This window comes from Thamnophis elegans, chromosome 5, assembly GCF_009769535.1.
Source record: "Thamnophis elegans isolate rThaEle1 chromosome 5, rThaEle1.pri, whole genome shotgun sequence".
NCBI lineage: Eukaryota > Metazoa > Chordata > Lepidosauria > Squamata > Colubridae > Thamnophis > Thamnophis elegans.
Window position 1 is genome coordinate 97855459 of NC_045545.1, and position 71584 is coordinate 97927042.

Here is a 71584-nt window from a genome sequence, read left to right on the forward strand (position 1 = left end):
GAGATAAAACCTCCAAGGTGCCTCAACGACCCTCTAAAAGGGACGCAAACGTCCAGCTTTCTGCAAGGAGGGTCAATCCTTCCATTCCCCACTATATCCTGGCAGAGCTGAAGAAGCTTCTTGGATGGGAAGAGAACCGTCTCCCAAAAGAAAAACAAGGAAATCCAGTTGCCTCCCGAAAAAGCACTTTTGGGACAACTCTGATGACTGAGAATCTTTACAGACTTTTCAAAAACAGGACGGTCCATTTAATGGGGCTTTGCTACCCCCTGGAGGCTGAGCTACTCGCATGGACATTCGTTCCCTCCATGGGTCCCGCGCTCTTTTTTTTTTTAAATATTTTATTTTATTTTATCAATTTCATATATACATTCACAATTATATGATCTCATAACTGTCATTAATAATATGTATTTATAACAATTTTTCCCTACTGTTGACAATATACTTGAAGATTGCTTTTTTATCATTCCCATAGATCCATCTTATCTTACAACAGTCCTACTTCTTCTTCCCTCCCTCCCTCTTTCCTTCCCTCGTTTCTTCTCTCCTACTCCCCTTCCTTCCCTCCCTCCTTCCCTCCTTCCTTCCCTTTCTTTTCTCCTTCTCTCCTTCCTTTCCCCTTCCTTTCCTCCTTCCTTCCCCCCTTCCTTCTCTCCTACATTCCCTCCTTCCTTCCCTCCTTTCTTCTCTCCTTCTCTCCTTCCTTCCCTCCTTGCTTCCCTCCCTCCTTCCCTCCCTCCTTCCTATCCCCTTTCTTCTCTTTCTTCTCTCCTTCCTTCCTTCCTCCTCTCCTTTCCCTTCTCTCCTTCCCCTTCCTCCCCTTTACCCTTCCCCTCTTCTTCCCGCGCTCTTGATGCATTCCTAATGTGGCTTGGTTTCCCGATGGGATTGTTTTCCTACAGTGGTTTCTTGGTAAGTCTACAGCCCAGCGTTCCCTGCCGTAATCTGGGTCCTTTGGTCCAGTTCTCACCAATCAAATATTCAACGTTTCCTCTTCGTCCAAAACAAGGGTCAGGCCCAAGAACTTGGCTTCTGCAGACAGCTCACACCTTCACACTGCTCTTCCGAGCTTTCCCCTCCTAGGGTGATTTATGTGTAAATAAAATCTCCAGGAGAGATGGGTGGGTTTGTTAAGTTGAACAAATACATTTATTCAGGTTTATTTGGCAGCCCAAATGGACTCGGGGCGTTCCTGGCAGCAGTTCAGAGAAATAAAACTCCAAACGCAAACTCCAATGGGCCTCCGAGCTTCTGGTGACAATGATCAAACCAACCAGTTGATGGACTCCGTATCCCCCTGGGGGTCTCTCCAGGCCTGTTCACAAAACCAGGTCTTCAGGGACTTTTGAAAGAGTTATTAGGGTGTCTGTCTGCCTGTCTGTGTGTGATGTCTGTCTGTGTGTGAGTGTGTAAAAAGAAAGAAATACTCTTTCTCTATGGCTTCCCCTGCTTTTGGGGAACACATCACCACCTCCATCAATTGGTGAGACCAAGTTTGGTCTAACGGTTAAGACATCAGACTGGAAAGGAGGAGGACACGAATTCCAGTTGTAAGAAACTGATGGAGATAAGGTTGATTTTTGCAAAGAAAGCGATTTTTAAAGAGTCGTGGATCTAAAAGTTCAGTCGGACATTAAAGGTAAAAAGTCAAAGACTGGGAAACAGGAAGAAACTGTTATTCCGATGAGTGACTCAGCTTCGCCAAGCAAATTAGTTAATGTTTTTTAACCACACAGTCTAGTGAATATAGTGGAGAAAGCAATTTACCGCTTGCCTCAATTTATGCTACAGGAATTGCAAGAAGTACAGGTTGAGAAATAAAAGAAGAGATAAACTGTGGACCTCACACATTTCCGAAGAGCTCCCTAAGGGAGCATGCATAAGCGCACCAGCGTGCCTACCATCCCTGTCCTACTGTCCCCATTGATATATACACATTTTATGTGTTCATGGCCATGTTATACTTATTTATATCCATTATTTATACCAATCTCATGCGATCATGTTCATGTCTATACTAATAGATGCTACTTTGTACAAATTGACAAAATAAAATAAAATAAAATAAAAGATAATATGGAAAAAGGGGAACTGGGCAAAAGATGGGGAAACAGATGAAGCATGGGGGAAATTCATGGAGAAACAGGCGTTCTGGGAAGATTGCAATCTTGTGTTTTTTTGTCAGAGGGGGCTGCAGGGAGGGATCTATGGTTTGGTTGGAGGGAATAAAAAATTGGAGAAATGTATTCCTAGCTGCGCCCAGATAGCTGGCCACCGGTTCTTGCAAGAACGTTATTTTACACGCCATAAACTGCTTGCTGCTTTGCTTCACGACTCTTTGTCAAATTTCTGAAGGGTGAGTTTGTTTCTGACAGTCAATAATATGTAAATGAAGACTCAATCATCCAGGCCAAAAGTCTCTAAAATGGTTAAATCAAGGCAACTGGACCAATGATTATTAAAGATTATTTCCCTTTTGATTGATGAAGTTACTTGGATGGGTAACGAAATGTCTCCGTTGAGTAAACTTTGGTCCAGTTGCCTTGATTTAACCTTTTTTAGATGAGTTCTAGTTCCCATCTTATGCATGAAAGCTGACTGGGTGACCTTGGGGGCCAATCCCCAGGCGAGGGTGAGTTCTAGTCCTGCCTTTGCCAAGAAAGCCAGCTAGGTGACCTTGCGCCAATCCCCAGGAGACAGTGAGTTCTAGTCCTGCCTTTGACAAGAAATCTGGGCAGGTGACTTTTCAATCACCAGGTGACTGGGAGTTCTAGTCCTGCCTTTGACAAGAAATCTGGGCAGGTGACTTTTCAATCACCAGGTGACTGGGAGTTCTAGTCCTGCCTTTGACAAGAAAGCTGGGCAGGTGACTTTTCGATCATCAGGTGACTGGGAGTTCTAGTCCTGCCTTTGACAAGAAATCTGGGCAGGTGACTTTTCGATCATCAGGTGACTGGGAGTTCTAGTCCTGCCTTTGACAAGAAATCTGGGCAGGTGACTTTTCGATCATCAGGAGATGGTGAGTTCTAGTCCTGCCTTTGGCAATAAAGCCGGGCAGGTGACTTTTCGATCACCAGGTGACTGGGAGTTCTAGTCCTGCCTTTGACAAGAAAGCTGGGCAGGTGACTTTTCGATCATCAGGAGATGGTGAGTTCTAGTCCTGCCTTTGGCAATAAAGCCAGGCAGGTAACTTTTCAATCACCAGGTGACTGGGAGTTCTAGTCCTGCTTTTGGCAATAAAGCCAGGCAGGTGACTTTTCAATCACCAGGTGACTGGGAGTTCTAGTCCTCCCTTTGGCAATAAAGCCGGGCAGGTAACTTTTCAATCACCAGGTGATTGGGAGTTCTAGTCCTGCCTTTGGCAATAAAGCTGGGCAGGTGACTTTTCAATCACCAGGTGACTGGGAGTTCTAGTCCTGCCTTTGGCAATAAAGCCGGGCAGGTGACTTTTCAATCACCAGGTGACTGGGAGTTCTAGTCCTGCCTTAAGCACAAAAGCCAGCTGGGTGCCATTGGGTCAATCCCCAGAGGATAGCAATAATTGCAGCAATAATAGAAATAACTGCAACAATAGCAATAATAATCGCAGCAATAAAAATAATAACTGCACTAAAAGCAATAACAAAACGCAGCAGCCACCCCAATAATTGCAGCCATAAGTGCCATCATAACCGCAGCAACAGCAACAATAATCTCAGCAATTATAGAGATACTAATTGCTGCCAAATAGCAGGAACGCAGCCATAAGCGCAACAAATATTCAGGGTCGTCCTCCCAGCATCAGCAGCTCCTGACACGTGTCTCGCCATCCCGACGTGGGAATGCAGCGTCTTGGGGGAACGAGGGGTGGGGAGGAAGCGGGAGGAAAGGGCCCCGTAGTTTCAGGTCCCCACAGTCGAGGCCCGAGGTGGGGGTGTGGGGGGGTCCCCCATTCTACTCCAGCCGAAGGCTCCCCATTTTACTCCCAAGTAGGCCCGGGCGGTGTCGGCTGCCTAGCAACGGGCCGGGCCGCCGTCGTTTCCAAGGGGCGTGCCGGCGCGGCGACCACGCCGGCGCATGCGCCGCGGCGCACTTCCGGCTGGCTAAGGGAACGTGTCCCTGGGCGCTTGCGGGGGCCGCCTCTGCCGGGTCGGAAGTGCGGGCTGCGAGATGGAGCAGGCCGAGGCGCACAACGGCAGCGGGGCGGCCGAAGCCCCCACGGCCGGCGCGCGGCCCCCGGCCACCCCGGAAGGCATGGCGCTGGCCTACGGCAGCCTGGTGGTCATGGCTCTGCTGCCCATCTTCTTCGGGGCGCTGCGCTCCGTCACCTGCGCCAAAGGGAAGGTAAGGAAGGGAGGAGGAGAGCCTCCGCAAGCAGAGGCAGTCTATCTCTGTGGGCATTTCAGTGGGGTTTTCCGCCTTAAAATCAAACTTGGCTCCTTTAAGAGGGGGGAGGACTTCAACTCCCAGAATTCAAGGTTTGCGGGCTGGGGAATTCTGGGAGTTGAAGTCCTCCCCCCTCTTAAAGGAGCCAAGTTTGATTTGCTAGCTGGGGATTTAATCCAATAATACAATAGCAGAGCTGGAAGGGACCTTGGAGGTCTTCTAGTCCAACCCCCTGCCTAGGCAGGAAACCCTACACCGTTCCAGTGTCCAACATCTTCTTAAAAACCTCCAGTGTTGGGGGGCATTCACAACTTCTGGAGGCAAGTAGTTCCACTGATTAATTGTCCTCACTGTCAGGAAATTCCTCCTCCGTTCTAAGTTGCTTCCCTCCTGGGAGTTGAAGTCCAACGTCCCTCTTAAAGGGGCCAAGTTTGAGAAACATCTCAACGCAGCTCATCCTCGACTTACAACCATCCATTTAGTGACCGTTCGAAGTCTCTTGAGAAAGGCACTCGGGATTGTTTTTCACACTTAACGACCTGTCGCAGGCCCTCCCCGTGGTCATGTTGATCGGGCAAGTGACTCGTCTGTATGACGAGCCCTATGTCGGGGGAGTGGGGTGGGGATGCGATCCCTCTTTTTGGCCACCTTTTTTAACCAGCGAAAGTCCATTGGGAGGGGGGGGGATATAGCCGGATTCGCTTAGAGGCCGTAGCGACTCATTTAACGGCATACGGGATGGTTTTAAAACCGGGGGGTGCGGGTTATGTATGATTCACACTTAAATGCCTCGCTTAGCAACAAGAATTGGGCTCCCTTGTCGTAAGTCGAGGACGGGCTATAACTTTGGAGGGTCACGAAGAGACCGGCTAGTCTAGGGAAGGAAAGGACCATAGCAGTGTTCCAATATTGGAGGGGCTGCCCCAGAGAGGAGGGGGTCAAGGTGTTTTCAAAAACACCCAGAAAAGGAAGAATGGATGGAAACTGACCAAGGAGAGATTCAACCTGGAAATAAGGAGGAATTTTCTGACGGTGAGAACAATCCACCCCATGGAACAGAAGTTGCCTTCGGACGTTGTGGGAGCTTCATCCCTGGAGGCTTTCAAGAAGAGACTGGACTGCCATCTGTCAGAAATGGTGTAGGGTCTCCTGCTTGGCTGGGGGGGTTGGGCTAGATGACCTTCAAGATTCCTTCTAACTCTGTTAATACGAATCTATCTAAGATGATCAAAAGCAGGCCTGGAGACTAAAATGAAGAACAGTTGCAGGAACTGGGCCTGGCTAGTCTAGAGAAGAGAAGGACCAGGGGAGACAGGAGAGCATCTTCCAATATTTGAGGGGCTGCCCCAGAGAGGAGGAGGGGGGGGTGTCAAGCTATTCTCCAAAACACCCAAAAGTCCAGACAAGGAATAATGGATGGAAACTGACCAAGGAGAGATTCAACCTAGAAACAAGGAGAAACTTTCTGACAGTGTGAACCATCAAACAATGGAGGTTTCCCTGATAAGTTGTGGGAGCTTCATCGCTTGAGGTTTTCAACAAGAGACTGGACTGCCATCTGTCAGAAATGGTGTAGTAGGATCTCCTGCTTGGGCGGGGGGTTGGACTAGATGACCTACAAGGTCCCTTCCAACTCTGTTAATCTGTTAAAATCTCTCTACCTTCACTTGTATTTGGGGGGGGGGGGCTTTCGTTTTCTCCCTCCTGGGCTCCCACCTTGGCTGGTTCTGACCGTCTATCCCAGAGGTCTTGACTGCTACTTGGGATCCAATAAGGCTGGTGTGTGTGTGTTTGTGTGTGTTGAGCATATAGAGGGTCTCATGTACAGCAATGGGGTGTGTCCCTGTCTGCCCCCTCCCCAATCCTTTTTTGGCAGCTGGTCCCCTGGATTAATGCAAAGGATTAATGCCCAGAGGTGACCTCGCTTTGAATCCAATGATTGGGGACAATAACACATTTTTATTGCCTTTTTTCTGTTTGTTTCTTGGCCTCTTCTTTATATTGTTCAAATAATATATTCAATTAAGGTTAAAATGTTAAAAGGATAGAATTTCAAATATAGTCTCTTCCCTACTCCAGAGTTTCCTATAAATATGATCCATGGTTTTCCTTTCTTCCCTCCTTCCTTCCTTCCCTCCCTCCCATTTCTCTGTCTTTCCATTCCCTCCCTCCTGTCTGTCTGTCTTTTGCCCTTCTTTCTTTCTGTCTTTCTATCTACCTTCTTTCTGTCTGTCTGTCTATCTCTCTAGCTATCTACCTTCCTTCTTTCTGTCTGTCTTTCTCTCTTCATTCCCTCTTTCTTTCTCTCCCTTCCTCCTTTCTCTTTCTTTCTTTTTCTTTCTTTCTTTCTCTTCCTTCCTCCTTTCTCTTTCTTTCTTTCTTTCTTTCCCTCCCTCCCTCTTTCTTTCTTTCTTTCTTTCTTTCTTTCTTCTCTTCTCTTCTCTTCTCTTTCTTCTCTCCCTCCCTCCTGCCCTCCCTCTCCCCTTAAATAAGCCAAGACTTTTGATGGAAGGGTGGCTCTACTTCCCTTCCTCCCCCCCCACCGTGTTTTTTTCCTTCCCCTTCCTGAATGTATACCGTGTGAGACTTCACGGGTGTGAGCTAAAACAGGCAAAGAACTGACGTGTTAGTAGCCAGCCGAGAGGGCCTGATGACAAAGACGCCCCACCTCTTAACAGGCTGGGACTGCTTCCTTTGCTGGAAATTGTGGCTAAATGGGTGTGTGTGGGGGGGGGGATGCATTGACCCTCGACAAAGGTCGGGATTTGCATTGGGTGTATTCTGGATTCAGTTGCTGCAGTTTCAGGCTTTAGAATTCTGTTATTTCTGCATAATATTGAAAGTGTGGCTACCAGCAGCTGTTGGTGGCTGCTGGCGGGAGAGTCAGTCCATGGTTTTAATCCAGTATGGTTAAAACTCTTTAAAAGGGGATCACACAGATTTGCAAATTACTTTGTAATCCGGCATCTGGTTCTGGTTGCCACGGTGTAAAAAAGATGTGGAGACTCTGGAAAGAGTGCAGAGAAGAGCAAGAAAGAGGATTTAGGGGACTGGAGGCTAAAACATATGAAGAACGGTTGCAGGAACTGGGTACATCTAGTTTAATGAAGAGAAGGACCAGGGGAGACATGATGGGAGTCTTCCAATATCTCAGGGGTTGCCACAAAGAAGAGGGAGTCAAGCTATTCTCCAAGGCACCTGAGGGCAGAACAAGAAGCAATGGGTGGAAACTAATCAAGGAGAGAAGCAACTTAGAACTGAGGAGAAATTTCCTGACAGTGAGAATAATCCACTATAACCTGTGGCTTGGGTGAAAAGGTTTCTGTTTAGGAATCCATCATTCCTCGACTTACAACCATTCGTTTCGTGACTGTTTGAAACCACAAAAGCCCTGAAAACAATGACTTATGACCATTTCCCACCTTTATGACCATTGCAGCACCCTATGTACATGATCAAAATTCAGAGGCTTGGCAATCGACTCACACTTACGACGGCTGCAGTGTGTCCCCCCTGGGGTCACGTCGATCCCCTTTTGCGACCTCCCGACGAAGCAAAGCCAACGGGCGTCCCCTGATTCGCTTAACAACCGTGTCACTCGTTTAACAGCTGCAGGGATTCAATTAACAGCAGTGGCAAGAAAGGTCATAAAACGGGACGAGGAAAGAATTGACGGCCTCCGTCGAAAGCTGCCTGCGTTTATTTTCTCTGAATCGCCGTTTCTCTTTCCTCATACAGGAAATTCTCCATTTTTTCCTTTCCCTAAGTTGCCAAACTGCATTTCTCAGCGAGGCTGAGGCCATGTTGTAATTCGGCAACATCTGGAGTCTATAAATTTCTCTTCCCCTCCCACCCACCCCCACCCCATCTCAATGCTCTCCTTGATTTTCGGAGCAATTTCTCCCTTTTTCGTTGGGTTACTTTCCAAATCTAATTTAAACCGAAGGACCAGCGTTTTTAAAACCAGAGAATCTTTTCCAAAAACCCAGACATTCTCTGGATACAAAGAAGAGGGAGCCAAACTATTCTCCAGTTTGAGGGTAGAACAAGAAGCAATGGGTGGAAACTAACCAAGGAGAGAAGCAACTTAGAACCGAGGAGGAATTTCCTGACAGTGAGAACAATTAATCAGTGGAACAATTTGCCTTCAGAAGTTGTGAATGCCCCAACACTGGAAGTCTTTAAGATGTTGGATAGCCATTTGTCTCAAATGGTATAGGTTTTCCTGCCTAGGCAGGGGGTTGGACTAGAAGACCTCCAAGGTCCCTTCCCACTCTGCTATTGTATTGTATTTATCAACTATCTCTATCCATCTAGAGATGGATATTAAAAGAAGGACCAGGGGAGACATGATAGCAGCCTTCCAATATCTCAGGGGTTGCCACAAAGAAGAGGGAGTCAAACTACTCTCCAAGACACCTGAGGGTAGAACAAGAAGCAATGGGTGGAAACTAATCCAGGAGAGAAGCAACCTGAAACTTAGGAGAAATTTCCTGACAGTGAGGACAATTAATCAGTGGAACAGAAGTTGCCTCCAGAGGTTGTGAATGCTCCGACACTGGAAGTCTTTAAGAAGATGCTGGATAGACATTTGTCTGGGTTTCCTGCCTAGGCTGGGGGTTGGACTAGAAGACCTCCAAGATCTCTTCTAATTCTGTTGTTCTATTCTATTCTTTTTAATTATTGAATCTTTTAATCTTTAAAAACAGTAAAGAAGACACAACAAGAAAAAAAAACACAGAACATACCTAACAATATACAGTAATTTTATAGCTTTCTATATCGACTTTCCTGCTTAATAATTCTCCCTTCTGCTATTGCCTTCCTATTGCTTTAATCTTGTCCTATAAAGTAGCAAACGTAGTATTAACACTTACAATAATATTCAGTATTTGTGTCACCATATATTCATATTCCCTATTTTCTGTTTTGGCTTCTGATTTCTAGCCACTTATAAATTCTATTCCATATTTTATAGAAATCCGATTCTTCTCTTTCTTTTAGTTCTATGGTCATTTTATCCATTTCTGCGCATTCGAGTATTTTCCTGATTATAGTTTCATCTGTGGGTGCATTGATTTTTTCCCAGTTTTGTGCGAGAGAAATCCTGTCTGCAGTGTGTATGTGTATGATTATGTATTGAGATTGTTCATCCATTTTTTGGCCTAGTAGTCCTAAATAAGAACCCTTCTGGTTTCAGTTCTATTTTTCGCTCAGTAATTTCTTCCAACCATTTCCGAATTTTGCACCACTATTTTCTTGTGATGGGGCACGTCCACCACATAGGATTGAATGTTCCAGGCTTGTGGCTGCATCTCCAACATTTGGGGGATAGAATAGAATAGAATTTTATTATTTGTATGCCGCCCTTCTCCGGGAGGACTCAGGGCAGCGAACAATTCAAACGGGGGAAAAGGGGAACATAAAAACGAAATACAAATAATAAAAATAGGCAACAGTCGCACAACCATACATGTCGAGAGGGGAGGGAACTCGTCAACCCCAGGCCTGCTGGCAAAGCCAGGTTTTTGACGGCTTTTCGGAAGGCCTGGAGAGAGGTGAGGGTCCGAATCCCTGCGGGGAGCTCATTCCAGAGGGCCGGAGCTGCCACAGAGAAGGCCCTCCCCCGGGTAATAGCCAGATGGCATTGGCTGGTAGATGGCACCCGGAGGAGGCCAACCCTGTGAGATCTAATGGGTCTGTGGGAGGTAATTGGCAGCAGGCGGTCTCTCAAGTACCCAGATCCAATACCATGAAGGGCTTAAATTTGGGTACATTTTGGCCAATCTCGCTGGGGGGAAATGCCATCTATAAAACATTTATTCTATTCTATTCTATTCTAATAAGGGGTTCAGTTGATGTGGATGAGGTGGGCTAGCTTTGAGTGCAAGATCCTGGCTTCGGCCTGCTACACCGGGGAAGTCTCAATTCTGACCCGTTTCTCTCCTAGAATGCTTCAGATATGCCGGAGACCATCACCAGCCGAGATGCGGCCCGTTTTCCGATCGTTGCCAGCTGTACCCTCCTAGGCCTCTATCTCTTCTTCAAAGTAAGTGAAGCAACAGAGGTCCCCGAGTGGGGCAGTTTTCTTCTCGGGGGTCCTTGGTGCTCTCTGAGCTTGGTTATTTTCTTCCAGGCATTTCGTATCCTGACTAGGTAGCGTCATCAGTGCCAGAAGGGGAGTGGGGTTTGATGGGTGATCTCTAAGCTGGGTTGCTTTCTTGCAAACAGGTGAGGGCTTTGCAGAAGGAAGGGGAAGAGGAGGAGGAGGACTGGGGGGGAGGGGTCCTGGGGGCTCTCTGAGTTTGGTGGTTTTCTTCCAGATGTTTTATTACCCAACTGGGGAACGTCATCAGTGTTCGAAAGGTGTGGGCTTTGCAGAATGAAGTGGAAGGGGAAGAGGAGATGATTGTGGGATTTTGGTGGTTTTCTTGCAGACGTTTCATAACCCAACTAAGGAACATCATCAGTGCCAGGAGGGAGGAGGCGGCAGAAAACTATGGAGTCCCTGCTCTCCGAACTTGGTTGCTTTCTTGCAGACGTTTCATGGCCCAACTAGGTAGCGTCATCAGTGCTAGAAAGGAGCAGGGTTCGTGGAGGAAGAGGAGATGATTGTGGGGTTCTTGGTGCTCTCTGTGTTTGGTGGTTTTCTTGCAGACGTTCATTACCCAACTGGGTAACATCATCAGTGCTAGAAGGGAATGGGGTTTATAGGAGGAGGAGAACTGTGGAGAACGTGGTGCTTTTTGAGGTGGTTCGTTTGCTTGTATACTTTTCATTACTCAGCTGTTCTGACCCCCCCTCTTCCCACACCAACACACTCCGAGTCAAAGATACTTTCCGGAATTTATTAAGAGACAGACAGGTCCTTGGCCGTGGCAGCAATCCAGCACAGATAAGCTGTGGCAGCAATCCAGCCTGCCAAGCTCACAATTCTATTCTCCAACATTAGTTCCTGCGTTCACTTCTGCAAGAGGGGCGTGTGCACAAGCAGTCCTTTTTATAGTCTGGAGAGGAGCCTAATGACCACCAGCTGAGTGCAATCACCTCCTGTAATTGCGTAATTGTTCCTGATGCCTAGTAGCTCTTTGATGGCGTTCATCCAGGAACAACTCACTGCTGGCTTCTGGATCACTCTCCCTTGTCTCCTCCCCACTGGTCCAAGGCTCAGGCGCCTCTTGGTAGCCAACCAGCCTCTCTGCGCCCTGCTCGGAGTCGGAACCCTGTCCAGGGTCCTCCAGAGCCGACTCATAGGGCCCCTCGCTGTCGGAGTCTGGTGGCAGCTCCAACGGCTCCTGCTGGGCCACAACACTCAGCTAGGTAATGTCATCAGTGCTGGGAGGGAGTGTGGAATAGAGGAGGAGGAGGAGTGATGAAGAAGAGGAGAGGGGACGAAGAGAAGGAGCAGGAGGAGGGCTGTGGGCTCCCTGATGCTCTCTGAGCTTCGTTGCTTCCTTGCAGACGTTTCGTGGCCCCACTAGGTAACATCATCCATGCTGGGAGGGAGGAGTGGGGCTCCCCTCTCTTTATATTCCAGTTTTCCTCTGCTTTGAAGCTAATCCAATATTTTTTTTTACCTTGTGACCCTCGTGGAGATGGAGGAAGCTTTTTTATCAGCCTAGAAAGGATTTCTGTAGTTCTTCTTAACTGCTTGGTCTGGTTTGGCCTGCCATGGACAGGAGACAGTGGTTCCATTCAGGGAAAGGGAGCTATTTGGCTTCCTAAAGGTCAAGAAAGCAGCGGATAACGATAGATCAGCTACTCCAAGCTTTTATTTCTTTTTTTAAGTTTGTGCAGGGTGTTTGAGTGTGAGATATCGGCTATTGTGCAAGAAAAGCAAAGGTGGGTTATTTTCAGTGAAACCAGAGCCAAGTGGATTGCACGCAAAGCAAACTTAAAACAAAATACAGATGTGAGTGAGTCAGTGTGTGTGTGTGTGTGTGTGTGTTCCAGCATAACAAATTTGAGCAATTACAACGAAGCTTGGTGCACAGATGACTCGCTCTCTGGAAACAAGTACTGCGGGGGTAAGAAACCCCTAACGCTCCTCGAGAGGTGTGTGTGTTCTGTCAAGATACAGCTTGTTGTGCCGTAAAATGGCTTCTACTGTACAGCGGAATGGAGTTGCCATGGTAATGGACTCACAGTACTCCACAAGGGGGCTCCCTCTGGTAAGGGGGAAAATCTTAACATTAGAAATTACGTTTGGTCCGGACATTTCCCCCCCCTCCCCCAACATAAATAAATAAATACCGGGTTATCAGCTTAGTTATAAAATAAATTAGCATTAAACAAGCAGGTAGCACAGCAGGGGAAGACGCAGAAGCGATATTCTGGACTGACGCCACTGCGATTCGGTGCTTGCAGGAGTTCGGCTCCTCAAGGTATAATCCAGTATTCCAGAGCAGTTCTTCGGGCAGATCAGGGAAAAATGCCAAGTTTAAAATATTTTATAATCCATAAGGTAAATATAGGGAGGTGGCCTCGTGGCTGTTCTCCAGGAAGGCATTTTGCATATCTTAGTCCTCCAATTTACTGTTAAGAGGCAGGGATCCTCAACCGTGGCAGCTTGGAGATTGGGGGGGGGGGGGGGGGACTTCAATTCCCAGAACTAGCACTCCCACTGGCCTGGTGATTGGCCCAAAGTCACCAAGTTGGCTTTCATGCCTAAGGCGGGACTAGAACTCTCCATCTTCTGGTGATTGGCCCAAAGTCACCCAGATGGCTTTCATGCCTAAGGCAGGACTCGAACTCTCCGTCTCCTGGTGATTGGCCAAAGGCACCCAGATGGCTTTCATGCCTAAGGCGGGACTAGAACTCTCGGTCTCCTGGCGATTGGTCCAAAGTCACCCAGTTGGCTTTCATGCCTAAGGCGGGACTAGAACTCTCCGTCTCCTGGTGATTGGCCCAAAGTCTCCCAGATGGCTTTAATGCCTAAGGCAGGACTAGAACTCTCCGTCTCCTGGTGATTGGCCCAAAGACACCCAGATGGCTTTCATGCCTAAGGTGGGACTAGAACTCTCCGTCTCCTGGTGATTGGCCCAAAGTCTCCCAGTTGGCTTTCATGCCTAAGGCAGGACTAGAACTCACCGTCTCCTGGTGATTGGCGCAAAGTCACCCAGATGGCTTTCCTGCCTAAGGCGGGACTAGAACTCTCCGTCTCCTGGCGATTGGCCCAAAGTCTCCCAGATGGCTTTCATGCCTAAGGCAGGACTAGAACTCTCCGTCTCCTGGTGATTGGCCCAAAGTCACCCAGATAGCTTTCGTGCCTAAGGCGGGACTAGAACTCTCCATCTCCTGGTGATTGGCCCAAAGTCACCCAACCAGCTTTCATGCCTAAGGTGGGACTAGAATTCACTGTCTCCTGGTGATTGGCCCAAAGTCACCCAACCAGCTTTCATGCGTAAGGCGGGACTAGAACTCACTGTCTCCTAGTGATTGGCCCAGAGTCACCCAGCCGGCTTTCATGCCTAAGGCAGGACTAGAACTCACCGTCTCCAGCTTTCCAGTCTGGGTCCTTAACCAACAGACCGAAACAAAAGCCTTTTGCAAAGTTTGATAGTGTCTCCATCACTGTTTTCTCAACCTTGTGGGAATACCCACAAGAAATGAGGAAGGGCGTACCGTTCAGGTAGCCCCCCACTTAACGACCGTTTTGTTCAGCGACCATTCAAAATAGCAGCAGCGCAAGGGGGCGGGGGGAAGATACTTAGCAATTGTTTGTCCCTCTGGCGACCATTCCCGCATCCCCCTGGTCACGTGATCCCAAATTCAGACGCTTGGCAACGGACTCCTATTTATGACGGTCATAGCATCCTGGGGTGACGTGATTCCCCCTTTTGCGACCTCAAGTCAATGCGGAAGCCCGGTGGTTTTCTTGCAGGGCCTTTCATGGCCCAACTGGGGAACGTCATCAGTGCTCGAAAGGTGTGGTGGGCTTTGAAGGGGAAGGGGAAGAGGAGGACCGTGGGGTCCTGGGTGCTCTCGGTGGTTTTCTTGCAGGCGTCTCACGACCCAACTAAGGAACATCATCAGTGCTAGGAGGGACTGGGGATTGTGGAAAAGAGAGGAGGAGGACGACTGTGGGGTCTTTGATGCTCTCTGAGCTTGGTGGTTTTCTTGCAGACATTTCACGACCCAACTATGGAACATCATCAGTGCTAGGAGGGAGGAGGCAGAAGAAACTATGGGGTTCTTGATGCTCTCTGAGTTTAGTTGCTTTCTTGTAGAACGTTTCATTATTCAACTAGGATGCATCATAAGTGCTAGAAAGTTGTGCGGTTTGTGGAGTGGAGGAGGAGGGAGAAGAGGAGAAGAAGGGAGGAGAAGAAGAGGAGGAGGAGGAGGAGGAAGAGAACTGCGGGGTCCTTGAAGCTCTCTGAGCTTGGTGGTTTTCTTGCAGACGTTCCATAACCCAACTAGGAAACATCATCGGGGCTAGAAGGGAGGGTTTTTTTAGAGAGGAGGAAGAGGAGGAAGTAGAAGAGGAGGAGGAGGAGGAGGAGGAAGAAGACAGGAGAGGAAAGGGAGGAGGAAGGGGGAAGGAGGAGGAGAACTGCGGGGTCCTTGGTGCTCTCTGAGCTTGGTGGTTTTCTTGTAGACATTTCATGACCCAACTAGGGAACATCATCAGTGCTAGAAGGAAGGGAGGGTTTCAAGACGAGGGAGGGAGGAAGACGAGGGAGGAAGAGGAGATGGTGGTGGACAACTGTGGCGTCCTTGAAGCTCTCTGAGCTTGGTGGTTTTCTTGCAGACGTTTCATGACCCAATTAGGGAACATCATCAGTGCTAGAAGGAAGGGAGGGTTTCAAGAGGAGGAGGGAGGAAGAGGAGGAGGGAGGAAGAGGAAGGGAGGGAGGGAAGAAGACGAGGGAGGAAGAGGAGATGGTGGTGGACAACTGTGGGGTCCTTGATGCTCTCTGAGCTTGGTGGTTTTCTTGCAGACGTTTCATGGCCCAACTAGGGAACGTCATCAGTGCTAGAAGGGGGAGTCTGGTGTTACCAAACTGCCTCATAAAAACATCTGCAAAAAAATCCAACCAAACTCAAGATAGCACCAAGGACCCCACGGCCACCATTTTTGTTTCCCATAATTCCCCTACTGATGCATTGTGGGAATGAAAAAATAGCTGGGTGTTTTTCTGTATTTTAAGGACGCCTGGCTGCAAATGTTTGCCCCCGGAAGAAGCGCGAGCTTTCTCAAGGATCGTCTGGATACCCAAACGGGCTCCCCTTTTCAGAGGGAAACACGCGGAGCAAACATCTTCCCAGACCTTGTAAAACCAGGAGTTGCTAGTGGCTTAAATCTTGCTTATTATTATTATTTTTCCCCTAGATTATTATTATTATTATTATTATTATTATTATTATTATTATTATTATTTCTTGCTAGGGCCCCTAACCAGATTTAATGTACTTGGTCAGTGGGGTGGGAGTGTGGGAGTATAAACAGAACATGAAATTAAAAATGCGTTAATGCTCGGCTTGAGCCACTCACAATACCTGGGTGTTTGCCTGAGGCCAGGCGTGGCTTTGCATACCTGTCAGAACACAATGCGTGGCGTAAATCGGGCTTCGATCCTTTGCAATGGGATTTATTTGCTTTTGGCGTTTACGGCTGGCACTTGGGATATTGTAAACTGAGGCACCGAGCCGCAAAGCAGCCTGGGATACCCACCAGAGTGGAACTTCCTCATTGGCTCCCTTCCCTCTTAGCTGTATATTTATTTCACGGGATTTATTTATTTTTTTAATAAGTTTTTTATTTTATTTTTAATTTTCAAAACAAACACAACACATAAAATCTTCCTTCTTTACATACCGTAGAAAGTGTTATCAGTGGGTTACAAAAAGGCTTTCGTGCATCTCTTCCACCGTCATCAAGCATAATTCATATTAACTCAAGCATTTTAACTCAGATATTTTATACATGTTACCCTTATGCCTCCATTTTTATTGTCTATAATTGTTTAAACGTCCATCATAAAATATATCAAGATTTAATACCTAACCACATACTGGCATTTCATGTACTATTTCTAAAATTCTCCAATGACACTAAATCCTTAGGTCCTATTCTAGCTAAACCTCCATAATATTTAATAACAAAGTTTTCTATACTTCTTTCCAAATCGCTGTTTACAATTTACATCTCATTTCCTTATATAGTGAGTGTGTGTGTGTGTGTGTGTGTATGCATTTAAAATCACAACCCCTGGTATGCCCAAATATGGAAGGAAGTTTACTACTTCCATTCTCTATCAGCTTGTTACAAGAGACCATCACGACAGAAACCCAATATTTTTACTGTTGCCTTTGTTACATTTGTGTTGTATTTGTGCTGGTAAATAAATAAAGGGAGACTAGTATAGATCTATTTCAAGCTATTTAGCTCTCATCAGCTAGCCATATCCTTACTGGGATTCGAACCTGGGCTGTATTACATCTTAGGCAGATGTCTTAACCACTAAGCCACAAGGTTCTTCTCCTTATCAGCTGAGCCAGGGAAATAATTTATTTATTTATCAGCACAAATACTACATACATACATACATACATACATACATACATACATACATTTGTGCTGATAAATAAATAAAGGGAGACTAGTATAGCTCTATTTCAAGCTATTTAGCTCTCATCAGCTAGCCATACCCTTACTGGGATTTGAACGTGTGCTGTATTGCATCTTAGGCAAACGTCTTAGCCATTAAACCACGTTTGCCTAAGACGCAATACAGCACAGGTTCATACCCTTACTGGGATTCGAACCTGGGCTGTATTACATCTTAGGCAGTTATATTAGCCACTAAGCCACAGGCTCTCCTCCTTTATCAGCTAAGCCAGGGAAATAGGTATGTGACACAATACATAGATACATACATACATACATACATACATACATACATACATACATACATACATACATACATATAAATATAGAATACGAAACCGTTTTTGCAAAAAACAGTCGATTTTTAAAAAAGCACTATAGTTATATAAGTGTTTAGTATAAATAAATAGATACATGCTGGCAAAACATTTGCATTAGGTAAGTATATATAGAATTGAAACTGATTATTGTTATAACTCTTTTTTCTTGCTTCCTCTGTATTTTTGTTGCTTTTTAAGAAAAAGCTTTCATTTTTCCTTTGATAAGGAAATGCCTCTCTACCCTGGTTATTATCTCTGCATTTTGTTACCTTTTTTCCCTGGTGATTATTTAAAGTCAATCAAAAGAAAAGAAATGTGGATTTTTTTCTTTCTTTCTTTCTTTCTTTCTTTCTTTCTTTCTTTCTTTCTTTCTTTCTTTCTTTCCTTCCTTCCTTCCCTCCCTCCCTCCCTCCCTCCCTCCTTCCTTCCTTCTTTCTTTCTTTCCTTCTTTCTTTCTTTCTTTCTTAAAGCTGTTACCAAATGGTCTCGTTCAATAGGAACTTCGTTTCTTTTGTTAGTTAGAATTTGTAGTTGGAGAAGTTAGTCTCTTTGAATTATTTGTAAAATAGAAATAAAGCAGGGATAAAAAGAAAGAACTAATAAATAGGGCTGACACCGAAATACAATTTTATCCTACTGAGCTTGTCGATCAGAAAGGTTGGCAGTTCGGCGGTTCGAATCCCCAGCGCCGCGTAACGGAGTGAGCTCCCGTGACTTGTCCCACCTTCTGCCAACCTAGCAGTTCAAAAGCACGTAAAAATGCAAGTAGAAAAATAGGAACCACCTTTGGTGGGAAGGGAACAGCGTTCCATGCGCCTTCGGCGTTGAGTCATGCCGGCCACATGACCACGGAGACGTCTTCGAACAGCGCTGGCTCTTCGGCTTTGAAATGGAGATGAACACCGCCCCCTAGAGTGGGGAACGACTGGCACAGATGTGGGAGGGGAACCTTTACCTTTTATATTAAATTATCATATTTTATTCCAATTTCATTTTGAACTGTATTTTATTCCAATTTCATTTTTGAACTGTATTTTATTCCAATTCCATTTTAAATTGTTTTTTTTTTTTTTTTAATCAGAGGGAATGTGGTTTTTACTATTTTGTTTGTGTCGTTGGGAAACCTGAAGTTTCACCTGGCCTGCTTTTTCTCTTGCCTCTTAGATCTTTTCCCAAGAATATATCAACCTCCTGCTCTCCATGTATTTCTTCGTCCTCGGGATCCTCGCCCTCTCCCACACCATCAGGTAAAAAGGCCAGGATGACACAACGTACTGTGAGTGCAAAACGTCTAAAAGGCTTGCCGTGCCAGGAAATTTATTTATTTATTTGTTAAATTGATACCCCGCCCGTCACGCTGTGTTCTCTGGCCAAGGCTTCCCGAGAGCACGAAACAAACTCCTGGTCCCGACAAAAACTCCTTTTATTGACTGTGAATTCTGCTCATTCACATCCAGCAAAGTCTTTCAAGGGAGGATTTACAGTCACAGACCTTATCTGGCTTGGAGAGCTGCCAGGCCGAGATCTGCAGAACTTGGCAAAGAGCCTCGGAGAGTCACGAACCAATTAAGCGAATTAATTGCCTCTTGCAAACTCCACTTCCCATTCGCTCCTCTTTTATTTCCTCTGGGAGGGGCCATTCACTGTCCACCTGTGGACTCACTCCCAAGTCGACCCCTGTTCTTTAGCTGTTCCCTTCGTCTGGCAACTCTGCGCATGCGCACACTGGGAACAGGCTCCCGCTGTTCTTCTGCCCCACTGATCTGACTCTGAAGGCAGCTGATAACTGTCAGACGGCCCTGTCCCCCTCTCTGCCTCCGACACAGAGCCCTCATCCGAGCCTTCCCCAGACTCCAGGACTGGCCCATCTTCCTCCCCAACCTCCTTACTGTCCGAATCGGCTGCCAGCTCCACTGGCCACTGGTGAGCCACATCACTCTGTCGAGCCAAGCGAAATAGAGAAAATAAGCTTTTGCGTCTAAAAAAAAAGTATAGGACATAAGACTGAGGACAGATGTCCTTGGGGGTAGTTATATTCTCCCCTTCTGACCCCTGAACTTTGAGTGCCCTACAATCATCCCCCATTTACATCACTGCAGTCACATGTCCCCATTTTACGACATATTTTTGGCTGAAAACTGGCAATGACTTGTAGTCCTTGGCAAAAACAGCCCATCGGTTCGCTTAATGACTGCGTCAGTTGTTTTAACGATTGCTGCATTCGACTTACGACCGTGGCCTTCATTTTTACAACGGCGACACTCCATCATCATCATCTTCTTCTTCTTCATTTCATGACCCCATAATCCCTTGCGGGGGGTGGGGGTGTAGGCTGAACGTTGAATGGCCGGCTCCCCTTCTTGTCGCCAATGCGGAGTTTTGTTCAGCAGAGATATTTCGTCATGCCCCGAGAGAGAGAAATATCTGCCTCTACCTAGGATCGAGCTCACAGCGAACACCACCCCACTCACAGCACTCCCTTAATGACCACCACAAAACAAGTGACAAAAATCAGGTCGTTTGTGTGACCCACTTTATGACTTTCATGGCTTATAATGGGCAGGGTCTATTACCATCATAAGTCAAGGACTAACTGTACACACCGAAACACATCCTACACAAAACTGCATTTTAAACAAACCCATTTGGGGTGATTAATGACTGCAGGAGCCACTTAACAACAGCTGCAAAAAATAATGTCCAAAAACCTGAATTTGGTTCCATGGTAAGCGGACTGTCAGGATTTATGGCAGTGATGAGCAGGCTCCCTTGCGGCCGTAACTCAAGGACTACCTTTCCTAAGTGAATCATGCTCATCCTGTCCCTGGAGTATCCCTATTTATACCTCTCTTGCTATTTAACAGATTAACAGAGTTGGGAGGGCCCTTGTGGGTCATCTAGTCCAACCCCCCACCCAAGCAGGAGATCCTACACCTTTTCTGAAAAAAATGGCAGTCCAATCTCTTCTTGAAAGCCTCCAGGGATGGAAGCTCCCACATCTTCTGAATAACAGAATAATAACAGAATAACAGTGTTGGAAGGGACCTTGGAGGTCATCTAGTCCAACCCCCCACCCAAGCAGGAGATCCTACACCTTTTCTGAAAAAAATGGCAGTCCAATCTCTTCTTGAAAGCCTCCAGGGATGGAAGCTCCCACAACTTCTGAATAACAGAATAATAACAGAGTAACAGTGTTGGAAGGGACCTTGGAGGTCATCTTAAGAGCCGAGGTGGCGCAGTGGTTAGAGTGCTGTACTGCAGGCCACTTTAGCTGACTGCAGTTCGGCGGTTCAAATCTCACCGGCTCAAGGTTGACTCAGCCTTCTATCCTTCCGAGGTGGGTAAAATGAGGACCCAGACTGTGGGGGCGATATGCTGACTCTGTAAACCGCTTAGAGAGGGCTGAAAGCCCTATGAAGCGGTATATAAGTCTAACTGCTATTGCTAGTCCAACCCCCTGCCCAGACAGGAGATCCTACACCATTTGTAACAGATGGCAGTCCAGTCTCTTCTTGAAAGCCTCCAGTGATGAAGCTCCCACAACTTCCGAAGGCAACTTCTGCTCCATTGGTTGATGGTTCTCAATGTCAGAAAATTCCTCCTTATTTCTAGGTTGAATTTCTCCTGGATCAGTTTCCATCCATTATTATTCCTTCTCTGGCCTTCGGGTGCTTTGGAAAGTAGCTTGACCCCCCCTTCCTCCTCTCCGAGGCAGCCCCTCAAATATTGGAAGATGCTCTCCTGTCTCCTCTGGTCCTTCTCTTCCCTAGACTAGCCAGGCTGAGTTCCTGCAACCGTTCATCGTATGTTTGAGCCTCCAGTCCCCTCTTCATCCTGGTTGCTCTTCTCTGAACTCTTTCTAGAGTCTCCACATCTTTTTTATAGTGTGGTGACCAAAACTGGATGCAGTACTTTAGGTGTGTCCTTACTAAGGCTTTATAGAGTGGTGTTAGCACCTCCCTTGATCTTGATTGTATCCCTCTGTTAATGCAACTGAGGATTGCATTGGCTTTTTCGGCTGCTGCTGCTGCACACGGCTGGCTCCTATTTAGCTGGTTGTCCACTAAGACTCCAAGATCCCTCTTACATTTCCTGCTATTAAGCCTGGTTTCACCCAGTCGATATGTGGACTTTTGATTTTTCTTGCCTAAGTGTTAAGTTTTTACTTTTCTCTTTGTTTAATTTCATTTTGTTAGATTAGTTTCCCCCCCTCCCCCACTTCTCTATTAGCGCAGAAAATCAAGTCTTTGGGCTCAGTGAAAGCAAAATCACTTTCGGAGGCCCCATCGCTTTCAAATAAAGGTCCTTGGTTGATTATTGCACATAAAGGAAAGGTTAAAATCCTGGCAGGGACTTTTACGTTTAATAGTTAACTGCTTTATCAGATGGGAAACGGGCACCCAGCTGGCTGCCGAGCTACCTCTCCGTCACCAGGAATGAGAATATTTACATGTGGGTGGAGAACATCTGCCATCTTTGGAGGCCAGCTCTCTTTTAAAAACTCTTTTTAAAAAACTCTTTTAAAAGTGCCTTAACAACCCAAAAACGAAGGATTATCTTGCGTGGTTTTGCTGATAGGATTAATGAAAACTGTTGATTGGCAATCCTAGGGCAGAATTTGGGGGTGCACAGCCTTGCATCCCCTGGTGGAATCTCTCACCCAGCTGGGGGGGGGCAGGGAATAACACTGATTTTTCTGGGGAGTTTTAAATCAGAATATTGATTATAAATTAATAATTGAGAATAACAGAGTTGAAAAGGACTTTGAAGGTCTTCTCATCCAGGGGTCACCAAATTCATAATTTTAAACCCCATGGACCACTAATATGACTGGCTGGGTGGGCGTGGCTAAGTGGTCATGTGACTGGGCGGGTGTGGCCAACTTGCTGTCACTCATACTGCGTGGCGCCTTGCCAGCCCCTCCTTGCCAGCCCCCCCCGGGCTCCTTAGGGCCCCAACAGGAAGCTGTCGCAGGAGCTAAGCAGCCCCCAGGAGAAAGAGTTGGCAAAAGAGCTCAGTTCAAATTGGATCTGACCGAGAAGGAGGCTCAGCAGAAGCACCTCACTGAGGACTAGGAGCAAGGCCAGGTATCGGCGCCTGGAGGCTCAGCGGGCTGAGGTGGTCAGCCAGTTCGAAATCATGATGCAGTCCCACTGGAACGAGGCCCTCCGGCTCTTCTCCACCAGCGGTGCTTCCCTCCAGCCTTCGCCCAAAGCCCCCCACCAGGAGGCTGAAGCAGACCCCAACTCGGAATTTCTGCCCCCCTCCGACCTGCACAAAAAGACCCCCAAGGGGGAGACTCTCTGCAGCAACACAAGCATTCATTGCACGTATCCGTCCCAGGGGCCGTAGTTTGAGGACCCCGGATTTAGTGCAATATTAAAAAAAAATGCAAATAATTTTTTTGCGAACCACCAAAATTTTCTCGCAGACTACCAGTGGTCCACGGATCAGAAACCCTATACCATTTCTGACAGATGGCTGTCCAGTTTCTTCTTCAAATCCTCCAGGGATGGAGCAGCCACAACCTCTGGTGGCTAGCAGTTCCACTGGTGAATTGTCCTCACTCTCAGGAAGTTTCTCCTCAATTCCAAGTTGCTTCTCTCCTTGATTAATTCCCATCCGTTGCTTCCTGTGCTGCCTTCAGGGGCTTACAAATCCCTCCAGAAACCATTCCTATTCGGTGCTGATTTGTGTGTGTCTGTGTGTCTGTGTGTGTGTCCCCAACTCCAGGTGTTAGTTGTCACCTTTAAATCCCTTATAATTTGAGGGTTATTTGAAGGACCATTTCCCCCCAGTTACAACCTGGCGCCTGGTTTGATTGTCATCATGGGTGTGGAAGATTTTACTAGGGTAAAATTAAGATAAAAATTAAAATAAAGATTTACCTTGAGTGAATTGGGCGACCATATCAAGTTTCCTGTTAGGGATGCGGTGGCTTAGTGGCTAAGACGCTGAGCTTGCCTATCAGAAAGTTCGGCAGTTCGAATCCCAAGCGCCGCATAACGGAGTGAGCTCCCGTTGCTTGTCGAGAGAGCCGAGGTGGCTCAGTGGGTAGAGTGCAGTACTGCAGGCCACTTCAGCTGACTGCTAGTTCAGCAGTTCGGCTGTTCAAATCTCACCTGCTCAGGGTTGACTCAGCCTTCCATCCTTCCGAGGTGGGTAAAATGAGGATCCGGATTGTTGGGGGAGATATGCTGACTCTGTAAACCGCTTAGAGAGGGCTGAAAGCCCCATGAAGCGGTATATAAGTCTAACTGCTACTACTACTACTATTGTCCCAGCTTCTGCCAACCTAGCAGTTCGAAAGCACATTAAAAAATGCAAGTAGAAAAATAGGAAACACCTTTGGTGGGAAGGGAACAGCGTTCCATGCGCCTTCGGTGTTGAGTCACACCAGCCGCGTGACCACGGAGACGTCTTCGGACAGCGCAGGCTTAGAAACGGAGATGAGCACCGCCCCCTAGAGTCAGGAACGACTAGCACATATGAACGAGGGGAACCTTTACCTTATAAATTTTCTTAATTTATAATCGCTAAATTAACTCAGAACTTATGGCGTCATTGCAAGGCTCCATTTTTCCATGTTTATAATTCTCTTGAGTTTTACAACTTCAGCTATCTTAGTATAATGGCTGGGGAATTCTGGGAGTTGAAGTCCACCCAACTTAACACTTATTTGCATGCTGGCTGGGGAATTCTGGGAGTTGAAGTCCACACAACTTAACACTTATTTGCCTGCTGGCTGGGGAATTCTGGGAGTTGAAGCCCACACACCTTAACACTTATTTGCATGCTGGCTGGGGAATTCTGGGAGTTGAAGTCCACATACCTTAAAGTGCCTGAGGTTGAGAAACACTGCTCTAACTATTTGTTACTCCTTTAGTTAGCTTTATAAAGGCATTTTTGTGGGATTTTGATTTTACTTCCATACAGCTGCCCTTCTTCGTTATGCCTTTTAAAACGATGATTCCTTCCCTTTTTCACCATTCCTTCCTCTTCCTCCCATCTCATTTCAGCCCCGTGATGAATAAATTCTTCCCAACCAGCTTTCCCAGCAAACAGTATCAACTTCTTTTTACTCAAGGCTCCGGAGAAGCAAAAGAAGGTAAGTTTGATCCCTTCTACAGACAAAGCGTGGAGAATTTGTTTCCTCTGTGAATCTTGGTTTCCTGCTTCTTGTGTGTTCTGCTTGTGTGATGTTGTTTTATTTATTTTGCTTTTCTTTTTTCTTCTTTCGTTGTAAGCCGCCCGGAGTCCTCCAGGATTGGTCGGCCTATAAATTTAATAAATGAAATAAATGAAATGAAATGCTGTCAGCATCTTTCTTGGCTGTGTTGTTTTGCGGCCAATGAGTGAATTTAAAAGAACAGCAAAACTTTATTAGTTGCTATTTCTTTATCTATCTGTCCATCAATCTTGCCATCGATCTATCTAATCGATATCTATTTATCTATCTACATCTGTCTGTAATGTCTGTCTGTCTATTCATCCATCCATCCACCACCCATCCATATCTATCTATCTATCTATCTATCTATCTATCTATCTATCTATCTATCTATCTATCTATCTATCATCTATCTATCTATCTATCTATCTATCATCTATCTATCTATCTATCTATTTATCATCTATCTATCAATCTATCTATCATCTATCTATCAATCTATCTATCTATCATCTATCTATCTATCTATCTATATCTATCTATCTATCTATGATCTATTGTATCTGCTTACCTATCTACCTATTGTTTCCCTATCTACCTACTAATCTAAGCTACACTATATTGCCAAAAGTATTCGCTCACCCAGCCAAATAATCAGAATCAGGTGTTCCAATCACTTCAATACTTATAAATATATTTCAAATATAATAACGTCTTCCCCTCCCTCCCCCTCCTTTGTGGAAAAATCACCCCCTTCTTTTCAGATTGACGAGACCTGCAGTTTTCGCCTTGTTGATTGACAAGAGTGGCAGCTATTGGTGGGATTTGAGTAGGGGGCTCCCCTGGGCTCATGCCCAACTTCCTTTGACATCATTTGGCTGACATTTTCCCTTAGTTTCCTTAAGGATCCACTGGCTTCTGGTCTATCTCCCAAAGGGATCTTTGTAAACAAGATCCCCCATTTCTTTTGTCACCTTCCTTCGTCTTGAGGTAGGTCAGCTTCAGCATCGCCTCACGCAAGTGACCGTGAGCCGAGGTGGCACGGTAGTTAGGGTGCAGTACTGCAGGCTACTTCAGCTGACTGTTATCTGCAGTTCAGCGGTTCAAATCTCACCGGCTCAAGGTTGACTCAGCCTTCCATCCTTCCGAGGTGGGTGAAATGAGGACCCAGACTGTGGGGGCGATATGCTGACTCTGTAAAAACCGCTTAGAGAGGGCTGAAAGCCCTATGAAGAGGTATATAAGTCTAATTAATAAAATAGATAGATAGATAGATAGATAGATAGATAGATAGATAGATAGATAATAGATAGATAGATAGATAGATAGATAGATAGATAGATAGATAGATGATAGATAAATAAATAAATAAATAAATAAATAAATAAATAAATAAATGGCATGTTTTATGGTCTCGTTGCAGAGATTGTGAACTACGAGTTTGACACCAAGGATCTCGTCTGCCTGGTCGTCAGCAGCGTGGTGGGAGTCTGGTACCTGTTGAGGAAGGTAGGCCGACCTGCGGGCGAGGCAGGTGGGATGTCTAGTGTTTAATTATCAGGCCTTAATCAGGCCACACTTGGAATCCTGCATCCAATTTGGGTTGCCACGATGTAAAAAAAAGATGTTGAGACTCTAAAAAGAGTGCGGAGAAGCGCAACAAGCAGGATCAGGGGACTGGAGGCTCAAACATAAAAGTGTCAGGGTTCCAAATAGCATCCAGAATTAAATCAGAGTCCGAGGCAAAGGATTCCTCAAAAGTTCCAATTTATTAAGAGAGCCACGTTGGCACATCTGGGAAAACCCGAATCTGAAAGCTTCCCGGTTTTCCCCACCCTGTTGGAAGTTCAAGATCTTTCCCCCCCCACCCACAAGTCCATCCCATGGTCCAATCTCCCACTGCCACGCTGGCAGCTTCCACCCATCCCGTTCCGGTCAGGTGCAGAGATGCAAAGACTAAGGATGATGACCTTGGTTTTCTAGAAAGAATGTTGTTATGGCTGCATAGCATCTAACTCCATACAATCCTCCCCTCCCAGTTTCCCACAATAAAAAATGCATAGTGGAAGAATAGAAAGTGTGGCAGGCCAGAGACCCAAAAGGAAAGATGGCTGCAGGCCTGATATAAAGAACACTTGCAGGAATTAGGTATGTCTAGTTAGACATACCTAAATTCCTGCAATTGTTCTTTCTGTTTTAGCCTCCAACCATTCACCCTGACCAGGGTGACATGATAGCAGTCTTCCAGTATTTGAGGGGTTGCCCCAAAGAAGAGGGAGTCAAACTATTCTCCAAAGCACCTGAGGGCAGAACAAGAAGCAATGGGTGGAAACTAATCAAGGAGAGAAGCAACTTAGAACTGAGGAGAAACTTCCTGACAGTGAGAACAATGAATCAGTGGAACAGAAGTTGCCTCCAGAAGTCGTGAATGCCCCAACACTGGAAGTCTTTAAGAAGATGCTGGATAACCATTTGTCTGAAATGGTGTAGGGTTTCCTGCCTAGGCAGGGGGTTGGACTAGAAGACCTCCAAGGTCCCTTCCAACTTTTCTGTTATTCTGTAATTCCGCAAGGGTCTCCTGCTTGAGCAGGGGGTTGGACTAGAAGACCTCCAATGTCCCTTCCAAGTCTTGTTATTCTGTAATTCCGTAAGGGTCTCCTGCTTGAGCAGGGGGCTGGACTAGAAGACCTCCGAGGTCCCTTCTAACTCTTGTTATTCTGTAATTCTCTAAGGGTCTCCTGCTTGAGCAGGGGGTTGGACTAGAAGACCTCCAATGTCCCTTCCAAGTCTTGTTATTCTGTCATTCTGTAAGGGTCTCCTGCTTGAGCAGGGGGCTGGACTAGAAGACCTCCGAGGTCCCTTCTAACTCTTGTTATTCTGTAATTCTCTAAGGGTCTCCTGCTTGAGCAGGGGGTTGGACTAGAAGACCTCCAATGTCCCTTCCAAGTCTTGTTATTCTGTAATTCCGTAAGGGTCTCCTGCTTGAGCAGGGGGTTGGACTAGAGGACCTCCAGGTTCCCTTCCAACTCTGTTATTCCGTGGCTGGGCAGTTTGAGCAGGCCGCAGACGGGGGGATCTGCAGGACCAAAGGGCTGAGGGGGTGGGATGTGGGTGAGGGAAGCCTGATTCATGGCAGCTCTCCTCTTTTCTCCCAGCACTGGATTGCCAACAACCTCTTCGGCCTGGCCTTCTCTCTCAACGGGGTGGAGCTGCTGCACCTCAACAACGTCAGCACGGGCTGCATCCTCCTCGGAGGCCTCTTCATCTACGACGTCTTTTGGGTGAGCCCCTGGCCCTGCAGTTTCATTCCCAGGCTCAGGAGGTCCTCCGGACAGACAACAGTCTTCGTTCTTGGTTTATGAGCTTTTCGTCCCCGCCTTTTTAAAATAGTTTTTATAAGTAACTCGAGGTGCGGGAATGAATTTTCCTCACAACCGCTGGGCTGGGCTGGGAAAGAGGGGCTGGCTCAAAGTCACTGAGCCAACTTCCGTGCCTAAGGCAGGACTAGAACTCACCGTCTCCTGGTGATTGGCCCAAGGTCACCCAGATGGCTTTCGTGCGTAAGGCGGGACTAGAACTCACTGTCTCCTGGTGATTGGCCCAAGGTCACCCAGCCGGCTTTCATGCGTAAGGCGGGACTAGAATTCACTGTCTCCTGGTGATTGGCCCAGAGTCACCCAGCCGTTTTTCATGCGTAAGGCGGGACTAGAATTCACCATCTCCTGGTGATTGGCCCAGAGTCACCCAGATGGCTTTTGTGCCTAAGGCAGGACTAGAACTCCCCGTATCCTGGCGATTGGCCCAAAGTCACCCAGATGGCTTTCATGGCTAAGGCAGGACTAGAATTTACCGTCTCCTGGTGATTGGCCCAAAGTCACCCAGATGGCTTTCATGCCTAAGGCAGGACTAGAACTCACCGTCTCCTGGTGATTGGCCCAAGGTCACCCACATGGCTTTCGTTCCTAAGGCAGGACTAGAACTCCCCGTCTCCTGGTGATTGGCCCAAAGTCACCCAGATGGCTTTCATGCCTAAGTAGAACTTTCATGCAGAACTAGAACTCTCTGTCTCCTGGTGATTGGCCCAGAGTCACCCAGATGGCTTTCGTGCCTAACTAGAACTTTCACGCAGAACTAGAACTCTCTGTCTCCTGTGCGTTTTGCAGGAACGTCTCCTTAACCCAGCTCTTTGTAGGGGGGGAAATCAACTTCTCTGGGAAAAGAGGGTGGTGGATGAGACATTTGATGGTGGCCAGGGAGGACGAGTGGAATGGGAACGTGGGAACCACGAAGGGCGGTCGGAGTGTGAGGACCTCCACCCTTGTAGATCGGCGTAGCTCAACATCCGAGAAATCTGGACTCCAAAAAGCTCCCAAGTACGGTAGAAACAGACTTCCCTGCAGTCATGCTGCACCTGATGGATGGCCGCCTGCCTCTCGCTTCTCTTTAATTCTTTCATTTCCTCCCTCCCAAAGGTCTTCGGCACCAACGTGATGGTGACTGTGGCCAAGTCATTTGAAGCCCCCATCAAACGTGAGTAGATACGGAGCCCCCCACCCACCCACCAAACCTTTTACGGGTAGCTGACCCCGATTGAAGTTGGAAGCCCCTCCCCAATTGGGTGGGTCCCTTCAAGGTAACGGGGGAGTCCCCAACATACAGCCACTCACTTAGTGACGGAAGTCACAATGGCACCGAAAATAGGAAAATTAAATTATCGTTTTTCACGCTTAACGACCGTTGCAGCATCCCCCGTCGAGTGAGTGAGTTAGTTAGTTAAATAAGTAATGAGGAGGATTGTTATAGTATCAAACATTTAAGGTGTTAGGAATTAAGATAAGAATAGATTAAATAATGAATAGGGTGGTAAATTTTAATTGTTGGCACGAAATGTTTGTACACATTGACACACTGTTTAATGGATAATGGATTCCTTATATTAAAATAAAATAAATATGTATTATTTAAAAAAAGATAACAGGAGGTCCTCGGCATACGACCACTTGCTTAGTAACCGGTCACAATGGCACTAAAACACAGGGATTTAAATGACAGTTTTTCACGCTTAGCGACCGTTGCAGCATCCCCGCAGTCACATGATCCGAATTTGGCCGCTTGCCAACTGGCTCGTATTTATGACGGTCTCTGCAACCCTGGGGTCAAGTGATCCCCTTTAACTAACTTTAGGGATGAGCAAAGTCAATGGGGGGGGGAGCTGGATTCACTTAATGACAGGGTGGTTGGCTCAAGAGCTGCCGTGATTTGCTTAACAGCTTCAAAACCAGGTCGTAAAATACATTTAGGGGTCTTGGCGGGAATGTCAAGGGGTCACTAAGGGACTGGTCGTAAGTCGAGGACTACCTGGTCCTATTCCCTGAGACTTTAGAGGAAGGGTCTCCAACCTTGGCCCCTTTAAGGCTGGTGGACTTCAACTCCCAGAATTCCTCAGCCAGAAACCTTGGTCCCTTTAAGGCTGGTGGACTTCAACTCCCAGAATTCCCCAGGCAGGAATCTTGGCCCCTTTAAGGCTGGTGACTTCAACTCCCAGAATTCCTCAGCCAGCTTTGCTTGGTTGAGGAATTCTGGGAGTTGAAGTCCACCAGTCTTAAAGGGGCCAAGGTTGGTGACCCCTATTTTAGAGGCGAGGGGCTTTCACTTTTCTAAGGCTAAAAGACCCCTCCCAGCCCAGAACCAAATGTACTTTGATATCTTTTGTGCCAAAGTTGTGGGGGCTCCTTCTCCGCCTGAGATGGGCCCATTGTTTGAGTTTTTCCATTTGTCTTCCTCACAACCAGCTTCTCTTTCTTTCTCTCTTTCTCTTTCTCTCTCGGTTTCTTCCCCTGCAGTGGTTTTCCCTCAAGATCTGCTGGAGAAGGGCCTGGAAGCCGACAATTTTGCCATGCTGGGCTTGGGAGACATTGTGATTCCGGGTAAGGCAAAATCTATCAGGGTTGCTATAAATTTCTTTCTTTCTTTCTTTCTTTCTTTCTTTCTTTCTTTCTTTCTTTCTTTCTTTCTTTCTTTCTTTCTCTCTCTCTCCCTCCCTCCCTCTCCCTCCTTTCTTTCTTCCTTCCTTCCTTCCTTCCTTTCTTTCTTTCCCACAACACTTCTTCCTTACTTCCGCCTATTCCTTCTCTCCCACACTCACTCCTTCCTTCTTTCTCTCCCACATTTCCTTCCTTCCTTTCATCTCTCCTCCCTAACTCCTTCCCTCTTTCCTTTCTCTTTCTTTCTTTCATTTTTTCTTTCTCTTCTTTCCTTCCTTCTTTCTCTCCCACCACACTCCTTCCTTCCTTCCTTCCTTCCTTCCTTCTTCCATTCCTTCTCTCCCACACTCTCCTTCCTTCTTTCTCTCCTTCCTTCTTTCTCTCCCACCCTTCCTTCCTCTCTCCTTTCTTTCTTACCTTCTTTCTTCCTTTCTCTTTCTTTCATCTCTCCTTCCTCCTTTCTTTCTCTCTTTCTTCTTTCCTTCCTTCTTTCTCTGCCACCACAATTCTTCCTTCCTTCTTTCTCACCCAGCCTTCTTCCTTTACTTCTCTCCCACACTCACTCCTTCCTTCTTTCTCTCCCACACTTTCTTTTTCTTTCTTCCCTCCCTCATTCTTTCCTTCCTTTCTTCTTCCCTTTCCTTCCCTCTTTTCTATTTCTTCCTTCCTTCCTTCCCTCCCTCCTTCCTTCCTTTCTTCCCTCCCTCCCTCCCTCCTTCCTTCCTTCTGCAACCGTGAGCAGCCAAGTCAATGAGTAAGCCAGATTCAATTAACAACCACATTATTAACTTAGCAACTGTAGCGATTCGCTTAACGTCTGCGGCAGGAAAAGCCATAAATCGGGGCAAAACTCATTCGGCTTATCTTGCTTCACTCCATGGTGTTTGTAAGTCAAGGAGTGTCCGCATTTATAGTCACAAGGGGGCGCTGTGGGCCGGTTGCCACTGTTGGATTGAGACTGTGCAGCTGACATCCTAAAACTGGACTGAAAAATGTTAAGATTCATGGTGACTTTATCCAACTTCCTCTCCCTCCAGGTATCTTCATCGCTCTCCTCTTGCGCTTTGATATCAGGTAAATCCTTTGCCAATCGAAAACACACAAACCCCACACACACACACACACACACACACACACACACACACACACACACACACACACACACCTTTCCAGCATAAATAGGACAGAGAGCAGAAAAAGGTTGGGATGAGAGCAACTAGGAGGATGAGGGGACTGGAAGCTCAAACATACGATGGAAGGTTGCAGGAACTGGGCCTGGCTAGTCTAGGGAAGAGAAGGACCAGGGGAGACAGGAGAGCATCTTCCAATGTTTGAGGGGCTGCCCCAGAGAGGAGGAAGGGGGTCAAGCTATTCTCCAAGGCACCCGAAGGCCAGACAAGGAATAATGGATGGAAACTGACCAAGGAGAGATTCAACCTGGAAATAAGGAGGAATTTCCCGACAGTGAGAACCATCAACCCATGGAACAGAAGTTGCCTTCAGAAGTTGTGGGAGCTTCATCCCTGGAGGCTTTCAAGAAGAGACTGGAATGGTGTCAGAAATGGTGCAGGGTCTCCTGCTTGGGAGGGGGGGTTGGACTAGATGACCTATAAGGTCCCTTCCAACTCTGTTAATCTGAATCTATCTAAGATGATCAAAGGTCTGGATACTAAAACATATGATGAACGGTTGCAGGAACTGGGCCTGGCTGGTCTAGGGAAGAGAAGGACCAGGAGAGACATGATCGCATCTTCCAGTGTTTGAGGGGCAGCCCAAGAGAAGAAGGGGGTCAACCTATTCTCCAAAGCCCCTGAAGGGCAGACAGGGAAGAATGGATGGAAACTGAACCAGGAGAGATTCAACCTAGAAATAAGGAGAGATTTTCTCACAGTGAGAACCATCAACCCATGGAACAGAAGTTGCCTTCGGAAGTTGTGGGAGCTTCATCCCTGGAGGCTTTCCAGAAGAGACTGGACTGGCATCTGTTAGAGATGGTGTAGGGTCTGCTTGGACGGGGTTGGACTAGATGACCTACAGGGTCCCTTCCAACTTTGTTAATCTGAATCTATCTGAGATGATCAAAGGCCTGGAGACTAAAACATACGATGAACAGTCACAGGAACTGGGCCTGGCTAGTCTAGGGAAGAGAAGGACCAGGGGAGACAGGAGAGTATCTTCCAATATTTGAGGGGCTGCCACAGAGACGAGGGGGGGGGGGTCAAGCTATTTCCTAAAGCCCCCAAAGGCCAGAGAAGGAAGAATGGATGGAAACTGAGCAAGGAGAGATTCAACCTGGAAATAAGGAGGAACTTCCTAACAGTGAGGACAATTGCTCCAGAGGTTGTGGGTGCTTCATCACTGGAGGTTTTTAAGAAGAGATTTGCCTGAAATGGGTATAGGGTCCCCTGCTCGGGCAGGGGGTTGGACTAGAGGACCTCCAGGGTCCCTTCTCCCACTGTCATTCTTGTTGTTCCCTGGCCACCTTTTGCCCTTTGGGTCCTCAACCTGTGGCTTTGTATTGGGTTCTGGGCTGTCCTAACCCCCCCACCCCCCACCCCTTTGATTTTCTTGACAGCCTGAAGAAAAACACCCACACGTACTTCTACACCAGCTTCGTGGCCTACATTTTTGGACTCAGCGTGACCATCTTCATCATGCACGTCTTCAAACATGCTCAGGTGAGCTTGATGGACCGCTCCCACCCCACCCCCTCCCCCAGACCAGGCTGTAGGAGCTGCCCAGGTTTTTCAGGAACGAAACCAACCTTGGAAAGGACCGTGAGAAGACACAGATTTATTTATTTATTTATTTATTAGGCTTATATACCGCTTCATAGGGCTTTCAGCCCCTCTCTAAGCGGTTTACAGATTTTTTTTTAGCAAATTGAGTCAGCAACTTGCCCCCACAGTCTGGCTCCTCATTTTACCCACCTCGGAAGGATGGGAGGCTGAGTCAACCTTGAGCCGGTGAGATTTGAACCGCCGAACTGCAGATAACAGTCAGCTGAAGTGGCCTGCAGTACTGCACCCTAACCACTGCGCCACCTCGGCTCTATAATGCCATTAATGTGTCCCTTTAAGGCCGCAGTGGGGTTGGGAATCCTGGGAGTTGAAGTCCACAAGTCATAAAGAGAGTTACATTAGTAGACTAAAGAGAATTTGTTACGTAACTAATTAAGAAATAAAGAAGGCCACAGGTGGACGGTGAATGGCCCCTCCCAGAGGGAATAAAAGAGGAGCGAAAGGGGAGGGGAGTTTGCAGGAGACCATTAATTCGCTTAATTGGTTCGGGACTCTCCGAGGCTCCTGGCCAAGTTTTGCAGAGATCGGCCTGGCAGCTCTCCAAGCCAGATAAGGTCTGTGACCGTAAATCCTCCCTTGAAATGGTAGAAACAAATTGAAAGAAATGCTCTCTTATTTTTAAATTAAATTAGGGGGTGTATGCTGTTTATATCAATGGAGAAAATAAGGAAGGAAAATTTGGTGTAACTTTGAAGGGGCAACGGAAGATATCGTTTATGTATTAAGAAAAAAATAACTATAAAGATGGAAAATAGAGCCGAGGTGGCGCAGTGGTTAAATGCAGCACTGCAGGCTACTTCAGCTGACTGCAGTTCTGCAGTTCGGCGGTTCAAATCTCACCGGCTCAAGGTTGACTCAGCCTCCCATCCTTCCGAGGTGGGTAAAATGAGGACCCAGACTGTGGGGGGCAATATGCTGACTCTGTAAACCGCTTTACAGAACTGCAGTCAGCTGAAGTAGCCTGCAGTGCTGCATTTAACCACTGCGCCACCTCGGCTGTTTTGTCGGGACAAGGAGTTTGCTTCGTGCTCTGGGGAAGCCTCACTCAGAACAGGTGTATCTTGACAGGCTGGGCCTTGATTCCCTCTGCTCTGCCCCTCCCGCTCTGAAGTTTCCTCTTGGCCTTCTTTCCCCAGCCAGCTCTCTTGTACCTGGTCCCGGCGTGCATCGGCTTCCCTCTTCTGGTTGCCTTGGTCAAAGGAGAAGTGACCGACTTGTTCAGGTGAGTCCAATGTGTGTGGTGCAGGAAGTCCTCGACTTACGGACACAACAGAGCCCGGCATTTCTGCTGTAGGCATCAACGGCAGTCGTAAAGTCGAGGTAGCCATGTGACTGATGTGGTGATAAGGAAGCTTCTCCATTAATGGTTATAAGTTGGGATGGGCCTAATCCACGAGGCTGACCTGTTTTTATGACCATTAGGCGGGCGCTAAGGGAATGCAGTGTTTGTGGGTGCTGAGATGAGGATCCCCCTCCCCGGTAGTCTGCAGAAGGGGGTGGGCCGTCTCCCCTAGAGAGTAGCCTCCTCTGTGAGCGAGGGTCTCCCCCACAGGCTCAAAACCCAGATTACAGGTAGTCCTCGCCTTACGACCAGAATGGAGCCCAAAATCACATGACCTCGGGAGACTGCAACCGTCGTAAATGTGAACCAGTTGTCGAGCGTTGGGATTTTGATCACGTGACCATGGAGGAGGAGGAGGAGTGTGGGGTCTTTGGTGCTCTCTGAGCTTGGTGGTTTTCTTGCAGACGTTTCATAACCCAACTAGGGTACGTCATCAGTTCTAGGAAAGAGGAGGAAGAGGAGGAGGAGGAGGAAGACAGGAGAGGAAAGGGAGGGGGAAGGAGGAGGAGGACTGTGGGGTCCTTCGTGCTATCTGAGCTTGCAGGCAGGCATCTCATGGCCCATTTCTAAGAGTTATGGCACCTGTTGAGATACGTCCAGCAGGAAGGTTCTTCAGGACATTTCTGGACGTCCTTTGATGCTTGGTTTTTGGGAGTGGAGTAGTAAGTGGGAGACATTAGTCCCACAGGTGGAGCTTTCAGCCTTACCCTGAAATTCTCCACCTTCTGCTCCCGCCGGTCTCCTTTCTCCTGGGGGATTCTGGGAGTTGAAGTCCACCTCTCTTAAAAGTCTCCAAGATCGAGAAGCTCTTGAGCTAATAGAACCAGCCCAATAGGAGGGCCACCTTCAACCAGGGGACACCTCCTAGAAACCATATGGAGATGTCCACCTCTCTTAAAAGTCTCCAAGATTGAGAAGCTCTTGAGCTAATAGAACCAGCCCAATAGGAGGACCACCTTCAACCAGGGGACACCTCCTAGAAACCATATGGAGATGTCCACCTCTCTTAAAAGTCTCCAAGATTGAGAAGCTCTTGAGCTAATAGAACCGGCCCAATAGGAGGACCACCTTCAACCAGGGGACACCTCCTAGAAACCATATGGAGATGTCCACCTCTCTTAAAAGTCTCCAAGATTGAGAAGCTCTTGAGCTAATAGAGCCGGCCCAATAGGAGGACCACCTTCAACCAGGGGACACCTCCTAGAAACCATATGGAGATGTCCACCTCTCTTAAAAGTCTCCAAGATTGAGAAGCTCTTGAGCTAATAGAACCAGCCCAATAGGAGGGCCACCTTCAACCAGGGGACACCTCCTAGAAACCATATGGAGATGTCCACCTCTCTTAAAAGTCTCCAAGATTGAGAAGCTCTTGAGCTAATAGAACCGGCCCAATAGGAGGGCCACCTTCAACCAGGGGACACCTCCTAGAAACCATATGGAGATGTCCACCTCTCTTAAAAAGTCTCCAAGATTGAGAAGCTCTTGAGCTAATAGAACCGGCCCAATAGGAGGGCCACCTTCAACCAGGGGACACCTCCTAGAAACCATATGGAGATGTCCACCTCGTCGTCTTGCAACGTTATGGGTTTGGCTTGCCCATCAACTTCTGTTGACGGTGGCCTTTTATCTCCCCATCTACTCTGCACCATGGGATTTGTGGTGGCCTTCCATTCCAGGATTTCATCCTCCCAACTCTGCTTAGCTCTTCTTCCTAGGTGGGACACTTGCCCCGTCTTCTTCAAGCTTCTTCTGTGATTCTCTTCCCATGAGGGAAACCTGGAGGGGGGGTGTCACCAAGAGGGGCTTAAGATGGGACGGGGATCTGGCCCTGGGTTAGTCTGATAAGCTGCCTGGGGCCTTCAAGATATCTCAGTTTCCCTTCCTAGCGTGGGAGACTGAAGTTGGTCTTCTGACTTGGCTCCAGGAGTTGTGGGTGGCTCCATCCCCTGGAGGGTTTTAAGAAGAGATTGGACAGGCATTTGTCCAGAATGGGATGGGAGGTCTCCTGGATGAGCAGCAGGAGGATGGACTAGAAGACCTCCGAGGTCCCTTCCAACTCTGTTCTGGTCTCCAAACAATGGATGGGAACTAATCAAGGAGAGAAGCAAGCTGGCATTAAGGAGAAACCTCCTAACAGTGAGGACAATTAACCAGTGGAACGGCTTGCCACTAGAAGTTGCGGGGCCTCCATCACTGGAGGTTTTTAAGACAAGGCTGGACAGTCACTTGTCTGAAAGGGTCTCCTGTTTGAGCAAGGGGGCTGGGCTAGAAGACCTCCAAGATCCATTCCATTCAGTATGTCCCGTTCCATATTTCATTTTATTTTCTATTTTATTTTATTCTGTGTTCTATTCCATTCCTTTCCATATGTTCCATTCCGTATTTTGTATTCCATTCCATTCTGTTCCATTCCATATGTTCCATTCTGTATTTTATTTTATTCTATATTCTATTCCATTCCTTTCCATATGTTCCATTCCGTATTTTGTATTCCATTCTATTTCATTCCTTTCCATATGTTCCATCCCATATTTTGTATTTCATTCCATTCTATTCTATTCCATATGTTCCTTTCCGTATTTTATTTTATTCTATATTCTATTCTATTCCATTCCTTCCCATATGTTCCATTCCGTATTTTGTATTCCATTCCATGTGTTCTGTTCTGTGTTTTATTTTCTATTCTATTCCATTCTTTTCCATATGTTCCATCCCGTATTTTGTATTCTATTCTATTTCACATAAACCACATATAGGTTTATATAGGTTTTATTTGCATTTGTAGGCCGCCCTTTTCCCTGAGGGGACTCAGGGCGGCTCACAGAAAACCAGGGAAGGGGGAAATACAACATTGAGACAACAACACATAATAAAATAATGAGCAACATGCATACAACATTCGGGAGGGGAACTATCCTTGTCCCCAGGCCTGACGGGCGAGCCAGTTCTTCAAGGCAGTGCGGAAGGCCTGGACGGTGGAGAGGGTACGAATCTCCACGGGGAGCTCGTTCCAAAGGGCCGGGGCTACTGCTGAGAAGGCCCTCCTCCTTGTGGTTGCCAGCCGACACTGGCTGGCCGATGGAATGCGGGGGAGGCCTAATCTATGAGATCTTATAGGTCGCAGGGAGGTAATTGGCAGAAGGCGGTCTCTCAAGTATCCAGATCCACTGCCATGTAGGGCTTTATGGGTGATCAATAGCACCTTGAAGCGCATCTGGAGATCGACAGGTAGCCAGCGCAGCTCGCGGAGGATAGGTGTAATGCGGGTGAATCGGGGTGCACCCGCAATCACTCGCGCGGCTGCGTTCTGTACTAGCTGAAGTCGCCGGATGCTCCTCAAGGGCAGCCCCATGTAGAGCACGTTGCAGTATTCCAGCCTAGAGGTCACAAGGGCCCGAGTGACTGTTGTGAGGGCCTCCCGATTCAGGTAGGGTCGCAACTGGCGCACCAGGCGTACCTGGGCGAATGCCCCCCTGGTCATAGCCGCTATATGATGGTCGAATGACAGCTGTGGATCCAGGAGGACTCCCAAGTTGCGGACCCTCTCTGAGGGGTGTAAAATTTGACCCCCCAGCCTGAGTGTTGGATTATTGGCCAAATCTTTGGGAGGAAAACACAACAGCCACTCGGTCTTTTCTGGGTTGAGCACAAGCTTGTTAACCCTCATCCAGTCCATGACGGCTTCAAGCCCCCGGTCCATCACGTCAACCGCTTCATTGATTTGGCACGGGGCGGACAGATACAATTGAGTATCGTCCGCATATTGATGGTATCTGATCCCGTGCCTACGGATGATCGCTCCCAGCGGTTTCATGTAGATGTTAAATAGTAGGGGGGATAAGACCGAACCCTGCGGCACCCCATATTTTAGGGGCCTTGGGGACGATCTCTGCCCTCCCACTAACACCGACTGCGACCTGTCCGAGAGGTAGGAGGAGAACCACCGTAACACGGTGCCCCCCACTCCCACCTCCCGCAGTCGTCGCAGAAGGATACCATGGTCGATGGTATCGAAAGCCGCTGAGAGGTCAAGGAGGACCAGGATGGAGGGATGTCCTTCATCTCTGGCTCTCCAAAGATCATCCATCAATGCGACCAAAGCGGTTTCTGTGCTGTAACCGGGTCTGAAGCCTGACTGGAAGGGGTCTAGATAGTCTGCTTCCTCCAAGGACCGTTGGAGCTGGAAGGCCACCACCTTCTCAACAACCTTCCCCAGAAAGGGGAGGTTGGAGACCGGGCGATAGTTGTTAAAGACAGCTGGATCCAAGGATGGTTTCTTCAGGAGGGGTCTCACCACCGCCGCTTTCAGTGCGGCGGGGAAGTTCCCCTCCCGAAGGGAGGCGGTTACAACCGCCTGGATCCAGCCTCGTGTCACCTCACTGCAGTTAGAAACCAGCCATGAGGGACACGGATCCAGGACACAGGTGGAGGAACTCACAGCTCTCATGGCCTTGTCCACATCCCCAGGGGTAACCTCCTGAAACTCAACCAGAGCTGTTCTACTTGGTCCCCCTGTGCCTCGGCTGGAACTGCAGGTGTGGAGTCCAAGTCCGTCCGAAACCGAGCAATTTTGTCCGCTAAGAATTGGGCATATTCTTCAGCTCTGCCCTGCAAGGGTTCCCCCGTCTCCCTTTTGTTCAATAGGGAGCGGGTTATCCTAAACAGGGCGGCTGGACGGGACTCAGCGGATGCGACCAGGGAGGCTATGTGTGATCTTTTAGCTGCCCTAAGTGCCCTAGTATATTCCCTGGTGCAGGTGGTTACCATTGCTCGGTTCGATGCGGACTTATCGGACCTCCAACGGTGCTCTAGGCATCTCCTCCGGCGCTTCATCTCCCGGAGCTCCTCGGTGAACCAAGGGGGTCTCCGGGATCCGCCACCTCGGAGGGGCCGCAGTGGCGCAATCCACATATTCTATTCCATTCCTTTCCATGTGTTCCATCCCATATTTTGTATTCTATTCTATTCCACATAAACCACATATTCTATTCCATTCCTTTCCATATGTTCCATCCCATATTTTGTATTCTATTCTATTCTATTCCATATGTTCCTTTCCGTATTTTATTTTATTCTATATTCTATTCTAGTCCATTCCTTTCCATATGTTCCATTCCATATTTTGTATTCCATTCCATATGTTCCGTTCTGTGTTTTATTTTATTTTCTATTCTATTCCATTCCTTTCCATATGTTCCATTCTGTATTTTCTATTTTATTCCATTCCATATGTTCCTTTCCGTATTTTTTTATTCTATGTTCTATTCTATTTTATTCTATATTCTATTCTATTTTATTTTATTCTTCTATATTCCATTCCTTTCCATATGTTCCATTTCGTATTTTCTATTCTATTTTATTCTATTCTAAACAATCCAGGAGAGAAGCAACCTGAAATTAAGGAGAAACTTCCTAATAGTGAGGACAATTAACCAGTGGAACTGCTGGCCACTAGAGGTTGTGGGGCCTCCATCACTGGAGGTTTTTAAGAAGAGACTGGACAGTCACTTGGTGTGGGTCTCCTGCTTGAGCAGAGGGTCAGACTAGAGCACCTCCAAGGATTAGGCATGTCCAAACCTGGTGCCTTTTTAAAGACCTGTGGGACTTCCAACTCCCGTAAATGGACTGGGGGATTCTGGGAATTGAAGTCCACAAGTCTTTTAATAGCGGCCAAGGTTGAACCTCTCCAATTACAGGGTCTCCCGCTCGAGCAGCGGGGTTGGACTAGAAGACCTCCAAGGTCCCTTCCAACTCTTGTAATTCTGTCATCAAGTCGCCCCGTGGGACCACCCCAATTTTCACACGCACATAAACACACAAACACACACACACACAAACACACACACACACACACTCTCTTTCTCCGTGGGTAATCCAGTTAGAAGGGGAATGTAGGCAGCTTTGCCAGCTGAGTCTATGCCAACTCGCCAACTCTTCCTAAGCTTCTCTTTCTCTTTTGCCCCCTCCCCACTTTGTCTATGTCTCTCCCACCCACCCCTTCCTACCTGCCCCCTTTGTCTCTCTCCCTCCCTCCCTCCCTCTCTCTCGCTCTCTCTCTTTCCTGCAGCTATGAGTCTTCTGCCGAGATCTTGCCCCACACCCCACGGCTCACCCATTTCCCTAACGTCTCTGGGTCTCCGTCCAGCTTGGCCGATTCCATGCAGCAGAGCCCGACGTGTTCTCACAGACGCCGCCAGCAGAGTCCCAGTGTCATGTAGACCCCCCCTTCTCCTGCCTCCCCCCCACCAAGGCAAGACCCCCGCCCGCCTGTGAGACTCTGGCCAGGTAGGGGTGGGGAGCGGAGGGCCCCACGGAGTGGGGAGGGTCTGGAAAGGGAGGGGTGGCACTGTGTGAGCCACTCATGAATAAGAGGTTATTTTTAATTCTCCTTTTAATAATGGGGAAACTGCAGGGAAGTCCTTGTTTTACGACCACAATTCCGTGTGAAATTTTCACTGCTTTGTCCCATTTTACGACCTTTCTTGTGCCCGTTGTTAAGCGAATTGCGGCAGTTGTTCGTCTTGCACATTACAGGCCGTCTTGGAGTTACGACCACCGTGGGGGCCCGAAATGTATGTGGTTATCTGTGAAATTGAGGTGCGTTTGCCCCGTTTTACGACTTTGGTTGCCTTTTTAAGCGAAACAACAGCAGTTCTTAAATTAGTGACGCGGACGTTAAATGAATCCGGCCTTTTTCCCCGTCGACTTTGCTGGTCGCAAAAGGGGAATGACGTGACCACCGGGACACTGCGGCCGTCGTAAATACCAGTTCAGTGGTCGAGCATCCGAATGTAAATGGCGTGACCACGTGGATGCTGCAACGGTCGTTAAGTGTGAAAAGCGGTCATAACTCACTTTTTTCAGTGCCGTTGTAACTTTGAACTGTCACTAAATGAACCGTTGTAAGTTGAGGATTGTCTGTAGGAGATTCTCTGTAATTCTTACGGAAAGTTTGTGAGCTGATCTGGACCAACAATTATGGAAAAAACCAAAGTTGTGATGTATAAGTGAGCAGTTTCTAGCAACTTTAAGCGCATGGTGCTTCATTCAGTGACCATCTGAAGTTACGACGGTGCTGAAAAAAGACTTACGACCGTTTTTCACACTTACGACCAGTTTTTCACACGACCATTTTTCACACTTACGGCCGTTTTTCACACTTATGACCATTTTTCACACTTGTGGCCGTTTTTCACACTTGCGACCGTTTTTTACACTTACGGTTATTTTTCACACTTACGGCTGTTGCAGCATCCCCGTGGTCATGGGATCAAAGTTCAGACGCTTGGCAACTGACTCGTCCTTACGACGGTCACTCGGTCCCCTTTTTTTTAACCAGCCAAGTGAACGGGGAAAGCCCGATTCACTTAACAACCGTGTGACTCATTTAAAAATGGCAGCGATTCGCTTTACAACCGCAACAAGAAAATTCGCAAAGTGGGGCAAAGAAATTCGCTTAATGAATTTCTCACTTAGCCAAATAAATGTTGGGGGCTCCATTGCGGTTGTTAAGTCTAGGACTTGTTACCTAAGTGGCCCTCAAGTTACGACTGGCCGCTTAACCAACCATTTCAAGATATATCCAAGCCTCCCAAAAGGTATTTGGAAATCCAGATTCACAATTGGCTCCTTCCTGCTTCTACACAATCACATTTTGTGTGTTTAGCAATGGGCTTATATTTGCTTATTTCTACTGATCTAGTGGAAATGTTTAATTTATAGGGCTGCTCCATCATGATACGCCATACGCTAAGTAAATAATTTTTTTGATCCTGATTTATGATGGTGTTTTTTTTTTTTTTGCCAAAAACGGGGTTTTTACTTCCTCTTCCTGGCCAACCCCCACCCCCGGTCCATTATGGACAAGACCGTTCGCTGAATGACCGCAGTGTTCATTTTACGACCTCTGGGTTCGTGTTTTTTTTTTTAATTTTATTTTATTTTATCAATTTCATATATACATTCACAATTATATGATCTCATAACTGTTATTAATAATATGTATTTATAACAATTTTCCCCTACTGTTAACAATATACTTGAAGATTGCTTTTTTAACATCCCATAGATCCATCTTATCTTACAACGGTCCTACTTCTTCTTCCCTCCCTCCCTCTTTCCTTCCCTCGTTTCTTCTCTCCTACTCCCCCTCCTTCCCCCCTCCTTCCCCTTCCCTCCTTCCCTACTTTCTTCCCTCCTTTCTTTTCTCCTTCTCTCCTTCCTTTCCCCCTTCCTTTCCTCCTTCCTTCCCCCCTTCCTTCTCTCCTACATTCCCTCCTTCCTTCCCTCCTTTCTTCTCTCCTTCTCTTCTTCCTTCCCTCTTTCCTTCCCTCCTTTCTTCTCTCCTTCTCTCCTTCCTTCCCTCCTTGCTTCCCTCCCTCCTTCCTACCCCCTTTTCTTCTCTTTCTTCTCTCCTTCCTTCCTCCTCTCCTTTCCCTTCTCTCCTTCCCCTTCCTCCCCTTTACCCTTCCCCTCTTCTTCCCATTCCTCCCCTCTTTCCTACTCTTACATTCCCTCCCATTCTTCCTCTGCCTTTCCCTTTCTCCTATTCCTCTCCTTTCTCCTCTCCTTCCTATCTTTCCTTCTACTCCTCTCTGGGTTCGTTTAACCACCAAAAAAATGGTTGTAAAATCAGACCAATCAAGCGAGCACCTCGCCTTACGACCATCAGGCTCCATTACAGTTTTAAGTCAAGGACTACCTGTAACCAGTTCTATTTCAAAGCTGAAGCGACATTCGTGAGCCGCAGAAAAATCTTTGGATCTTTGTCCCTTGCTTGTCCCTTTTCACAAACTTGGTTAGTCGGAAAAGAGGGGAACAGACTACACAGGGAGTCCTCGGTTTACAACGGTTCACTTAGTGACTGTTCAAAGTTGCAACGGCAGTGGAAAAAAGTGGCTGGGGAATTCTGGGAGTTGAAGTCCAGCCATCTTAAACTACGACCATTTTTCACAGTGATGATCATTGCAGCAACCCCGTGGTCACAGGATCAAAATTCAGACACTTAGCAATTGTTTCCTAGTTATGACAGTCGCCGTATCCCGTGGTCACGTGATTTCCCTTTTGGGACCTTCTGATACGCCAAGTCAACGGGGAAGCCCGATTCGCTTAACAACCGTGCTACTCACTGAATAATAGCAGTGATTCACGTCACTGTGGGGAGAAAGGTCGTAAAGTGGGGCAAGCCTCATTTAACAACTGTCTCATTTAGCAGCAGAAATTTAGGGCTCTGTTCTGCCCCCATTACACGTTAGTCTGCGTGCATCTCGACATGCAGCTCAACCCACCTATCCTCCAGTAAAGCAGACCGTGTGTGTAGATGCTTTATTGAAAGAACAGGATATGGTGAAGCTGGGGAAAACAGGGATACATAGAATGAGAACCAAATACAAGATAGACATTATTGAGTTACTGCTGAATATACCAACTAATAAATACAAGCAATTTAAATCTTACCAGCTCCTTGGATGACCGTGTGCCACAGATTAAGATGGATTCTTCTTTGTGCTTCTGCCTTCTCCAAATTGTTTTCAGAGTGCAGGCTGATGTGTAACAGGGTGGGTAGGGTCAGCTTCAAACCACATACTTGGTGTTTGTCTTTCAGATTCCTAGATGGGGCTAGAGAGCAAAAACAGTATATAAAAATCACATGTTGGTGCATATTTATCCCTCCGGCCACTAGATGGCGCTAGAGAGCAAAAACTATATAAAAATCCCGTATAGCAGTAGACTTATATACCGCTTCATAGGCCTTTCAGGCCTCTCTAAGCGGTTTACAGAGAGTCAGCATATTGCCCCCAACAATCTGGGTCTCATTTTACCCACCTCGGAAGGATGGAAGGCTGAGTCAACCCTGAGCTGGTGAGATTTGAACCGCTGACCTGCTGATCTAGCAGTAGCCTGCAGTGCTGCATTTAACCACTGCGCCACCTTGGCTCTTGGTGCATATTTGTCCCTCTGGCCACTAGATGGGGCTAGAGAGCAAAAACAGTATATAAAAATCACATGTTGGTGCATATTTATCCCTCCGGCCACTAGATGGGGCTAGAGAGCAAAAACACTATATAAAAGTCATGTGTAGAGGCATATTTGTCCATCTGGCCACTAGATGGGGCTAGAGAGCAAACACAGTATATAAAAATCACATGTTGGTGCATATTTATCCCTCTGGGCACTAGATGGGGATAGAGAGCAAAAACACTATATAAAAATCATGTGTAGGGGCATATTTGTCCGTATGGCCACTAGATGGGGATAGAGAGCAAAAAACTATATAAAAATCACATGTTGGTGCATATTTGTCCCTCTGACCACTAGATGGAGCTAGAGAGCCAAACCAGTATATAAAAGTCATATGCTGGAGCACGACAGGCTCAATTGTGGTTATAAGTAAGACTCCCTGTATGTCAGATTTCCATCAGCCCTAGACTAACCCAGTTCCCCTCCAAGCTGTGCAACCTTGTTGGGAGTTAAAGCTTGGGAAGGAGCTCTTGAGCGGTGGGTTTGATGCCGCAGTCAGAAGACAGAATTGAATTCTGTCTCTCGAGTGGGTGGAGCGGGGGGTGATGCCTTGGGTCTTGAGTGGGGGTGTGTGGGACTGGTCTTCCCCCCAGCTCCTTCAGGGTTTGGTGCTCCATGTTGGAGGCCTCACTCTGGATTCGTCTTTCTCAACCGCTTTAAGAGGAGTGGGCTTCAGCTCCCAGAATCCCCCAGCCAGCAGGCTTTATTTAAGAGGAGTGGACTTCCAGAATTCACCAGCTAGCATTTCTTATGATGTGCAAGGCCACTCAACATAAAGGATTCTGGCTGGGGAATTCTGGGAGTTGGAGTCCACCTCGCTTAAGATGCCCTAAATTGGCTAAAATGTACCCGAACATGAAGCCGACCTGCTGGAAGTGTAAAAAAGTACAAGGGACTTTTTATCACATATGGTGGACCTGCCCGGAAACACAAAAATATTGGACAGAAATTTGGAAATGGGTGCAAGAAATTACAGGAGAACAGATAAAATACAAACCCGAAATCTTTCTGCTGGGAATAATCAAAGGGAAATATACAAAGAAAATTAAGTACATATTAACACATCTGCTAACTGCAGCTAGAATAGCATTTGCCCAATGCTGGAAACAAAATAATACCCCCTCGGACGAATTAGTGATTAAAAAAAAAACTTTGGATTGTGCAGAGATGAACAAATTAACACCGAAATTAAAAGATAAAGAAGAGTCGGAATATTATGAAATTTGGAACAATTGGTACAAATGGCTGCAAAACAAGAATAAAATTAATTAAGCCAAAAAACTATCTATCTATCTATCTATCTATCTATCTATCTATCTATCTATCTATCTATCTATACATACATACATACATACATACATACATACATACATACATACATACATACATACATACCCCTGGTATGCCCAAATATGGGAGGAAGCCTACTGCTTCCATTCTCTGTCCATCGGCTCGTCACAAGAGACCATCCAGACAGAAAGCCATTATTTTTACTGTTGCCTTTGTTACATTTGTGTTGCATTTGTGCTGATAAATAAATAAAGGGAGACTAGTATAGATCTATTTCAAGCTATTTAGCTCTCATCAGCTAGCCATACCCTTACTGGGATTCGAACCTGTGCTGTATTACATGTTAAGCAGTTCTGTTGGCAGTATGCTTCCTCCCATATTTGGGCATGCCAGGGGTTGTGACACAAAATACATACCTATTTCCCTGGCTCAGCTGATAAAGGAGGAGAACCTGTGGCTTAGTGGCTAACACAACTGCCTAACATGTAATACAGCACAGGTTTGAACCCCAGTAAAGGTATGGCTAGCTGATGAGAGCTAAATAGCTTGAAATAGATCTATACTAGTTTCCCTTTATTTATTTATCAGCTCAAATACAACACAAATGTAACAAAGGCAACAGTAAAAATATTGGGTTTCTGTCTGGATGGTCTCTTTTGACGAGCCGATAGACAGAGAAAGGAAGCAGTATGCTTCCTCCCTTATTTGGGCATACCAGGGGTTGTGACACTAAATACATACCTATTTCCTTGGCTCAGCTGATAAAGGAGGAGAAGCTTGTGGCTTAGCGGTTAAGACATCTGCCTAATATGTAATACAGCCCAGGTTCGAATCCCAGTAAGGGTATGGCTAGCTGATGAGAGCTAAATAGCTTGAAATAGATCTATACTAGTCTCCCTTTATTTATTTATCAGCACAAATACAACACAAATGTAACAAAGGCAACAGTAAAAATATTGGCTTTCTGTCTGGATGGTCTCTTGTGAATATATCTGTGAATAAAGGTGTGTAAATATAGAAGCGAAATGTTATATACATGTACAGGTATGATGACATAACAATGTTGATGTAATGACTGTAAGGTGTTGTAGAAGGGAAAAAATAATTTAAAAAAAATCTGCTAGAAAGACAAAGATGCCCTAAATGGAGATTATTGGGAGGGTTTTTTTTTGCTATAACTGACCCCTCCTGGCCAGGAGTCGGCCTCACCCTCTTTTTCCCTCTTGTTCCCCAGCTACGAGGAAAACTCTACCCCGAAGGATATGAAGGAAGAGGCTACAGGAGATGCGACAGAGACAAACGTTGAGAAGAAAGAGAAATAACTCCGAGCGACTGGCCAGGCTGGGCTTTCTTCCCCCCCCCCGACCCCCCCCCCCCGACCCCCTTCCCCATCGCAAATGGTTTTCGTTTTTCTTTCCCAAGCCAACTGGGTGGCATCACGGCCGCATGTCGGGGTGCGCTTGTGTCTCTGTGCGTCCGTCCGTCTGTCTCTCTCTCTCTCTCTCGGACTTGATGCAGCTCCAGATCTGCTTTCCTGGACCTGGAAACCCCCTCCTCCTCCCCCCCCCCCACCGAGGAGGAAGCAGGCGGGTGGCGTATGTGTGTGTGTGGTGTGGAGTTAACGGTTCTCCCCCCACCCCACCTCCCCTCCACCCCCACCACCCCCCCAAAAAAAGCTTTTGACACCGGTTCCCCTTCCCTCCTCCTCCTCCCTCTTCTTCGTTGCCTTGGGAGGGGGTGGGGGAGGCAGAGGGGGGCGTGGGGGTGGTGGTCCTGGGTGCTGATTTTTAAATTTTGTATTGTGGATTTGCTTCTCATATTAAAAGGAGGAAAAACAAAATGGAAACCAGAAGAAAAAAAACGGGCCGGATAATTCTTGGGGACTGAATTATCTCTCCTGGGAGGTATTTGAAAGGGGTGGGGGCGGCTGGATTTGCGGGGTGGGGGGTGGGGGGGGTGTCTCGTGGCCTTCAGAGGCAGCAACAGGACAAGCCGACGTTCACCAAATAAATTTGATAAAGAATAAAACTTGCAGAAAGGCAATCCAAAGGCCTGCAAATAGAAAGAGAACGACTGAAAGCAACACTAGGAACCAAGAGTAATTAAAAAACCGGTTGCAGGAACTGGGAATGTCTGGTTTAATGAAGAGAAGGACTAAGGGAGACATGATAACAGCCTTCCAATATCTCAGGGGTTGCCCCAAAGAAGAGGGAGTCAAGCTATTCTCCAAAGCACCTGAGGGCAGAACAAGAAGAAATGGGTGGAAACTAATCAAGGAGAGAAGCAAGCTGGAACTCAGGAGAAACTTCCTAACAGTGAGAACAGTTAACCAGCGGAACTGCTTGCCACCAGAAGTGGCTGCCCCAACACTGGAAGTTTTTAAGAAGAGATTGGATAACCAACCATTTGTCTGGCGTGGGATAGGGTTTCTTCCCTAAGCGGGGGGTTTGGCTAGAAGACCTCTAAGGTCCCTTCCAACACTGAAAAGTCCTGCATCCAGTTTTGGTCACCACGCTATAAAAAGATGTGGAGACTCTGGAAAGAGTGCAGAGAAGAGCAACAAAGACAATTAGGGGACTGGAGACTAAAACATACGATGGACGGGTGCAGGAACTGGGCCTGGCTAGTCTAGGGAAGAGAAGGACCAGGAGAGACAGGAGAGCATCTTCCAATATTGGAGGGGCTGCCACAGAGAGGAGGAAGGGGGTCAAGCTATTTTCCAAAGCCACTGAAGGCCAGACAAGGAGTAATGGATGGAAACTGACCAAGGAGAGATTCAACCTACAAACAAGAAGGAACTTTCTGACAGTGAAAACAATCAACCCATGGAACAGAAGTTGCCTTTGGAAGTTGTGGGAGCTTCATCCCTGGAGGCTTTCAAGAAGAGACTGGACTGCCATCTGTCGGAAATGGTGTAGGATCTCCTGCTTGGGAGGGGGGTTGGACTAGATGACCTCCAAGATCCCTTCCCACACTGTTAATCCAGCCACCCGTTCCATGTTATATTGGAGGGGCTGCCCCAGAGAGGAGGAAGGGGGGGCAACCTATTCTCCAAAACATCCAAAGGTCCAGACAAGGAATAATAATAATAATAATAATAATAATAATAATAATGGATGGAAACTGATCAAGGAGAGATTCAACTTGTAAACAAGGAGGAATTTCCCAACAGTGAGAACAATCAACCCACGGAACAGAAGTTCCCTTCGGAAGTTGTGGGAGCTTCGTCCCTGGAGACTGGAGAGCTACCTGTCAGAAATGGTGTAGAGTCTTCTGCTAGAGCAGGTGTGTCTGTGTGTGTGGGTTGGACTAGATGACCTACAAGGTCCCTTCCAACTCTCTTATTCTGATACAGATGGTTAAGTGAGTCACCCTTAAGTGAAGGTTGCTAAGTAAATCCGCGGCTTCCCCGCGGACTCAGCTAACGTCAGAAGGTCGCGAAAGGGAATCGCGAAACCCCAGGGCACTCCAGAGGTCACAAAGACGAGCCCATTGCCAAACTTTGAATCCCGTGGCCATGAGGATGCTGCAACGGTCATGAGAAGTACAGTCGTGTCACTTTGTTTTCAGTGCCGGCCGCTAAATGAACGGTGGTAAGTCGAGGACTTCCTGCTATCGACGTCTTCTGCGCTACCCTCTCTTTAAATTCAGTTAATGGCGGGTGGAGTTTTTCAGCGCCTGCAGTTTTAGTGGTTGAGCTTGGCTTTAGGGCCGTGGCTTGGGGAAGAGTGGCAGGTAAGTAGCTGGTGGGCACCCAATGGGGAAGCCAAACAGGTGTGTCACCTGCTCGAAGGCCTTGGATACCTTTCTGCCCAGGTGTGTTTCCTGAATCGAGTTGTTTTAATCCGTACAGATCATTTCTCAATCTGGACAGCAGAGGGCAGCATATGACTCTGGCCTCATAAGCAGGAACCACACTAATGGCTCTACCCGCTTTTTGATGTGTGGACTTCAACTCCCAGAATTCCCCAGCCAGCAACACTGCCTGGGGAATTCTGGGAGCTGAAGTCCAGCCATCATCAAAGGATGTTGGCTAGGCAGTTCTGATGTTGGAAGTCCACCCAACTTAAAGCATGCGCCCTGGAGAATTCTGGGAGTTGAAGCACCCATCGTAAAGCACGCTGCCTGGGGAATTGTGGGAGTTAAAATCCACACATCTTAAAAGCACGCTGGTTGGAGAATTCTGGGAGTTGAAGTCCACCTATTTTAAAAATGCCCGGTTAAGAAACACCACTCTGCAAGATTGTGTGGGGCAGTCAAAAGCACGGAGGGATTAATGCTGAAAGACCCAAACTGCCTGTCTGTGGGGGCTACAATTTAAACAGTGTCCCTTATCTGGGGTTGGACTAGAAGACCTCCAAGGTCCCTTCCAGGACTAGGATTGCACGATCGTTTTAACAGCTTTAGACTTGGCTATGGGGTGAGACTGGTTTAGAGTCCTGAGGGGAGAAAGGTGAGGTTCGTTTAAAGAAATAATAGTGTGTGTGTGTGTGTGTGTGTGTGTGTGTTGATCAATATTGATTAGGCCATTTGTACTAGTCAAAACTATCAGCAGTGTAACCAGCTGGGAGGCTGGAGCCAATCCTGGCTTTAGATCAAGACCGTATGGCAGCCAAGAAAGATTTTTGGCTTGAAATGCAATATGCATTTGACAGCCCAGCCTCTCAAGAGTTCTGGAACACCCAGGAGCTTGTATACATTCACACAACACGCTGACCTCAGTCAGTTAAAAGGCCTCCTTTCTGCATCTTTGCTACGCATTAGGCTGGTTTTATCTCTCCTTTAATGGCCTCATCTCCTCAGTGAGTCCAGCTGTTCTTGGTGTGGAATTTACACCAGAAAATTAGTTGCCTCTGATTCTGTCAAACCAGAACGGAATAGGAAAGAATAGAATAGAATAGAAGAATAGAATAGAAATTAGAATAGAATATTAGAATAGAATAGAATAGAGATTAGAATTAGAATAGAATATTAGATTAGAATAGAGATTAGAATAGAATTAGAATAGAATATTAGAATAGAATAGAGATTAGAATAGAATTAGAATGGAATAGTGAGTTTAGAATAGAATAGAATAGAGATTAGAATAGAATTAGAATAGAATAATAGAATAGAATAGAGATTAGAATTAGAATAGAATATTAGATTAGAATAGAATATTAGATTAGAATAGAATAGAGATTAGAATTAGAATAGAATATTAGAATAGAATAGAGATTAGAATAGAATATTAGAACGGAATAGAGATTAGAATAGAATTAGAATAGAGATTAGAATAGAATATTAGAATAGAATAGAGATTAGAATAGAATAGTGAGTTTAGAATAGAATCGAAAACAACAGAATAGAATGAAACAGAATAGAAGTAGAGAACAGAACAAAATATAGAGTTGAGTCAAATACAGAACAGAATATATAGAAAATATAGACTGGAATAGAAAACAGAACAGAATAGAGAACAACAAAATAGAGTAGAATACAGAATAAAAATAGAATAACTATTGTCACTTTAAATGTATGCTAATCAGCATTTATTAAAACCAAATTTCGTTGCAGAGAGCTGTCGAGCCCACCACCTCCAATATACCCTACATAAACAGGACACAATCAATCAATCAATCAATCAGTACAAAATTGTGCATATGCCCTCCTGTATCAGATGACACAGAGAAGCAATGCGTAGACATCCATGGCGAGAAGAACGAATCTTGGGAGTTTACCAAGCGAAATGGCATGGTGGCTTGATTTAAGCTTTGGCACCATTTCCTCCTTCCGCAAAGGAATCCTCATCCCAGGATGAATTGCAAACCACTCAGGCTTAGAATCTGAAGGGCTGGAAGGGACCTGGGAGGTCTTCTAGTCCAACCCCCCTGACCAAATCGTTATTCCGTCCCAGATAAAGAACGTCTTAAATGATAGCCCCCCCCCACCCCCCAAAAAACCCCGGGTGATTGGTTCTTTTACCCCGATCCTAGCTACAGCTGTGTTTGTGCAACCTTCATTTTAAAGATCCAGGTGCACCACAACCAAGGCCCAAATTTCCGTTTCAAAACGAGGCAATTGTTAAGTGGGTTTTGACCCATTTTTACGTCCTTCCATGCCACGAATCCCTTCACGCGTTAAATGCGTCACACGGTTGTTAAAAGTGAATCTGGCTTCCCCATTTGACTTTGCCCTGGCAGAAGGTCACAGGAGGGGATCAGTGTGTCCCCCACGAACCACAACGGACGTAAATACGAGTCAAGCATCTGAATTTCGATACCGGGGGGGGGGGGCCCTGCCGGGATCGCAAGCGTGAAACGGTTGCAAGTCCCTTTTTTTCAGGGCTGCTGTAGCTCCGAACGGTCGCTAAGTGAATCATTTTAAGTCAAGGACAGTCTGTAACGGCCAACTCCAATGGCTGGACCAGATGAGTGGAAGACCCAGAATCTGAAGCTGGGGAGGATGACCGCTGCTGTTCTCACATCTGGAGTGGTGACCCGTGGGGGTGGGGGTGTTGCCCCCCCCTCCTCTCCGGCCGGCCTTTCTCCTCTCTTCACACTGACCCTTCTGTTTAGATGCAGGTGGGTCTTTCCTGGACGCTTCCCTCCCCCTTGGACTGTCTTGTTTTGAGGAGGGGTCCCGGAGCTCAGCCAGATCAATGCAAGCCTCTGTTGCTGGGCTGTTTCCAAGGGGCCGTCCAGCTGGTGGCCCGAGGGGGGGGGCGGGAAAGCTTTGCATCCATCCTGCAAGGCTGGACGTTTGTGGCCAGCTCCGATGAGGACAACCCACGTCCTGGAGCCACAAATGCACAGATTTAGGCCTCCTCCGGATTCCATCTGCCAGCCAATGTTGGCTGGCGACCCCCCCCCCCCCCGGGGAAGGGCCTTCTCTGTTGCTGTTCCGGCCTTATGGAACGATCTCCCCCCGTGGAGATCCGGAGCCTTACTACTCTCCCTTTGCCTTCCGCAAAGCAATTAAGACCTGGCTCTTCCAGCAGGCCTGGGGCTGTTGAGTTATCCAGCCCCCCGTTTTATGTTATGAATGTTATGTGATTTTAATGTTTGTACTTTTTAAATTTTTATATGTTCCCTTCCCTGCCTTTTCTGTAAGCCGCCCCGAGTCTTTTGAGAGTGGGCGGCATACAAGTCCTAATAAACTCAAACTCAAATGGGGAGGGGGCAACCTCTAGGTCAGGGCTGGCTAACCCTTTTGCCCACCCCTGCGGAAAACATTTAGGAGTGCGACATTGTGCACACACATGCGCTCGTGCCCGTAAGACACTGTGTGCCACACTCCCCGAGCGTGCCCCACCCCCTTGAGCATGTACGTGTTGCTCCCCTGCTCCCCCCGCATGTGCACCCATGTGCATACGTGTGCCCGTCCTCCACAGCCTGTTTTGGGCCTCCCTGAAGCCTCCTGCGACCCAAAATGCGGTGTGGGGAGTCGTGCCACACTCCTCCCCACGTATGCGCATGCAACCCCCCTCCCATGCATGCGTGTGTGTCTCCCACATACGCAGTAGAGGCCCGACAATCAGCTGGCCAGCAGAATAGCAATAGCAATAGCAGTTAGACTTATATACCGCTTCCTAGGGCTTTCAGCCCTCTCTAAGCGGTTTACAGAGTCAGCATATCGCCCCCAACAACAATCCGGGTCCTCATTTTACTTACCTCGGAAGGATGGAAGGCTGAGTCAACCAGGAACGAACTCCTGGCAGTGAGCAGAGTTAACCTGCAATATTGCCGATAGATAGATAAATAGATAGATAGATAGATAGATAGATAGATAGATAGATAGATAGATAGATAGATAGATTAGCATAGCATAGCATAGCATAGCATAGCATAGCAATAGCAGTTAGCAATAGCAGTTAGACTTATATACCGCTTCATAGGGCTTTCAGCCCTCTCTAAGCGGTTTACAGAGTCAGCATATCGCCCCCAACAACAATCCGGGTCCTCATTTCACCCACCTCGGAAGGATGGAAGGCTGAGTCAACCTTGAGCCGGTGAGATTAGAACCGCCGAACTGCAGATAACAGTCAGCTGAAGTCGCCTGCAGTACTGCACCCTAACCACTGTGCCACCTCGGCATGTGGGCATGTGCAATGGAGCTGGGGGGGACAGCTGGCGTGCCCGCAGAGAGGGCTCCGGGGGCCACAGGTTTCACCCTCGCGGCTCCAGTTGGAAAACCAGGTTGCCAATCTCACCAGGGAGTCCTTGGCTTAATAAGAGCCCAGCCATCCCTCCTCCAGTCAGAACAGAGAAAGCTTCACGGATGAGAAGTGAAACATCTTCCAAGGAAAATCAGAAAGTCCATTTGGGGGGGGAAAAGGCACTTTTGGGAAAAACTCTTTCCTTGGATGGCCAAGAAACTCCATAGACAACAACAACGGTTTGTTTATTGACAGTTTGAAGTTACAACAGTCCTGAAAAAAAGGTGACTTGTGGCTGTTTCACACTTACGGCCGTTGCGGGCATTCCCGTGATCAAGATTCAGCCGCTTGACTCGCATTTATGACGCTTCCAGTGTCCCAGGGCATGTCACTCCCTTTGGCGACCTCCCGACAAAATAGGCCAATGAGGAAGCCAGGTTCACTTAGCAACCGTCTTCACTACAGGTAGTCCTCAATTTACGACTATTGAGCTCAACATTTGTGTTGTTGAGTGAGATGTGTAAAGTTGCATGCATGTGCGTCTGCCAGAGAACCAGAAACTCGAAAACCAGCTGGCCCGCAGGCGCACGCCTGGTTTTTTCCCTGTTTCTTAGGCCATTTTTGGGCAGTTTTTAAGCTGGATTTTTTGGCCATTTTCAGGCCATTTTCTGGGCTGTTTTCGACCTGAAAACCTGCCTGATAATGGCCTGGGAAAAAGGTCGGTTTTGGGGCATTTTCAAGCCGTTTTCCGCCACTCTGGCACCCACAAAGACCAGCTGGTGTGCATGCCGAAACCAGAACAGCAGCTGGTGATGGCGCATGTGCCCACGGAGAGGGCTCTGCGTGCCACAGGTTCACCATCACAGGTATTGATGGTACCTTGCTCAACAGTAGTAACTGTGAAAGGGATCTTGGAGTCCTAGTGGACAACCATTTAAATAGGAGCCAGCCGTGTGCAGCAGCTGCCAAAAAAGCCAACACAGTTCTAGGCTGCATCAACAGAGGGAGAGAATCAAGATCACTTGAAGAGTTAATACCACTTTATAAGGCCTTGGGAAGGCCACACTTGGAATATTTGCATCCAGTTTTGGTCGCCACGATGTAGAAAAGATGTGGAGACTCTAGAAAGAGTGCAGAGAAGAGCAAGAAAGAGGATTAGGGGACTGGAGGCTAAAACATATGAGGAACGGTTGCAGGAACTGGGTATGTCTAGTTTAATTAAAAGAAGGACTAGGGGAGACATGATAGCAGTCTTCCAATATTTCAGGGGTTGCCCCAAAGAAGAGGGAGTCAAACTATTCTCCAAGGCACCTGAGGGTAGAACAAGAAGCAATGGGTGGAAACTAATCAAGGAGAGAAGCAACTTAGAACTAAGGAGGAATTTCCTGACAGTGAGAACAATTAATCAGTGGAACAGAAGTTGCCTCCAGAAGTTGTGAATGCCCCAACACTGGAAGTCTTTAAGAAGATGCTGGATAGCCATTTGTCTGAAACGGTATATAAGGTTTCCTCCCTAGGCAGGGGGTTGGACTAGATGACCTCCAAGGTCCCTTCCAACTCTGTTATTCTGTTACTGGGCCTGTCTAGTTTAATGAAAAGAAGGACTAGGGGAGACACGATAGCAGTCTTCCAATATTTGAGGGGCTGCCCCCCCAAAGAAGAGGGGCAAAGCACCCAAAGGCAGGAGAAGCTGAAGCAGATGGAAACTAATCAAGGAGAAAAGCCGCTTAGAACTAGGAAGAAATTTCCCGACAGGGAGAAAAATTAAATCGGCGGAACTGCTTGCCACCAGAAGTTGTGAATGCGCCAACACTGGAGGTTTTTAAGAAGAGATTTGTCTGAAACGCTATATAACGTTTCCTGCCTGAGCAGGGGGTTGGACTAGTAGACCTCCAAGGTCCCTTCCAACTCTTGTTATTTATTTTTTTTATCCTTGAGCTAAAACCCTTCCTCCAATGTGTAAATTGTCCCCTGGCGATCAACAGGCTGAGCTTTCCAGTCCTGTGTTTGGATGGTAGAGAATGAGAATTAGGGGACATGGGGGGCCGGGGAGACACACACAGATGATGCCTTTAAGCCCCCCCTCCCCATAATATAATTCAGCCCCTTCCAGGGGCCCTGTTGCAGTTGCCCTCCAACCAAAATCTACCGTTTTTAGTTCTATTTGTTTGCCGGTTGGGTTAGCTGAGCCTCTACTGGATGGCTCTGCGGCTGCCCTGCTGGCAGGGATCCGGCCCGGCTGGGGAACCTGCCAGCTGCCAGAGTCAACAACTGGTGTTTGCTGGCCGGCTTCTGCATCCACAAAAACAGCATTGAAACCTCGCCGTCATCCGGCTGCGAGGAGCCTCGATCCCGGCGCCTCGCACCCCTGCCATGGGGGTGACCCTTTTCCTGCCTCCCGGAGATGTTACGCCAAGCCTTGTGGCTCCTTCCCTGCAGCCGCCTCGGCCCACCGCTGGAGCAGCCGGTTAAATACCTCCAGCTAAGCAAACACGGCTCAGCCGGAGACGGGCACTGCTGCCCCCCCCCGCGCAAGGCCGGCCCTCCGAGTCACCAAGTCTAGACTCCAGATGTGGTTTCGCCAGCTACCAATGGCCACCTCCTCGGCTGCAAAGGACGGGTGCCTGACCCTGGGCCGGAGAAGAGATATGGGAGAATTGGAAGGAAAGGAAGGAAGGGAGAGAGAGAGAGAGAGAGAGGAAAGAAAGATGGAAAGAGAGAAAAGAGAAAGAAAAGAAAGAAATATGGAAAGAAAAAGAAAAGAAAGGAAGAAAGAAAAGAGAAAAGAGGAAGAAAGAAAAAAATAGAGGAAGAAAAAGACAAGGAAAGGAAGGAAGGAAGAAAAAGAAAAGGGGGGGAAGAAAGAAAAAATAGAGGAAGAAAAAGACAAGAAAAGGAAGGAAGGAAGAAAAAGAAAAAAGAAGGGAAAAAGAAAGAAAGAAAAAATAGAGGAAGGAAAAAAGAAAGACAAGGAAAGGAAGGAAGAAAAAGATAAAAGAGAGAGGGGTGGAAAGAAAGAAAAAATAGAGGAAGAAAGAAAGAAAGACAAGGAAAGGAAGGAAAAGAGAAAAAAGAAAGGGAAAAAGAGAAAGAAAAAATAGAGGAAGAAAGAAAGAAAGACAAGGAAAGGAAGGAAAAGAGAAAAAAGAAAGGGAAAAAGAAAGAAAGAAAGAATAGAGGAAGGAAGAAAGAAAGACAAGGAAAGGAAGGAAGAAAAAGATAAAAGAGAGAGGGGTGGAAAGAAAGAAAAAATAGAGGAAGAAAGAAAGAAAGACAAGGAAAGGAAGGAAAAGAGAAAAAAGAAAGGGAAAAAGAGAAAGAAAAAATAGAGGAAGAAAAAGACAAGGAAAGGAAGGAAAAGAGAAAAAAGAAAGGGAAAAAGAAAGAAAGAAAGAATAGAGGAAGGAAGAAAGAAAGACAAGGAAAGGAAGGAAGAAAAAGATAAAAGAGGGGTGGAAAGAAAAAAAATAGAGGAAGGAAGAAAGAAAGACAAGGAAAGGAAGGAAAAGAGAAAAAAGAAAGGGAAAAAGAAAGAAAGAAAGAATAGAGGAAGGAAGAAAGAAAGACAAGGAAAGGAAGGAAAAGAAAAAAAGAAAGGGGAAAAAGAAAGAAAGAAAAAATAGAGGAAGGAAAAAAGAAAGACAAGGAAAGGAAGGAAGAAAAAGATAAAAGAGAGAGGGGTGGAAGAAAGAAAAAATAGAGGAAGAAAGAAAGAAAGACAAGGAAAGGAAGGAAGAAAAAGATAAAAGAGGGGTGGAAAGAAAAAAAAATAGAGGAAGGAAGAAAGAAAGACAAGGAAAGGAAGGAAGAAAAAGATAAAAGAGGGGTGGAAAGAAAAAAAAATAGAGGAAGGAAGAAAGAAAGACAAGGAAAGGAAGGAAGAAAAAGATAAAAGAGGGGTGGAAAGAAAAAAAAATAGAGGAAGGAAGAAAGAAAGACAAGGAAAGGAAGGAAGAAAAAAATAGAGGAAGAAAGAAAGAAAGACAAGGAAAGGAAGGAAGAAAAAGATAAAAGAGGGGTGGAAAGAAAAAAAAATAGAGGAAGGAAGAAAGAAAGACAAGGAAAGGAAGGAAGAAAAAGATAAAAGAGAGAGGGGTGGAAGAAAGAAAAAATAGAGGAAGAAAGAAAGAAAGACAAGGAAAGGAAGGAAAAGAGAAAAAAGAAAGGGAAAAAGAAAGAAAGAAAGAATAGAGGAAGGAAGAAAGAAAGACAAGGAAAGGAAGGAAGAAAAAGATAAAAGAGAGGGGTGGAAAGAAAGAAAAAATAGAGGAAGGAAGAAAGAAAGACGAAAGGAAGGAAGGAAGAAAAAGAAAAAAAGAGGGAGAAAAAAGAAAGAAAAAAAGAACAAAAGAGGGAGAGAGAGAAATAAAAAGAATGAAAGGGGGGGAGAGAGAAAAAGAGGAAGGAAGGAAAAAAGAAAGAAAAAAGAAAGAAAGCGAACAAAAGAGAAAGGAAGGAAGAGAAAGAAAGAAGAGAAAGAAAGAAAGAAAGAAAGAAAGAAAGAAAGAAAAAGAAGGAAAAAGGGACACCCCTGGATATGTTTTCCTGCCAACTGCCCTGGAAACTTTGCCCTCTGCCCTGTTCAGCCAGTCCATACTAGTCTGAATGCCTGGCTTGTATAACACTTCCCATCATCCCCTGCCAGGATGGCTTTGGATCCCTGCTGCCCATCCCACGCCCAATTGGACTGGAAGACCTGCAAAGGTCCCTTCCAACTCTGTACAGGTAATCCTCGACTTACGACCATGACGGAGCCCAAAATTTCTGTTGCTAAGCGAGACGGTCGTTAAGTGTGCTTGGCCTCATTTCCCCACCTGCCTCCCTGTAGTGCTTCAGTAAATCCCCACGGACTTGGCGGGTCCGAAGATCCTGTGAAACCCCCTCCCCAGGACACCGCCACCCTCCTAACTACGAACCGGTTGCCAATGTTGATCGTGGACTGATGTTGCGACGGTCATAAGTGTGAAAAAATGGTAGTTAAGTCACCTTTTTGAGGGCCCTGGTAACTTTGATTGCTAAATGAATGGCTGTAAAATGAGGACTACCTCGGGGGAGGAATGGGTCTGGGGGGGACATCCACGAGACTGCAGAGAAGCCCCCATTTTATTCCTCTCCCCCTCGCTCCTGCCTCGGTTGCCCCAAACACCTGGACCAGGGCAATCACAACCCTCCCTTCCCGGCTGCCCCCTCCGTCCCTCCCCACTAAGCCTGGCTCCAGCCTGTCTGGCCAGCTGTTCAGGCCACCTTCCTGCTCGCGGTGGGGGTCTCCCCAGATGGGAAAAGCTCGGTCGGCCCCTCCCACGGAGGAAATGCCGGCCAGCCAGGAAATCTTCCCCCCCCGTTTGGCTTTCCTAAAAGTCCAGGAATGGGATGGTCGCATCGGGACAGCTGGCCAGGAGGTGGACGCTCTCTGGATCACTTCCCGTCAAACCCAGGATGCTCCCCCCCCCTCCCCACTCCTGGTGATCCCTGCTCATCCCGGCAACCTTCCCCAAAAGTGAGCCAGGAGGAGGAGGAGGAGAAAGATTCCCAGCTGTAGTATTCATGCGCCTTTGCTTGCCAGATGTGGTCACCTCTGGACAGCGAGATGTGGGTTCTGTCCTCGAAGGGGCCGCTCCCGTGAGGTCCTTGGGGGGGGGGTGCGGTTTCTCTGAGCTTGGCTTTCTTGCAGATGTTTCACCGGTTTGATGAAAAGAGGCCGTCGGAAGCAGCTGGCGAGGGAAGGAGAGCGAAGGAACCAGCATTGAGATAAGCAGGGATTGACACCAGACAAAGTGATTAAGCAGGTAGGGACAACACTCATTGAGGAGCCATCAAGGAGAAAACCACACTGACAAGGCAAGTCCCTTGTATAGAGACAGAGAGAGAGTGCAAACCCAACACCCTTTGAGCACTGATGAAGTTACCTAGTTGGGCAGCTAAATGTCTGCGAGAAAACAATGACCCTTAGAGAGCATCAAGGACCCCACAGTCCTCCTCTTCCTCCTCCTCCCTGCATATCTCTTCTAGTATTGATGATGTTCCCTAGCTGGGTCATGAAACGTCTGCAAGGAAGCCACCAAGCTCAGAGAGCTGCAAGGACCCCCTTCTCCTCTTGCTCCTCCGTGCCTTCTCCCTTCTCCTCTCTACAAACCCTCCTCCCTTTTAGCACTGATGATGTTCCCTAGTTGGGTCATGAAACGCCTGCAACGAAACCACCAACCTCAGAGAGCATCCCGGACCCCACAGTCCTCCTCCTCCTCCTCCTCTCCGCAAACCCATCACCTTCTAACTCTGTTATCCTCATCTGTTCTTCCTCTCCTCTTCTGCTCTCTCCACAATCCATACATATTGTCTTACGTATTAACCATGGTTAGATCCCGGAGCATTGCGTGTGTGGCAGGTGCCCTCCCTGTTTGAATTCTGAAGTCCCAGAGCTCTTTTAAGTTCAAGGCTGCCCCAAAGAAGAGGAGGAGATCAACCTCTTCTCCAAAACCCTTGAAATCAGGACAAGAAGCAACGGATGGAAACCCAATCGAGGAGAGAAGCAAACTAGAAATACCCTAAGGAGAAAATTTTGTAACAAGGAGAACAATCAACCAGTGGAACAACCTGCCTCCAGAAGTTGTACTAGGTGCTTCATCCCTGGAGGATTTTTAAGAAGAGGCTGGGCTGCCTTTTGTCCAGGGCTTCCTGCCTGAGCGGTAGGGGGGGGGGTTGGACTAGATGACCTCTAAGGTCCCTCCCAACTCTTTTTATTATTCTGTAATCTGATGGCCCCATGGATCCTGGCCTTTTTTGCATGGCCTTGAGTTTTCCAGTCTGGCAGAGGACGGAGAACGTGGCGAAGGCGGAAACAGACCTGAGGAGGGGCAGGAAATGGGACACAATCCCAGCCCCCATCTCTGGTTCCAGCTGGTCTCGTCTGATGGCGGTGGGGTGGGGGGCAGTGGGGGAGAGAAGGAGGCGAGAAGAATCTGCTGGAATTCAGGGTTATTTTTTTTTGCTACCTTCCTGGTCAAGAGGATATTCCCAGAACTTTTCGGAGCCGAAGATGTACAGGATATTACGCAGCTGGTCAGGCATTCCGTTAGCTGCATTCATACAGCCCCCCATAACCTGGCTGGATATGTACCCAGGACTTATGATGGGTTCCTTAACACTAGATCGGACAACTATGGTCCTTTTAGGACCTGTGGACTTCAACTCCCAGAATTCCAGAGCCAGCATGCTGGGAATTGAAGTCCACCCGTCTTCAATTGGCCAAGATTGACACACAGGGTTCTAGATCGGTGGTCCTCAACCTCAGACTCTTGAAGATGGATGGACTTCAACTCCCAGGATTCCAGAGCCAGCATGCTGGGGAGTGAAGTCTTCAATTGGCCAAGATTGACAAATAGGGTTCTAGATCGGTGGTCCTCAACCTCACGCTTGAAGATGGGTGGACTTCAACCCCCAGAATTCCCCAGCCAGCATGCTGGGAATGGAAGGCCACCCATCTACAGTGAGAAAGACTGGTCCAGACTCTGCATCTGCAACAGCTGGATTTGTTGGTGATAAGTTCACCCACTTCCACATGTGTGGGGTGTACTTGGAGATATATCTGCAGCCTGGGGAATTCTGGGAGTTGAAGTCCGCTCAACTTCAAGTTGCCAAAGCTGAGAAAAACTGGGTCTGTTGTTAAAATAGGTTAACAATGCCGGTAGTCCTCAACGTACGACCACAGCGTTCTGTTGCTAAGCGAGGCAGCTGTTGAGGGAGTTTTGCCCCATTTTACGACCTTTCTTGCCACTGTTGTTGAGTGAATCACAGCCGTGGTTAAGTGAGTCACACAGTTGTGAAGTGAATCTGGATTTCCCCGTGGATTTTGCTTCTTCAGAAGGTCGCAAACGGGGATCACACAACTTTGGGACAGTGCAACCATCGTAAGCTTGAACCAGTTGCCAAGGGTCCAAATTTTGATCACGTGGCCATCGTGGGGGTGCTGAAAAGGCCATAACTGTGAAAAACTGTCGTAAGTCACACTTTTCAGTTCCCTTGTAACTTTAAAATGATCATTGAATGAATAGTTGTAAGTTGTGGCAAGGCCTACCTGGAATTAAGGAGAAACTTCCTAACAGTAAGGAGAATTAACCAGTGGAACAGCTTGCCACCAGAAATCGTGGGTGTTCCATCACTGGAGGTTTTAAGAAGAGACTGGACTGTCATCTGTCAGGATAGGAGAGGAGAGGATGGTGTTGAAAGAAATGTCCTTCTGGGTTCAGCTCCAAGGGGGGAAAAAGACACTGGAGACATGGAGGCTGCTTGGAAAGATGGTTTAATGATGGACAGGACCACGTGGCTTGAGCCCTGATCAGAAAAGGGGATCGCATGCTTCAATGTTGGTGGAGAAGAAGAGAAGGGCTGAAGGAGGGGCTTGCTAGGCTTTTTATCACCTGTTCAGCCCCACCTCTCTGTTTCCTGTTCCTGTGTAAGAAATGTATTCTGATTGGTTGTCAGGCTCCCATGGGGCCATGCAGGGGGCTACTCTCTAGGCTGTTTTGAATCCATGTATGAGTTCTCAGATGCCATGTGGAGAGTTGAGTAATATCCCTTCCCCCTACAGCTGCAGTGGGGAAGTCTTTATTATGTAAAGTGGGCTAGCCTGGCCTTCTCAATGGCCTATTGACAAAGTGTGGATGGGCAGGAAGCTACAGGCAGCTATTCTGTCTTTTAAAGCTTGTTTCTTCCTTTTCACATCCAGAGAAATATTCTGCCTTTTCAATATTTCCTAGGATATTTCATTTTTCTGGGAGAGGGCTGGGTGATAACTTCCCACAATGGGATGGGATGGGATGCTGTGAGGTCTCCTACTTGAATAGGGGGTTGGACTAGATGACCTGCAAGGTCTCTTCTACTATTCTATTCTATTCTAGATACTCCCTTCATCTGAACTAGTCTCGGCCGATGAGGACAAACCTTTGGCATGATCCACCTCTGTGAGCACATGCGCTATCATCAGCTGCTCTTCTGCTTGACGGCCTTCACATGTTCACTGGTCAGCTGGTCTTTGCCGGCACTAGAAAACGGCCCGAACATGTCTGAAAAAAGGGCCGAAAAACATGCCATTCTTCAGGCCGTTTTTGGGGCGTTTTGGAGCAATTTCAGGCTGTTTTCAAGCTTGGGTTAAAAAAGGCCAGAAAAACCAACTAAAATGGCCCGAAAAATACCCCAAAACGGACGAAAATCAGCCTGAAAAATGCCCTCAAACAGCCAAGCACAGATGTTTGTGTACCGGCTGGTCCACAGGTTTCTGGACCTCCGGTACACGCATAGACACACATTCCCATTTTGGGTACTCTGGTGCTGAAAAGATTCGCCATCACTGGAATAGATTCTCCTGCTTGAACAGGGGGCTGGACTAGAAGACCTCCAAGGCCCCCTCTGTTCTATTCTCAACATTCTGCCTTTGGAAAGAATCAAGTCAAATGCTAAAATTGATCAAAAAAAGATTTGCCAAATTTGGGGCACACACCGCAAAGAGCCTATTTCGGTGCAACCTCTTTCCACCCCCACCCAAAGGGGTCAGATCTGTGGGTTTCATTTCACCGCCCCCCTCATTCCCACCCGAGAGCACCTCAACTCTTCCACAGCTGGGCCTGGAGTCCCCCTTTGTTATGCTAAGAGCCCCCCCCCCCCATTCTCTTTATCTGCATTTGAAGAGCCAGCCACAGCCCAACCAAAGGGGCACCATCTGGAGCAAAGCTGGCCGGCCATTCATTCTTCGCCCGCCCACCCCACCCACCTCAGAATTCCCCCCTCCCCCTCCTCCTCTCCCAGCAATTCTCAGAAAGGGTGCCTGAATAGAAGTAGGGATTTGAGGAAGGGGGCGGAAAGAGGGAAAGAGGGTGGTGGGATTTTGGAGGGAAAACGGGACATATTTCTCCTGGCCATTCAGCTCTTTGGAGTGAAGCAGCTGTGACCCCTTCTCCCCTCTCCCGCCCCGAGCAGGGGACAGATGCAAAAACAGGAGGCATCCCCCCCACCCCACTCATTCATATATATATTTATACACACATACATCCATCTATATCTATATATAATAGAGAGAGAGAGAGATAGATAGATAGATAGATAGATAGATAGATAGATACCAGCAGATGATAAATTAGATATGATAGATAGAGATAGATGATTAGATAGATAGATAGATAGATAGATAGATAGATAGATAGATAGATAGATAGATAGATACTGGCAGATGATAAATCAGATATGATAGATAGAGATAGACAGACAGACAGATGATAGATAGATAGATACCGGCAGATGATAAATTAGATATGAGAGAGAGAGAGAGAGAGATGATAGATAGATAGATAGATAGATAGATAGATAGATAGATAGATAGATGATAGACAGAGAGATAGGTAGATAGATAGATGATAGATAGATAGATAGATAGATAGATAGATAGATAGATAGATAGATAGATAGATAGATACTGGCAGATGATAAATCAGATATGATAGATAGAGATAGATAGACAGACAGACAGACAGATGATAGATAGATAGATAGATACCAGCAGATGATAAATTAGATATGATAGATAGAGATAGATGATAGATAGATAGATAGATAGATAGATAGATAGATAGATAGATAGATAGATAGATAGATAGATAGATACCGGCAGATGATAAATTAGATATGAGAGACAGACAGACAGATGATAGATAGATAGATAGATAGATAGATAGATAGATAGATAGATAGATAGATAGATAGATAGATAGATAGATACCGGCAGATGATAAATTAGATATGATAGACATAGATAGATACATACATCTATATCTATAGATAGATAGATAGATAGATAGATAGATAGATAGATAGAGATAGATAGATAGATAGATAGATAGATAGATAGATAGATAGATAGATAGATAGATACCGGCAGATGATAAATTAGATATGAGAGACAGACAGACAGACAGACAGACAGACAGATGATAGATAGATAGATAGATAGATAGATAGATAGATAGATAGATAGATAGATATAGATAGATAGATAGATAGATAGATAGATAGATAGATAGATAGATAGATAGATAGATAGATACCGGCAGATGATAAATTAGATATGATAGACATAGATAGATACATACATCTATATCTATAGATAGATAGATAGATAGATAGATAGATAGATAGATAGATAGATAGATAGACAGACAGACAGACAGACAGACAGACAGACAGACATACTTTTTTCTTTAATGTACATAAGTGCTTAGTGAACAGTGTATTGCCTCGGTCAATTTACACACATAATAATAATAAAAATATTATTTACATACACATAGTAATCCTTCAACTTCTTCTCAGGGGTTGCCACAAAGAAGAGGGAGTCAAGCTATTCTCCAAGGCACCTGAGGGTAGAACAAGAAGCAATGGGTGGAAACTAATTAAGGAGAGAAGCAACTTAGAACTGAGGAGAAATTTCCTGACAGTGAGAACAATTAATCAGTGGAACAGAAGTTGCCTTCAGAAGGTGTGAATGCCCCAACACTGGAAGTCTTTAAGAAGATGCTGGATATCCATTTGTCTGGAACGGTATAGGGTTTCCTGCCTAGGCAGGGGGTTGGACTAGAAGACCTCCAAGGTCCCTTCCAGCTTTGCCATCCAGGCATCATCAGGAAGCCTTTGACCCGAGGGCCTGGGATGGGAGCGAACGTGTCCAGCCACCTCTGTCCCCCACCCCCCCACAGCAGGCCTGTCTGCTGAGAACAGCGAGACCCCCAGAAGGGGCTGCCTTGGCCTTGTGTGGTCTTCTCACATCCTTCTAGATGTCGGTCACTTTTATCTCGGATGCTGCTGGGCAACCTTTGCGAAGCCCGGGATGCTGGCAGTGATTCCCAGCTTAGCTGAGGACAGGCACCATATGGCCAGGAGGCTGGTCCGGGAGGGGCCCCCTCCATCCCAGCTCTTTCCCAGAATTCAAATGGTAATGAAGTGGCAGGGGAACATGGGCCAAGAGGCAACAGGCGTTCAATGGCCTGGGAAACACCTGTTTGATTTTCCCACAGGAGGGGGGAGGGAAGGAGGGGGGGGCTCCGTGAGATTAAACCCCCCCCTCCTGCGGATGGAGGATTGAATTCCTCTCCTCTTCCAGAGATGGTCTGGGCTGCAACATCTGCCCCACAACACAACGCAATCATCCCGTTGGAAACCGCAACCGCAACACAACGCAATCATCCCGTTGGAAACCACAACCGCAGCTGAGCTGGTCCTTTGCCCAAGAATGCTGACCTACAGTTGGGGTACGCCAGGTGACCATTGAGAGGGCCAGGGCAGGAAAGCTTCCCCCAAGGGTATCCCCCACTCCTCTGAAATGGGAATGGAGTGGGGCTGTTTCATACTGTGGGGGAGCTGGACACCCAAAGAGAGAGAGAGAGAGAGGGAGGGACGGAGATAAATATAGTCATAGGGAGGGAGGGAGGGAGGGAGGGAGGGAGGGGGGACAGACACAGACAAGATGCGTGGTTGGCGGGTGGATGGATGGGTGGGTGGATGGATAGATAGAATATGTTATTAGATAGACTGAGATAGCTGGAGAGAGATAGTCAGACATAAAGATAGAGCTAAAGATACATAGCTAGAGAGAGAGAGAGAGGGATAATGACAGGAAGGTAGGGAGGTAGATGATAGATAGAATATGTAATAAGACATTGATAGACATATAGGTGTGTATAGAGACAGATGATGGAAGATAGAAGGATGGATGGATGGACAGACAGAATATGTGATTGGATAGAGATAGATATATATATGTCTACAGAGATAGATAGATGATAGATAGATAGATAGATGATAGATAGATAGATAGATAGATAGATAGATCGATAGATAGATAGATAGATAGGGATAGATAGATAGATATAGATGATAGATGATAGATAGATAGATAGGGATAGATAGATAGGGATAGATAGATAGATAGATAGATAGATAGATAGATAGATAGATAGATAGATAGATGATAGATAGATATAGATGATAGATAGATAGGGATAAGAGATAGAGATAGATAGATATGATATGATATGATATGATAGACAGACAGAGATAGATAGGGAGATAGATAGATAGATGATAGATAGATAGATAGATAGATAGATAGATAGGGATAGAGATAGATAGATAGATATAGATGATAGATAGGGATTGATAGATGATAGATAGATAGATAGATAGGGATAGATAGATAGATAGATAGATAGATAGATAGATAGATAGATAGATAGATAGATAGATAGATAGATAGATATAGATGATAGAGATAGGGATGATAGATAGGGATAGATGATAGATAGGGATAGATAGATGATAGACAGAGATAGATAGGGATAGATAGGTAGATAGATAGGTAGATAGATAGATAGATAGATATAGATGATAGAGATAGGGATGATAGATAGGGATAGATAGATGATAGATAGGGATAGATAGATGATAGATAGATAGATAGATAGGGATAAGATAGATAGGGATAAGATAGATAGAGATAGATAGATAGATATGATATGATATGATAGACAGACAGACAGAGATAGATAGGGATAGATAGATAGGTAGATAGATAGGTAGATAGATAGGGATAGACAGACAGCTAGCTACATAGATGAGAAAGAGGGAGAGAGAGGTAGGTAGGTCGGACGGACGGACCTGATGGACAGACAGACAGAGACAGATGATAGAGGCAGATAAACCTTTAACCTGCTGACAAGGCCGGCATATCTCAAAGTACTGAACCGAAGGGCACCAGGCGACTCAACGGATTCCCTTGGCAAATTTGAACCCAGATCTCGACGCCTCCCCCAGCCTCAACCCTGAAGGGACGCCCCCACCCACCCCCAACCATCCCGTTCTTCTGATGACCCGAACCCTCGGCACATGCTCAGGAGCTCTGCCTTGCTCTACTCCCCCCCCCCCCAGGGCCAGGCAGACCCACAAGGCGGGCCCCTTCCTAGTGGCGCCAGGCGAGATGGGCCCCTCCATCCTGGGCTGCAAGGGGCAGCAATGGTCCCCCTGACCTCTGACCTCGGGGCCAAGCGTTGACACAGGGCTAATGGGTGCAGAAGGCCCAGATGCAAATGGAGGGGGGGGGCTACGGGGGCCCCCCTCCCAATTGTTCTCCTGCCCAGAGATTCCTGCAGACAAAGGAAAGCCGAAAAGAGACTCAAAGACCCCAATGGTGGGGAGGGGGATGCCTGGAAGCAGATGGGAACTAATTAGCTGCTTTGAGAGCCCCTGCGGTAACACTGCAGACCCCTCCCCAATCTCCCCTCCCCAGAGAGGTGGGCGGCATTCAGTGAATGGGGAAGCCAGCCTGGGAGAAAAAAAAACTGCATGGACTCTAAACGCAGCCAGAAGACCACCAATCTTTTCCCCTTTTGGGGGGGGGGGGCATGTTTCGACTCCCATCGTTCCCGGCCTGAACGATGGGAATTGTAGTCTAGCACCCTGGCTTCAACACAACTGGAGGGTGAAATATTCCCCCCCCATCACCAGGCGCTCAGCCCAGCCAGTCTCCTCACTTTCAGAAGTGCAGTAGAGGCGTTTGAGCTGCAGGTCCCATCATCCCCACCCCGAACAATGGGAGTTGTAGTCTAAGCACCCAGCCTTTGTAGGGATTGGTGTTGAGGAAGAAGGAAGAAGATTCAAGGCAGTCAGCCAAGCATTCTCCCCCTTGGTGGGGCAGGGGAGGAGATTTACTCTGCAGCTGCCATCATTCCCAGCCTGAACGATGGGCATTGTAGTCTTAATAGCCCGGATCCAGCACGATTGGTGTTAAGTGAAGGAGGAAAACGCCAAGGCCACAAGCCCAGCCAATTTTTCCCCTTTTGGGGTTCTGAGTGGGGTGATTAAGCTGCAGCTCCCGTACCTCCCAGCCCGGATGATGGGAGTCGTAGTCCAGCATCCCAGCTTCAGTACCACTGGTGAAGCTCCACTTGACAGGAAATTTTTGCAGGTTGAATTTCTGTCTGCCCTTGGGGGGGGGGGAGGAACCTGTTGCATCTTGGGGGCTTCCAGGAGGAGGGTCCTTTCTGCTGTGGTGACCCCCCCCCTCTTTGCAATGCCTCCCTGGTCTAAGATTGGCCCCTGCACAGCTGGCCTTCTGCGACATTGTTATGCCATGGTGAAGCATTTTCACCAGAACTGCATGCAGTGCGATGGAAGGATAGATTTGGCTGCAGATCCCTTATTTTGCTTTTCACGTGGTGATTGACAGCTTGACATCTCGTCTATCTGTTTTATTTCCCTTTTTCCCCCTTGGATTAGTGTTTTTAAGTGCTGCCAGCCCCCTCGCATCCCTCAGGTGGAATGGACGGCCGTATGGGTAATTCTTGACTTATGACCATGATTTTCTATCTATCTTATCTATCTTATCCCTCCATCTATCCATCCATCCATCCATCCATCCATCCACCCACCTCTCTCTCTCTCTCCATCCACCCCCCTCTCTCTTTATCTATGTACCCCGTTTCCCTGAAAATAAGACCTCCCCAGATAATAAGCCCAATTGAGCTTTTGAGTGCATGCGCTAAAATAAGCCCTCCCTGAAAATATTGCACCACAGCAGCAGCCATGAGGGGACCATGCTCCCCACCTCCTCCTGCACCTCGAAAATAAGAAGACCTCCAAGAAAATAAGGCCAAGCGCTTATTTGGGGGGGGGGGGTGTCAAAAGAAAATAAGGCCCTGTCTTATTTACGGGAAAACATGTCTGTCTGTCTGTCTGTCTATCTATCTATCTATCTATCTATCTATCTATCTATCTATCTATCTATCTATCTATCTATCTATCTATCTATCTATCTATATATCTATATATCTATCTACTGTTTCTCCAAAAATAAGACCTCCCCGGATAATAAGCCCCACTGGGCTTTTGAGCACATGCGCTACAATAAACCCCCGAAAATATTGCAAGAGCAGCTGCCATGAGGTGACCACGCTCCCCGCCTCCTGCACCTCAAAAATAATAAGACCTCCCCGAAAATAAGGCCAAGTGGTTTATTTCAGGGGGTCAAAAGAAAATAAGACCCTGTCTTATTTTGGGGGGAAACACTATCTCTGTTTATCTATTTTTCTATCTATCTATTTACCTATCTATTTATCTATATCTATTTATCTACCATCCATCCATCCATCTATCTACCAAACCTCTCTCTCTCTCTCATTTATCCATCAATCTGTCTGTCTTATATTTATCCCATCCATCTATTATCAATCCATATCCATCCATCCATCTATCTATCTATCTATCTATCTATCTATCTATCTATCTATCTATCTATCTATCTATCTATCTATCTATCTATCCTCTCTCTCTGTCTATATCTATGTCTATCATTTATCTCTCTCTTGTCTATCTATCTAATCTATCTACCAACTATCTCTCTCTCTCTCTCATCTATCCATCAATCTGTCTGTCTTATATCTATCCCATCCATCATCCATCCATCCATCCATCCATCCATCCATCCATCCATCCATCCATCATCTCTCTCTCTTGTCTGTCTATATCTATCTATCTATCATTTATCTCTTTCTTGTCTGTCTATCTATCTATATCTACCAACTCTCTCTCTCTCTCTCATCTATCCATCCATCTATCCATCCATCCATATCTATCTATCATCTATCTATCTATCTATCTATCTATCTATCTATCTATCTATCTATCTATCTATCTCTAGCTACCAAATATATATCTCTCTCATCTATCCATCAATCTGTCATATCTATCCCATCCATCTATCATCCATCCATATCTATCTATCTGTCTGTCTGTCTGTCTGTCTATCTATCTATCTATCTATCCTCTCTCTTGTCTGTCTATATCTATCTGTCTTATCATTTATCTCTTTCTTGTCTGTCTGTCTGTCTGTCTATCTATCTATCTATCTATCTATCTATCTATCTATCTATCTATCTATCTATCTATCTCTAGCTACCAACTATATCTCTCTCTCATCTATCCATCAATCTGTCTTATATCTATCCCATCCATCTATCATCCATCCATATCTGTCTGTCTGTCTGTCTGTCTATCTTAATTATTTTATACTAGTTTCTGGCCAAAAAAAGACACAGGGATAAAATTTGTTAAATGAATCCCTGCAATTGTTAACTAAATAACATGATTGTTAAGTGATTCTGGCTGCCCACATGGACTTTGCTTGTGTGAAAGTCGCAAAAGGGGACCCCATGACCCCCGGGACATTGCGACCGTCATAAATGCGAGTCAGTTGTCAAGCATCCAATGTCAATGACGTGACCGTGGGGCAGGCTACAAAGGTTGTAAGTGTGAAAAACCATCAGAAGTCATCTTCTCCAGTGATGTTGTAACTTTGAACTGTTGTAAGTTGAGAACTTCCTGTATAAAATAAAATAAAATAAACAACGACATAAAAATGAAATAATTAATAAAATGAAATAAATAACAAAATAAAATAAACAATTAAATAAAATAAACAATTAAATAAAATAAACAATTAAATAA

The 71584-nt window shown here is 46.7% G+C and overlaps 1 protein-coding gene across 2 annotated transcripts; it reads left to right on the top strand.

Annotated features, from left to right (window-relative positions):
* Nucleotides 1-4079: 4079 nt before the first annotated feature.
* HM13 (histocompatibility minor 13) lies at nt 4080-47531 on the top strand. Of its 2 annotated transcripts, XM_032218800.1 has the most exons (13): nt 4080-4326; nt 10319-10417; nt 15522-15644; nt 18466-18548; nt 24321-24409; nt 25896-25981; nt 27628-27753; nt 28945-29002; nt 30316-30399; nt 31494-31530; nt 33032-33134; nt 34394-34479; nt 47144-47531. In XM_032218800.1, exons 1-13 carry the CDS (start codon nt 4153-4155, stop codon nt 47229-47231), a joined length of 1236 nt encoding a protein of 411 aa, XP_032074691.1. In that variant the 5' UTR covers nt 4080-4152; the 3' UTR covers nt 47232-47531. The 2 variants fall into 2 exon arrangements, with proteins under 2 accessions (XP_032074691.1, XP_032074692.1); XM_032218801.1 differs by lacking the exon at nt 15522-15644 and having other exon boundaries at nt 4082-4326.
* Nucleotides 47532-71584: the final 24053 nt, after the last annotated feature.

Coding starts and splice junctions, on each gene's coding strand:
- HM13 (XM_032218800.1), top strand. CDS start 4,153: ATGGAGCAGGCCGAGGCGCACAACGGCAGCGGGGCGGCCGAAGCCCCC. Junction 15,645..18,465: donor CAAACATCTTCCCAGACCTT/GTAAAACCAGGA, acceptor CTTGCCTCTTAG/ATCTTTTCCCAAGAATATAT. Junction 33,135..34,393: donor ACGTCTTCAAACATGCTCAG/GTGAGCTTGATG, acceptor TTCTTTCCCCAG/CCAGCTCTCTTGTACCTGGT.